The sequence below is a fragment of the Trachemys scripta genome, chromosome 2, assembly GCF_013100865.1.
Source record: "Trachemys scripta elegans isolate TJP31775 chromosome 2, CAS_Tse_1.0, whole genome shotgun sequence".
NCBI lineage: Eukaryota > Metazoa > Chordata > Testudines > Emydidae > Trachemys > Trachemys scripta.
In genome coordinates, this window is record NC_048299.1 from 30,792,622 (window position 1) to 30,864,710 (window position 72,089).

The 72,089-nt window shown below is 42.3% G+C and overlaps 1 long non-coding RNA gene across 2 annotated transcripts; it reads left to right on the plus strand.

Annotated features, from left to right (window-relative positions):
* Window positions 1-6,719: 6,719 nt before the first annotated feature.
* On the plus strand, window positions 6,720-46,457 carry LOC117872094. 2 transcript variants are annotated; one of them, XR_004644405.1, is made up of 4 exons: window positions 6,720-6,803; window positions 12,552-12,686; window positions 35,115-35,194; window positions 46,339-46,457. It is a non-coding gene; the product is annotated as an uncharacterized LOC117872094 (long non-coding RNA). The 2 variants fall into 2 exon arrangements; XR_004644406.1 differs by lacking the exons at window positions 35,115-35,194; window positions 46,339-46,457 and adding an exon at window positions 22,972-25,798.
* Window positions 46,458-72,089: the final 25,632 nt, after the last annotated feature.

Sequence of the window (72,089 nt, forward strand, 5' to 3'; positions counted from 1 at the left end):
AAACAAAACCGTCACTGATAAGTGTGATTTGATGAGTATTCAAGGCAATGTGAGCTGCTGAAGAAGGTATAAGTTATTAGCTGCAAAGATTTAAACATTGCTGGTCACGCAGCACTTTGAAAATGAACTGACTATGTTTGAATGAGCCTCTGAAGTTTTATAACTAAAGATCATTAACATGTTGTACAACTGTGTGATAAAACTTCAAGTTTCCAACACAGCCTACATCAATAGGAATGGATATTATGAGACATCAGAAACAAGAAGACCTCTCACTTACACCTTAGTATCTTCCAAAAGGGGATCTCAAGGCTTTTTGCACACACTAATTAAGTCTCAAAGTTCCTCTGACACACAGGCATTATCCCCATTTTACAGATGGTGAAATGGAAGCACAAAGAGGATAAAGGCCCAGAGCCTCAAAGTTATTTAGGTGCCTAACGTCCATTGAAATCTACTGAAGTCTAAGGCCTGGTCTACACTATGAGTTTAGGTCGAATTTAGCAGCATTAAATCGAATTAAGCCTGGACACGTCCACACGTCGAAGCCCTTTTTTTCGACTTAAAGGGCCCTTTAAACCGGTTTCTTTACTCCACCTCCGACAAGGGGATTAGCGCTAAAATCGGCCTTTGCAGGTTGGATTTGGGATAGCGTGGACGGAATTCAACGTTATTGGCCTCCGGGAGCTATCCCACAGTGCTTCATTGTGACCGCTCTGGACAGCACTCTCAACTCAGATGCACTGACCAGGTAGACAGGAAAAGCCCCGCGAACTTTTGAATTTCATTTCCTATTTGTCCAGCGTGGAGAGCACAAGCGACTACGCAGAGCTCATCAGCACAGGTAACCATGATGGAGTCCCAGAATTGCAAAAGAGCTCCAGCATGGACAGAATGGGAGGTACAGGATCTGCTCGCCATATGGGGAGATGAATCAGTGCTAGCTGAACTCTGTAGCAGTAAACAAAATGGCAAAATATTAGAAAAAGTCTCAGAGGCCATGAAGGACAGAGGCCATAACAGGGACACACAGCAGTGCCGTGTGAAAATTAAGAAGCTAAGGCAAGCCTACCACAAAGCCAGAAAGGCAAACGGAAGGTCTGGGGCAGAGCCGCAAACATGCTGCTTCTACGTGGAGCTGCATGCCATGCTAGGGTGTGCAGCCACCACTACCCCAACCGTGTGCTTTGACTCCATCAATGGAGAATCACGCAACAGGGAAGAGGGTTCGGGGTACGAGGAAGATGATGATGAAGACAATGAAGATAGCTCACAGCAAGGAAGCGGAGAAACTGGATTCCCCAACAGCCAGGATATGTTTATCACCCTGGACCTGGAACCAGTAACCCCCGAACTCACCCAAGGCTGGCTCCCAGACTCTGAGGGCACACAAGGGACCTCTGGTGAGTGTACCTTTGTAAATATTACACATGGTTTAAAAGCAAGTGTGTTTAATGATTTATGATTAATTTGCCCTGGCAATCGCGGCCAGTACAGCTACTGGAAAAGTCTGTTAACATGTATGGGGATGGAGCGGAAATCCTCCAGGGACATCTCCAGAAAGCTCTCCTTCATGTACTCCCAAAGCCTTTGCAAAAGGTTTCTTGGGAGGGCTGCCTTATCCCGTCCGCCATGGTAGGACACTTTACCACGCCAGGCCAGTAGCACGTAGTCTGGAATCATTGCATAACAAAGCATGGCAGCATATGGTCCCGGTGTTTGCTGGCATGCAGACAACATCCATTCCTTATCTCCCTTTGTTATCCTCAGGAGAGTGATATCATTCACGGTCACCTGGTTGAAATGGGGACCTTATTAAGGGGACATTCAGAGGGGCCCATTCCTGCTCGGCTGAACAGAAATGTTCCCCGCTGTTAGCCACGCGGTGCGGGGAGGGGTGAAGTGATCATCCCAGAGAATTGGGTGTGTGTGTGGGGGGGGGCATAATTGGGTTTGTGCTGCATGTTAACCTGGAAACCACAGCCCCTCCTTTTACATTGCAAACCCATTTTAAATGGCCAACCCAACGGGTGCTTGGTATGGGAAATGAGAGCACTACTGTTTGAAACCATTCCCACATGTTAAGAAGGTTAAAAAAGCCAAAAGACTGTGGCTTACCATGGCTGCCTGCAAGCCGAAATCTGTTGCCTGGCACTGCGTGAGTGATCTCTCACACCAAACCAGCAGGCCCTCAATATAAGAGGAAAAATGCAACCTTGTAACAAAAGCACATGTGTTGTGTAATGTGAACAGCAAAATTTAACGTGAAAGAGTGTACCCATTGTTCTCTAAAATGTGTCTTTTTTAACCACCTCTCCCTTCTCCTCCACCAGCTGCAAATGTTTCTCCTTCACAGAGGCTAGTGAAGATTAGAAGGAGAAAATGGCGGACTTGGGATGATACGTTCTCGGAGCTCCAGATGTCCTCCCACGCTGACAGAGTACAGCAGAATGAATGGAGGCAATCAATGTCAGAGCGCAAAAAAAGCACAATATGAACGAGAGGCGAGGTGGTGGGCTGAATCGCAGGCTGAAGAGAGCAAGTGGCGGGCTGAAGAGGATAGGTGGCGTCAGCTTGCTGACAGAAGGCAAGAATCGATGCTCTGGCTGCTGGAGCATCAAACTGATATGCTCCAGCGTATGGTTGAGCTGCAGGAAAGGCAGCAGGAGCAGAGACCACCGCTCCAGCCCCTATGTTACCAACAGTCCTCCTCCCCGAGTTCCATAGCCTCCTTACCCAGATGCCCAAGAACGCGGTGGGGGGGCCTCCGGCCACCCAGTCACTCCACCCCAGATGATTGCCCGAGCATCAGAAGGCTGGCCTTTAATAAGTGTTAAAGTTTTAAACTGCAGTGCGTCCTTTTCCTTCCCTCCTCCCCCATCCCTCCTAGGCTACCTTGGCAGTTATCCCCCCAGTTGTGTGATGAATTAATAAAGAATGCATGAATATGAAGTAACAATGACTTTATTGCCTCTGCAAGCGGTGCTCAAAGGGGGAGGGGAGGGTGGTTAGTTTACAGGGAAGTAGAGTGAACGGGGGGGGGCGGGCGGAGGGTTTATCAAGGAGAAACAAACAGAAGTTTCACACCATAGCCTGGCCAGTCACAAAACTCGTTTTCAAAGCTTCTCTGATGCGCACCACGCCCTGCTGTACGCTTCTAACTGCCCTGGTGTCTGGATGCGCATAATCAGCAGCCAGGCGATTTGCCTCAATCTCCCACCCCACCATAAATGTCTCCCCCTTACTCTCACAGATATTATGGAGCGCACAGCAAGCAGCAATAACAATTGGAATATTGGCTTCGCTGAGGTCTATCTGAGTCAGTAAACTGCACCAGCGCGCTTTTAAACGTCCAAATGCACATTCCACCACCATTCGGCACTTGCTCAGCCTATAGTTGAACAGGTCCTGACTACTGTCCAGGCTGCCTGTGTACAGCTTCATGAGCCATGGCATTAAGGGGTAGGCTGGGTCCCCAAGGATAACAATAGGCATTTCAACATCCCCAATGGTTATTTTCTGGTCTGGGAAGAAAGTCCCTTCCTCCAGCTTTTGAAACAGACCTTAAGACGTGAGCATCATGTACCTTTCCCGGCCATCCCACATTGATGTTAGTGAAACGTCCCTTGTGATTCACCAGGGCTTGCAGCAGCATTGAAAAGTACCCCTTGTGGTTTATGTACTCGGTGGCTTGGTGCTCCAGTGACAAGATAGGGATATGGGTTCCGTCTATCACCCCACCACATTTTGGGAATCGCATTGCAGCAAAGCCATCCACTATGACCTGCACGTTTCCCAGAGTCACTACCCTTGATATCAGCAGGTCTTTGATTGCGTTGGCTACTTGAATCACAGCAGCCCCCACAGTAGATTTGCCCACTCCAAATTGATTCCCGACTGACCGGTAGCTGTCTGGCGTTGCAAGCTTCCACTTCCACAGGGCTATCGCCATTTGCTTCTCAACTGTGAGGGCTGCTCTCATCCTGGTATTCTGGCGCTTCAGGGCAGGGGAAAGCAAGTCACAAAGTTCCATGAGAGTGCCCTTACGCATGTGAAAGTTTTGCAGCCACTGGGAATCATCCCACACCTGCAACACGATGCGGTCCCACCAGTCTGTGCTTGTTTCCTGGGCCCAGAATCGGCATTTCACGCCATGAACCTGCCCCAGTAACACCATGATTTGCACATTGCTGGGGCCTGTACTTTATGAGAAGTTTATGTCCATGTCAATTTCCTCATCACTCTCATCGCCGCGCTGCAATCACCTCCTCGCCTGGTTTTGCTTTGGCATGTTCTGGCTCTGCGTATACTCCAGGACAATGCGCGTGGTGTTCATAGTGCTCATAATTGCCGCGGTGATCTGAGTGGGCTCCATGATCCCAGTGCTATGGCGTCTGGGCTGAAAAAAGGCGCGAAACTATTGCCTGACGGAGGGAGGGAGGAAGGGGTGAGTGACGACATGGCTTACAGGGAATTAAAATCAACAAAGGTGGCTGTGCATTAGGGAGAAACACAAACCACTGTCACACATAATGGCCCCCCAAAGATTGAACTCAAACCCCTGGGTTAAGCAGGCCGTTGATTTCACGGAGGCAGGGGGAAGCAAATGAATAGAGAAAAATCTGGTCCATCTATTTTTTACATCTTAAGCTGGCAGCAGACGGTGCAGCATGACTGATAGCCATCGGCATCTTCTGGGTGCTTGGCAGAAAATGCTGTATTACGACTGCTAGCCATCATCGTCAAGACGGTTCAATAGGAATGCCGGCAGGACTGAGTCTCCAGGAGACAAAATATGTCTGCCCAGGTGCCTCTGATTGAATTCAGTGAGGAATATGATGATGACGGATATCAATCGTAATACACCATCCACTGCCAAAAGGCAAGGTGCTGCTGCTGTGTAGCAATGCAGCTCCACGTCTGCCAGCACCCAGATAGCCGATGACGGCTACCAGTCATACTGCACCATCTACTGCCAAAAGGCAATTAGCTGCTGCTGTGTAGCAATGCAGTACCACGTCTGCCGTCACCCAGATGACATATGGTGATGGTGAGCTGAGCTGAGCGGGCTCCATGCTTGCCGTGGTATGTTGTCTGCACAGGTAACCCAGGTAAAAAGGCGTGAATCGATTGTCTGCCGTTGCTCTGATGGAGGGGGAGGGGCCTGACGACATGTACCCAGAACCCCCCTCGACACTGTTTTTGCATCATCAGGCATTGGGATCTCAATCCAGAATTCCAATGGGCGGCGGAGACTGCGGGAACTGTGGGATAGCTACTGTGGATGCGGTCTGCTGACTTAATGCACTTAGAGCATTTTATGTGGGGACACACACAATCGACTGTATAAAACAGATTTCTGTAAAACCGGCTTCTATAAATTCGACCTAATTTTGTAGTGTAGACATACCCTTAGTGACTTGCCCAAAGTCTGTGGTGGAGCAGGGTAGAATTCCGATCTGACTCCCCAGTCCTACATATTAACCACTCTACCATCTTTCCTCTCTCTCTAGCATTCCTCATCCCCTTTCTCCAAGCGGTTTACTGACAAACGACAGATTTTCTCCTTTTTAATGATCTCAGATTTTAGTAGCTCTGGAGCGCTCAAGGAATGGCTCATATTTTTATAATTGTTTTTACAAGATGCTTAAGCATACTACATAATTTACTTCATAAACATCACAGTATCACAATACGAACTTAATTAAGCTCCAGTGAGAAGTAGCTACATTGTCAAGTAAATGCATTATTAAGAAAATGGCAACCAACTTGGTTCTTGGCTCCTGTACCTTAGAATTAGATTACTATAAATATATATGATCATACACACTGCCAAATACTGTACTTCAATGTTTGTTCATAAAATGTAATTTGAAAGGCATGTAGGATGGTACAGGCTTTTTGTAAAAGGAAGTTATTATCTGTGATAAAAGCAGTTGTTGACATTAGAAATACAGAGCTGAAGATTCAGACGGGAAATTTAATAAAAAGAAAACAAATGTAGAAGGGAAAAGGGAGGTTAACAATATGGCAAAGCAAAGCCAGATGTAGCAGTAAATATCTGCCTAAAGGCAAAACCTGGGCGACTACCTTTCAGAATGGCAATGCAGCTGGTTTGCTTATTACATTGGACATGGAAGATGGTCAGACAAAGGGGGAACATGCATTTCAGCTGAAGAAATGCAAGGTTCATTACGTGTTTCGTTCCGACTGTATCATGTCAACTCAGAAGAGGGAAGGGCCATTCAAAGATGTAGCAGGCACGTTTTTCAGCTTGTGTGGCAGGAATCGTGTAATCCCTCCCCCACAATTTACATGGCTTCCCCTCCTCTCCCTTTTCAAAGGGCCTTTGAACCCAAGGTTTGTAAAGGCAGACTCCTACCACGCAGTAGTTTGTTGAAATGGTTTTAATTATATATTCTCCAATCCAGAATAAAATATACCTCTCCAGCACAAGAACAACATCTAAGTGTATTTTATTTGGCTAAAATAAACACAGTTAGACATAAAATGTTCTAAATAATAACAAAATATATACTAGAAAGATTTCCTTTCCTAGAAGAATTTTTTAATACTGGCAATAATACTGAATGGGCATAGAGAATGAATTACCCTCTCGTTCCTAGAGGGGACCTGCAGCAGCAGAGCAGCCAGCTGGCTGCAATCTGAGCCTTCCCCCAGCAGCAGTATCCGCTGTGCAGTTTGCCCAGCATTGGAGGCATGCAGGGGCCCTGCTTGGGGGGAAGGGGCCGGAGCTGCTGAGAAGCAAGAGGCCCCTGGAGCTGAAGCTGCCTGATGCCCAGGTAAAGCCATTCACTTCCAGACCAGACGAGTGCCCTACCCATTAGGTTATTGGCTGTTCCAGGGTGGTCTCTCTCTCTCTCTCTCTCTCTCTCTGGTTTTGTTGCAAATACTTTTGAAAGGTCTTGTTTTCATTCTGCATTGGAACGAAAACAAATGTCAAACCCTCCAAATTTTTCGCAAAACAGAATTCTTGTTTTCTGGCCAGCCTTAGTTCTAATCGAACACTTTTGGCTTCCTGAGGCATTTATTTTACTATAGGATCTGGATATACTAAAGTTAAGCCTATTAAGGTCGAAAATAATTATGCATAAAAGGAGAAGTCCACAGCGGTACTTAAGACATCCACTTTTTAAGAAGATGGCATGTGAACCCGTAAATTGTGGGAACTGCTGCTCTAGAGCACAGTCTAGAGGGGTTGGCAGCTACCAGAAGTCCTGCTACTAAAATACCTGTGAAAATTACTGCACCACACCCAGGAGGAACAAGCTTTTGCACTGCAGGCACCACAGTGGTTAAGTGGGAAATGCAGAACATGGGCTGAGGTTGAAATGGCAGAGCGCTCATTTTTCCAGTCCAGATTCTGTCAGCAAAATATAACCAAATGCTAGTAGGCCCCGTGCACTGCACTAGGTGACTTAGGCTATGTCTGCACTTCACATTGAAGCACTAGAGCGGCACAGCTGTAGCTGTAGCACTTCAGTGTAGACACGTAGTCCCCAAACTTTTTAAGTTGCACTCCCCCTTACCCCTAATGTAATCTGCCCACCCCACCACACCCCCCGGGAGCTGGGGCCAGGAGCAAGGCCGCAGTCGGGGCCGGGGCCAGGGCCGGAGCTGCAGCTGGGGGTGGGACTGCAGCCAGGGCCAAGGCAGGGCTGGGAGTGGGGAGCTGGGGACCACCGCTGGGGGCTGAGAGCCGAGGCCATGACTGGGGCCATGGCTGAGGGCCAAGGCCAGGGGGCAGGAGCGGAGTCTTGGCTGCGGGCAGGGCTGGAGCGGAGCTGGGGGCAGAGTGGGGCTGGGTGGTGCTACCTCCCTGCCCTCCATGGGGGCTGGCCTGGGTCCCGCCATGCCCCCCTGAACATTCCTCCATGCCCCCCCCCAGGAGGGCATGCCCCAGAGTTTGGGGACCACTGGTGTAAACACTTACTACAGCAACAGTAGGGGTTCTTCCATCACTCTAGTAATTCCACTTCCCTGCAAATGGGTGACTAGGTTGACAGAACCACCCTGGGCTGGGCCTAAGCAGTTAACAAAGAGGAATTAAGGCTTTTGTGGTTTTTTAGCAGCTTTGGCTGTCTAATCAATTCTGACCATAGTTTATTAAACAATCCTCTGTGTGAATAGAGGGGAAATGATCATGTATTAGCGGCTTCTTCACTAAGCAAGTTTACATCTACTGCACAAAGGCCCTGATCCAGAGTTCACAGAATTTCAGTGGGAACCTTCCCTCTGATTCCAGAGGGTTTTGATAAGGCCCTAAATTCACTTCGTATGCTACATTTTTTTTAATACTCTATGGGACAAATTCTGCTTTCAGATGAGATTTCTATGGGAGTTGCGCATATGTATCAGAGGTCAGAATTCGCCTTGCCTCTTTAACTCAGCCTTAAGCTTAGGTGCAATTCTGCTCAACGGCGAGAATATTGTCCCTGCATTATGTTAGTGGCATGCCTGTACCTTTTCAAAGAACTTGTGCCTACATTTTTTTCCATTTGAAAAATCTTAGCTTTGCACTGGTTTTGAGTTGCACCTCTAGGGACAGTCTCTTGCTCTGTGTTTGTACAAATCCTAGCAGAATGGTGAACTTAGTGTGGGCCTCTTGGTGCTGCCATAATACAATATTTAATTATAATAATACTTGCACTGAAAATAGTGCCCCTTTGAGAATTAATGAGTTATGGGTGCTTTCATGAAGACCTTAGCTTTGTCCTTTTTTGTTTTGTTGTTCTCCATAGAATGATCATTCTAACAGAAAATACATTGTTGCTCTTTGTCTGTAGACAGACAAAACAAGGAGAAACATTTTTGTATTTCAAGTCCTGTTGTCAATTACAATAGAGCAGGGGTAGGCAACCTATGGTACGTGTGCCAAAGGCGGCACGCAAGCTGATTTTCAGTGGCACTCACACTGCCCGGGTCCTGGCCGGGGGGCTCTGCATTTTAATTTAATTTGAAATGAAGCTTCTTAAACATTTTAAAAACCTTATTTACTTTACATACAACAATAGTTTAGTTATATATTATAGACTTCTAGAAAGAGACCTTCTAAAAATGTTAAAATGTATTGCTGGCACGCGAAACATTAAATTAGAGTGAATAAATGAAGACTCGGCACACCACTTCTGAAAGGTTGCCGACCCCTGAAATAGAGCATTTCACCAATATCCATGGCTGAGGCCTTGAATACTCTACAAAGTGTTTATTCATATAGCTATACCAGCAAACCCTCCTAACGGAGATGCCGTTTATACCAGCACAAGAGGCTCTTGCTTGTATAGCTTATACCAGTTCTTTCAATAAAATAAGTTATACCAACGAAAGGGCTTTTTTGCAGGTATAACTGCAACTACCATGGGACTTTTGCCACCATAGCTGTCACTTGGGGTGTGTTTTTTCACACTTCTAACTCACATAGCTATGTTGACAAAACTTTTAAGTGTAGACCAGGCCTGACTAGGTCAATGGTGTTATACCACTGAACACTTCTTAGTCCTGACCAGACTCCCATTGAGTGAATAATAAGCTTTACATATTCAAAGTAATTTACTAATTATATAATTACTCCTCTCACCATCTTTCTGAGATAGGTAAGAAAGAAACTGAGTCCAAAAAAATTCCTACTGAAGTCAACTGGAGTCTCCCACTGGGAGTTGCATTGAACCCTAAGTGACTTCCCAGTGCCACAGAAGTTGGTTTTAGAATCCAGGAGTTCATTATTCCCATAACTGAATTCAGACCACACGCACTTAATAAAGTTAGGAACCTATCCTATGCATACCTGAGGCTACAGCGTCACTTACCATCACCCCATCCTTTTTTCCCTATTGCTCTGTGTGCATAGAGCATCAGACAGCATGTACGCAATCAGGAACGGCTTTGGAATCCTTCAGGACAAAAACCATTATATATATTCAGTACAACCTCACACATACCATGGGGGACATTAAAAGATTCAGATAAGTACGATTTCAGATAATCAAGGCAATTTTCAATGAAACTAAAGTTGAGGAACATAACCCTGTTTTGTATAATAGGACGTTTTGAATAATCTAGGTTGTATTGTAGGACTTTTCAGCATTAAAAAACCATCAAGAGGATGTTACCAGCAACAGACAAGTTGATACACAGCACAATCTGGCTTGCATTACTCTCCCCTAACTTTGTGTGTAGTATTGCACAGTTATATCAATACGTAGCAACAACTTGCTGAGCAACACAAGGTTTTATGGACTTTATTGTGGTTCTTGGAGTGTTTTTGTTAGTTAGCTGCCATTGCAGAGTTGGAGAACTTTTCATTCCAGCTTTTAGAGTAAACATTTTGTGCTTTATTTTTTAGTTTTCCAGTGACAAGTGTGTTAAAAGTGCACAGTGCAGGGAGAGGGAAGTGGTATTTGGAATCCAAAGCTTCCATCTGCACTATATTATAACACTTCTTAGGTAAGCCTGCTTTTTTCCAGCAAACTACTTACCATGTTCCTTTAATTATTCGAAAAGCAAGTTAGCTGATGTATGTTTGTCTACCAAAAGCCTGAAGCAGAAACAGCCTCAGCAAAAAGCTAAACTTCAACCTTTAAGAACAAAGATGTATAGAATGAATCCGGACCTTAGATGCAATATTGCCTAGAGGATAGAGCACAGGACTGGGACTTAGGAGACCTAAGTTCTATTTCCAGCTTGACCAATGGCCTGTTGGGTAACCTTGGGCAAGTCACTTCCGTCCCTGTACCTCAGTTTCTCCATCTGCAAAATGGGGATAATGACTTCTTTTGTAAAATTCTTTGAGATCTGCTGATGAAAAGTGCTAGGTATCGTTACTCACAGGTAACCAGTGCATCTCTGAAAGCTATTATGTAGCTTTTTTTAAAAAAAATTGTAAGGCAAAGCTACAATAAAGTATTAACACACTACATCATACATTACTTATTCAGGATCAAGGTAATATTCAAAGAATCTAGCTAAAAATTCTGGCTTGCCAGGTGGGAAGCTCTCTTCTGCCACATACACTAGAAAGGATAACCAAATTTGTAAATACCTATCCTCTTTTTGGTGCTTCTCTTGTGTACATACTTGGTGTGAAAGCTTCTCCATTACAAGAGCAGTCAATAGTTTACTATACTACAACTCCACAGGACAAGGGGTCACTCATTCCAATAATGTGCAATACAGAGTATAGATCAGGGGTCGGCAACCTTTCAGAAGTGGTGTGCCGAGTCTTCATTTATTCACTCTAATATAAGTTTTCATGTGCCAGTAATACATTTTAATGTTTTTAGAAGGTCTCTTTCTATAAGTCTATAATATATAACTAAACTATTGTTGTATGTAAAATAAATAAGGTTTATAAAATTTTAAGAAGCTTCATTTAAAATTTAATTAAAATGCAGAGCCCCCTGGACAGGTGGCCAGGACCCAGGCACTGTGCGTACCACTGAAAATCAGCTAGCGTGCTGCCTTTGGCACACGTGCCATAGGTTGCCTACCCCTGGTCTAGATGCTCACAATAAAAAAGAAATTAATTTGTCATTCTGTTTTAAATGTAGGTCCTTATTATTAATAGGTAACTGAAACATCTTTGAAACCTATCTTATAGCTGTTTTTTTTTTTTTAAATTAACCAAATAAAAAAAAAGCACACAAAAAACCCCATAGAAAGAAATATATCCCTGTCTACATGACAATATCCTGCTTCTGGTCTTTCATCTGTGAGCTGAGTTGAAGCGTACAGTGTTTAGGATAATTTCTCAGAAGATAAGTGTGGAGATTCATATCCAAGTGGCAACGGTAAAACTCACTAGTTGAATAAAATGTAATTTTCATGTATATTTTGAGAGGAACCTATGTGTTAGGCAGCACAGCGAGAAAGTAGGCTACGCTGAACAGAGGCATTGGACCAACTTCAGGAGGGGAAGTCTTGTATAACAATTATGTTAGTTAGTTTAGTATTTATTTGTCAGATAAGGTACTAATAGGAATAGAGGTTGGGGGGAAGAGAGAGAGAATATGAACTAAAAGGGGATATGCAGCATGTTCACTTTTGGTGTTATGCACAAATTCTAAACAAAGAGGATCAGAAAAGGGCAGAAGTGAAATGAAAATGCACGTGGAAGTGGCATTAACTCCAGTGAATAAGCATTCCTAGTGCAGGTATTCCCAGGGAATGGCTGGGAAAGATGGAGTTTACACAGTCTAGCACTAAGCAGTTGCAACAAATGGTTTACATCCTTCTTATACCCAAATTTTGAAGTGTGTTGAGTGTGTGCAAGAAAGGTCAGGTGACTTGCCCAAGGTCACCGCATGAGTTCTAATCTCTCAACAAGATTAGAACCTTCCTAGCTCCCAGTCCTTTCAGCTGGCAGGGATACTGTGCTTCAGAAGCAATAGTCAAAATGTCTGAGCACCCTGAATGATGAGAGAGGCTGGAAAGTAAAGGCCTGAAGAAGTTTGGGGTTCTGTTCCTTATTATAGAGGGTTGAAGAGTCTGCCTTGTCTCTAAATCTTAACGTTTTGTCTGTTTGTTTTGTTTAGAGACTAGATTTATCCACACCAAGCAAAAATCAGAGAGAAAAAGACGTTATATCTATAGAAAGTAATGAGGAGCAGCAGAACGGAGCAACGAGGCCTCCAGAAGACCATAAGCCTCAATGGCTTTGGGGTATTTAGGTGGGCCTTGGCCTTTTCTTTATTATTGTTTGTATGTAGATAGCACAGCGCAATAGCTTTCTAAATTTAATCTGAGGTCCCAGAGTCTTTCTGGATGCTAGAAACGCTCTTGAATTCATGAGGTTTTACCAGACAGACAAAAATTAATTGTTTTACAGTTGTACATTGCAGTGCCAACTGAGATTGGGAATTGTACAGACCTAGTGAGAGAGCGTGCCAGCTCCAACAAGCTTGCAGTCTAAATAGGCAGGACAGACAAAAGTGGGAAGAGAAACAGAAGCACAGAGAGGTGAAGTAACTTGCCTATGGTCACAGCAGGTCAGTGGCAGTGCTGAAGAGAAGTCATGTCTCATGCAGCCGCATCGAGTGCCCTATTCATAAAACTACACTACTTAAAAATGTACACAGTGGAGAGTTGAGGCTATCATAAAAGAGGAGGGTTTCTCAGATAATGGCACTCCACCAGGCTTACAAATATGCCTCCTTTGGCTGTGCAAACTCTCTCTTCTCTCTGGACCTGTCAAACCCAGATCTATGCTCTTCATCACCAGCAGTCTTACATCAGGACCTATTTTTTAACTTGTTGAGCTTCAGCTCAATCAGAATTCTGAGGTTTTCTCTTCGTTCTCAATCCAAAATATATTTAGCAAGGGAAATAAGGAATGGAGAAAAGGTGAAATAGTGACTCAGGTTCTAATCATTCTCCCTTTATCTGCATATGAAGGGGACTTTGGGCACAAGTCTCCTCTCCTGCATAGAAAGTGTGGGACGGGGAAGGTCAGCTGGCACTACAGTAGTGTTCTCATTCTTTCCCTGAAAACCTTGTGCTGCGTTCTCCCTGTGTGGAGTTGCACTGGGGGCCAGTGGAGAACTGGGCTGGGTGCGCACACACACACACACACACACACTCACTCTCTCCTCCCACTGGGCCAGCAGACATTCCCCTGGAAATGTAGGGTTATCCTTTTAAAGGAGAGTCCTGGGAGCAGCCACTGGCTAGAGAAGAACTGACAGAGCAGCTCCATTGCAGCCCATTGGCCAGGAAGTGGGAGAGGGTATGGCTGCTAGCTGGCGAGAGTACACAGGGCTTCTGACAGATGGATCTGGTCTCCTGTGGATCCCTCGGGACCTGTGCATATCCCATGGGATTCATGCACTTTGGGTTGTGGCCTGTTTCACAGGGTGGCAAACACCACCAAGAGAGCCTTGTAGGTGACTGGTTGTGTTTCAGGAGGGTTGAGCAGCTCCTCAGAGATATCTGGAGTCTTCATCATGGTAGTGACAAAGCTCACATTTCAGGGTTGAATTTTTTGGCCCAAAGGAAGTTACCATCCACATCCAAGCCAAACAAACTAGGGAATTTATATCCTGGATACAGCCAGGGACACCAAATAAAGAAAAACAGATTTGTTTTTATTTGTGAAGGAACATGTAAAAAGTTTTGAATTATCCAGCACAAATTGCCTTACCCAATTCCATCAAAGAACTGCCTAGTTTTACTTTGGACTCCAAACACATATTATGAGGTGCTGCTGCTATTTCAGGAAGTGCCATTTCTACTTTGAGCGGAGGTATCAGTCATGTCAACGGTAACAGTGGGAGCAGGATCAAGCCCCCATAGCTTGTGCATTTGGTGTCTGTTTTAGGTAAATCTGCCCCAATCTAAAGTATCCAAGTTGGCTGCTGTAAATATTTACTTATAAAAGAAAATCCTTGTTTGTTTCTGGTGCATTTTCTTAACATTCTGAAGGTACACAAAGCAGGGGAAACAACCTACTAAAACAGCTTAAGTTGTGGAAAATAAACTTCCATTTTGTATACAAGTGTTTACTGTACAAACTTTCAATGACTCAGACGTGAAATATGGTTAAGGTTTATTAGGTTTTGTTTCATTTTTTAACTCTGCTTTAGAGATCATAGGCCACATTTCAGGCTGACTTACATCCTGTCAAAGGGATTCATAGGGTGCACAATAAGATCTTGATCCTGTGAATGCTTAATTCATGCATGAGTGTGCCTGCATTCAATGGGCCTACTTGTGTGTGTTATCATTTTCAGGATCAGACCTTAAGGCACAGCATGGTATTTGGGATAAATCCACAGGTTTATCTGGGATTGGAATTGTCACATGGCTTTGACACAAAATTGTATGATTTAAAGAATCACTGTCCAACTCATGCAGCATTTTTCAATGTACAATAATGTAATTTAAGAAATCCCTAGGAAACTGTCACTCTCCCATCATTTCCTTTCCTGTCATTGCCAATCACCAGTAAACAGAAGCTGTCCCCTTTCTTGTTAGCCTGCTTCTCAAACAACTTTTTTCAATGCTTCTATGATAATGGCTTGTGTTGTCAAGACACTAAATCTTGGCATTAGTGACTGAATCAGGCAGAAGGTGCCTATGTACTTACAGGTAACCTGCAAACTATTTAATAAAAACTTAGCTTCATGCTAGTTTTGCTTCTTTATTTTTATTCATAAAGAGACAAAACATTATAAAGTTTGTTCGTCTCTTGCCTAGAAATATAAGGAATGAATTCTGGCCTTCCTTGCTTTTGCTGGAGCACCTATGAGAAATCGCTGGGAAGTTTAATATGAGCTCTAACTCCTTGAATTGAGCTGTGAGGGTGTTACTCCTTTAACAAAGACTTCTCTTATTCTCAAGCATTGATTGGCCATTGAGATTAAATAGCATGTTATTTAATAACGCCAAAGAGTTTTCAACAGTCTGAAAGAAACACCCCCTTTCCTTCTCAATTGCTCAGCTTTCAGTCTCTAAGGGCTTGTCTACATCTGAAACACTACAGCGGCCCTGCTGAAGCGCTGCAGCTGTGCCACGGTAACATTTCAGTGTAGAGAGTACCTATGCCGGAGGAGGGGTTCTCCCATTTGCATAGGTAATCCACCTCCCTGAGAGACAGTAGATAGTTGGGCAGAAGAATTGTTCCATTAACCTAGCACTGTCTACACTGGGGACTAGGTCGGCTTAACTACATCACACAGGGGTATGTATTTTTCATACCCTTAAGCAGGGTTTAAATTCTCAGAGATTATTTCCCAGAGACCCACACACAAACACCCCATTTGGGGCTCTGATCTTCAGCTGTGGGGCAGGGGGTCTCAGGGCTTTAGCCCTGCAGGGGAGCGGTGCGGGGGCTTGGGGCTTCAGCCCTGTGGCACACGCTGGGACTACCATGGGTTTGAAAATATTTACTAGTGCTCTGCTCCAGTGGGCTCCAGCTGAATTTAAACCCTGCCCATAAGTGATGTAGCTGAGTCAAACTAACTTTCTAGTGTAGGCCAGGCCTTAGGCTATGTCTCAACTGGCCAGCCTATGCCAGTGTAACTATGCTGACATAGTGCCCTTGCTTTGACACTGACAGGAGTTCTTCTGATACTGTAGGAACACCACCTCCTCGAACAATCTTAATTATGCTGACAGAAGCACTCTTTTAATGGCATAGTTGTAACTATACTGGGGGTTTTATCAGTATAGCTATGTCTTTCAGGGGTGTGAAAAGGTCACCCCCAACTGACACAGGTATGCCAGTATAAATTTTAAATATAGATCAAGCCTTAGATTTTGTGGGGTCATTGTTTCACTAGTTCTTCAGTCACCATAGAGACTTCCAACCTAGGCAGGACCTGAATTTCTAATGTAAAAATAAACAAATACCTGTAAAAGAAAACTTAGAAAACAAAAACAAATTAAGAAAGGAAGGAAGAGAAAGGAAAGGGGGGGAAAAAAGAGAGAGAGCACAAGTTCAGTTTTTTTCCCCCCCTTTGCAGGTCACCTTTCAATAAGAAAGCTTGTATTACACACGTAATATGTTGGTGACTTATACTGTTGGGAAAAGAAATACATGAGAACTACAAACCAGTTTCATAGGATATTGGTAAAATGTTGTTTAATGTTTGCCTGTGTAGCAATGGTTCTTGAAAGCAGATGGTATCTGATGATTCACTGTATGAGTGATACGAGGGTCTGTATTTAAAAAATTGCAAATGTACCTATAAACCCTATTTTAATGCACAGAAAAAGGTATTTGTGCCCACAAAATTGGCAATTATGCTCATACTGGTGCACAGCAGTTTCAAGCCAATTTTGCAGCTGCAACTTCGGCATGATCTTGGAAAACATTATTGGATTATTGCATTACTCTTTTCACTATGTTAACACACATATATAGGAAAGAGTAATGCACCTGCTGTGAATGACTCAGCACTAGCATATGTAATAGTCACAATCCAAAAATATGTCCCAGAATAAATTTAAAAGCCATTTTCATAAACGAGAAAACATAAGATCTAATAGGATACTGTACTGTTGCAAACAGGACCTTTATGTCACCACTGTATAGACTCAAAGATTAAAGTCAGAAGGGACAATTAGATCATTTAATCTGACCTCAGGTAGATCACAGGCCATTAAATTTCAGCAAGTTATCCCTGTATTAAGCCCAATATATAATATAAATCAATTTCATACTATATTACTGTATACGTTTATATTATATAACTTCATTTTAAGGGCTAGTGGCCTTTTGTTTTCTTAAACTACACAGAGACATGTATTAGATCCATAGTTTATCATCACATACTTCTAACACCAGAAAAAAACTAACTAATTTGCTGATGCACTAGGTAGTCTGAAAATAACAAATACAGTTTGTTTTGTTTACATAGTAACTTTGTAACCATGGGTGCAGGGGAATTTTCCAGCATATAACAAAGCTAATTTTGCATATAATTTACATTTTGCAATCTGAAAGGAATATTTTAAAGAACCCTGCAAAATCCCAATACTGTACGGTAAGACTTTACAATATTTGGTATTACAACTTGATATTATTTTAAAATCCAGGTAAATATTGAGATGCACTATCTACTACAAATCAAAGTCTGACAAAAGGAAAGTACCAAAAATATTACAAGGGACATATCATCTGGGGACAATTTTCATCTGCCCAAATTAGCCCATGCTCAGTTTGCATGTGTGATGGCTGCCATCTTGGCTGGTACACAGGGGACTGAACTGGGAACCTCCTGATCTAACAGCATAAGCTGCTATAGGCTCTCTAACTAGGGGCTGTAATAACACAGACCCTCTATTGATCAGCATAGAGGAAAACCTCTAACACACTCACCAGTGGGTTACATATCTGTTTGCAATTTGAGGTTTGCACTCACTTGGGCTTGTGTGAGCAACTTGGACATTTGAAAAATCTATCCCATAGATCTAATATGTACATTCTAATCCCACAACAATTCAGAGCATAAAAGATCAAATACATTTAATCAATGCTTTATTTTAATGGAATTCCAGCAGGAAGGAATGTTTTTTCCACAGGAACATGGCATGAAAATAATGTTTCAGGGGAGATGTCATTACCAAGAATATCAAATCTGTTATTTAAGTACATGTCTTTTTCTAACTAATGCTGAAAATCAACATAAAGTGGGATGGGGATCAATGCTGCCATTTTCATACCTGGGTCTGCATTATACACAAATTTTGGATTTGGTGGGGGGGGGGTTGCGTTGTTTTTTTTTTAGTATTTCAGCAACTTTCCAAAAGCAGGTCGATCATCCAAAAATGCAGCTATTCTTTCCACAGTCATGCACGATGAATAGTCTGATGCAATGATTCTTAACTGTGAAACAGGGATCCCACATGAGACTTCAACTTCAAATGGGGTGGCTGTATCTAGTGATCCCCCACAAGATTCAGTCCCGGGTCCAGTACTATTCAATATTTTCTTTAATTATTTGGAAAATGGAGAGGAGAATATACTTTAAAATTGTGCAGATAACACCAAATTGGGAGGGGTTGCAAGTACTTTGGAGCACAGGATTAAAATTCAAAATGACCTTGACAAATTAGAGAATTGGTCTGAAATCAACATTATGAAATTCGATAAAAGATAAGTGCAAAGTACTACACTCAGGAAGGAAAAAAATCAAATATACAACTACAAAGTGGGGAATAACTGGCTATGTGGTAGTGCTGCTGAAAAGGAACTGTGGGGTATAATGGATCACAAATTGAAGATGAGTTAACAATGTGGTCCAGTTGTGAAAAAAGTTAATATAATTGTGGGATGTATTATCAGGAGTGCTGTAAGATGCAGGAGGTAATTGTCTCTTTCTACTCAGCACTGGTGAGGCCTCAGCTGGAATTCTGTGGCCAGTTCTGGGCACCATGTTTTAGAAAAGACGAGTTTAAATTAGAGAGTCCTGAGGAGAGCAACAAAAACGATAAAAGGTTTAGAAAACGTGACCTCTGAGGAAAAGTTTTTTAAAAATTGGCATGTTTAGTCTTGAGAAAAGATTTCGGGGTGTGGGGGGGAGATTCAATAACACTCTTCAAATATGTTAAGGGGTTTTAATAGAGTGGATTGTGATCAATTGTTCCCCATAACAACTGGCGGTAGGAGAGAAGTAATTGGCTTAATCTGCAGCAAGGGAGATTTAGGTTAGATATTAGGGAAAACTTTTAAACTATAAGCAGAGATGATTCATAACTGTTGACAGTGGGGGCACAATTTAAAGGTTCTGGTGGTATGCAATGGGGTTCAGAGCAGGGTATAACAACCGTGCCAGAAATCTTGGGGGGGGGTCACATGACTCCACACGCCCGTCCATGCGTTACCTCAGGGTAGGTAAGCTCTGCAATAGGCTTCCAAGGGAGGTTGTGGAATCCAGTGGTGGTTTTTAAGACGGATTGGACAAATATCTGTCAGGGATGGTCTAGGTCCTGCCACAGCACAGGGGGTTGGACTTGATGACTCTGAAGTCCCTCAAGCCCTATATTTCTATGATTCTTCCAGAGGAGACCTGAAAAAGCCCAAGGAAAAAGGGGGTGGAAGGAATAAGACTTGTTTTCATTGTTACTAGGACTAAACCAGAACCTGGTAGTGTTCACTGATTAGCCCAAACTGAACTGTAAGAATCCAGTCCTATGATGAGTACTGCACAGGCTAATCTCTAGACCAGTGTTTCCCAAACTTGGGACGCTATTTGTGTAGGGAAAGCTCCTGGCGGGCCGGGACGGTTTGTTTACCTGCCCCGTCCGCAGGTTCGGCTGATCGCGGCTCCCAGTGGCCGCAGTTCGCTGCTCCAGGCCAATGGGAGCTGCTGGAAGGGGTGCAGGCTGAGTTTGGGATACACTGCTCTAGACCAATATGGAAGTCAATAGGGCTCTGTGCAGATACTGGGGTCTGCTCCCATGTAGCTCAATGCATCACCAAATCTTAAATATTATATACACAAACTCACCAAGAACACACAATTCCCTATTTGCTGAGCCCCATGTGAAAATGCCTCAGACAAAAAAGAAAAATTAACAGGCTGCATTGTGCATTAGTTTAAAATATACCTCCACCATTTCAAATATAATTTTTCAAGGAAGAGCCTTTGCCTGCTCTCTTCTTCTCACTCCAACCTTGCATCTCATTTTTAAAAACATTCTAAGACTGTCTGTCCTTGGGGCTATGACAAAGTAAGGGATCTCAAAGGCTAACAGACAAAGAAAGATTGAGAGAAGCTAAAAAAAGTCTTTGAGCTGAGTCATGAAAGACTGCGTCAGTTATAAACATGTGTAAACCGGAAGAAAAATGTCATTGATTTATTAATTTAGCTGGATTAAATGGACTCCTGCCTGATGATAATGGTTAATAACTATGGCTAAGATTTTTAAAAGCAACTTGAGATTTGGGTTGCCTCCATTTTTAATTGCCCAGCATGAGACATCTTAGAGAGTCCTACTTTCAGAAAACAGATGCTCCGTCCTTCTGAAAAATCAGATTTCTTTTGGTCTTTCAAGATGCGCACCAAATTCGTGCTACCCAAAATCACTAATCAGCTTTGAAAATCTTGGTTTAGCAGTCTTCTGGGGAATAAAGGATAAAGCAGCAGAAAGAGATCAGATGCACCCTTTGACCATTCACAGTATAGTCCACAAATGAACTTCTATCAGTGTCAGCTGGAGGTAACTGGAGATTTTCACAAAAATGCCTACAGCAAGCATAGTCAGGCTTTTGGCTGACTTTCCACAGAAAGTTCACCTCTTACACAAACATTTTGGACATCTCATTTACAGAAGTACAAATTCCACAAAGAGCAAAGAAATAAATGTTACATCTTAAAGGACCAAGATTAAAAAAACCAGAACTCGTTAGCCAGAGTGATGATTTCTCATCTGCTCACAAGTTGCTAAGAATATTTTAATCAAAAAGAAAAGAACCGTCGCCCTCAGATTGCTGTCTCCTTGATAATCTTAAATGGGAGTTAAAAAGTGCCTCTCAAATGCTCCTATGCTTTCAATCCAAGCAATAGTTTTGGCAGCTGTAAGCCCAGAGTGCGTCCATTTAAGATGATCAGAGGAAACAGGCTGACAGTGAGCTGATTAGAAAGCTCTTAGAGCCCCCTCCGCTGAAGAGGTAAAGGAGTATAACTTGCTTCATGTGCTGTCAGAGTGAGACCCCGGAGCACTGTTAGTTTGACTTGATATCCTTGGTGAGCTCATGTGTATTATATATATATATATATAATTTTAAAAGGCCATTTAAAAAGCACACGGCAGCCAGCCCCTTGCCAGCCTTCCTGTTCCTGTCAGCTTTTGCTTTGAAGGAATGTTTGAAGATAACAAGGGAGGAAATAATGAAACAATATGGCAAAGGCTAGCTGAATTTGAAGGGACAACTGCAAGCTGTTTCCTGGCCTCAGCCTTATCTAAGGACTCCCAGAAAATAACCCTTGCTCAGTGTTCTATAAATAACTCATTGTGATCAGGGTGAAGAATTTAATTTAATTTTCCCAGTCAAGTTCTGGGAAATGGGACAAACTCTCCACGTGGATGAAGGCTAGCTTTATTTCTAGTTGCATGCATGGGATGGTGCAGAGGAGTTCTGTACAGAGTCCTTTGAAATATTTTCACAGAGAGTGAGTTAAGCAGCATTTAAGCACATTTTAAAGTACTGCATATGAAAATACATGTTTGAGGTGGGAAGCGAGCGTTAGAAGGCAAGAGTCCAAAAGCCTGGTAGAGAATTTTGAATCAAATCAAAATTGATACAAATCAACAGGCATTAAAACAAATTCAGCTGCAAAATAAAAATAGAGGGGGAAGTTATCTTGCTGTAGCCTGAGCGGCTCTTACCAGCAGAAAAGCTTTGGGCCCAGGATTTTCTTTCCAAAATGGCAGAAGACAGCTGACCTTAGCTCACAAGGAAAGTGAGAGGACAGAGGGGGAAGGCTCAGATCTGATGAGAAACAAAAAGGTATTTCATAGATTTTAAGTCCAGAAGGCACCATTATGGTCATCTGACTTGACTTCCTGCATAACACAGGCCAAAGATTTCTGCATCAACTTCTGTTTGAGCTAGAGCATCTCTTTTCTGGGCTGCTGCCCAGCTGTCCCTTTACATACAGTAGTTTAGATTCAGACCCTGGAGCTGACAAGAAACTTCATACATCACCATAGTTTGAACAAATATTGCTCTACAGGCTACAACCAAGAGTGACTGTAGAGCTGCTAAGGACATGAGTACAAGTCAGCCACTATAGAGGTTTTCCTTTCATTCATGGGTCTGCTGAATGGCTGATTTCATTATTACAATTCCCCACTATTTTTGTTGGTTCTGTGTTTTTATTAAACTTTTTAACAACTTTCCATAAGTACTACCATAGATCACAGTGAAACTTGAGCAAGAGTCCACACTTATTAGGCATCTGCCTGCCTTAAAAGACCACCCCATGGTATCCTCAAATGTGCTGGGTACAATTCTGTATCCCCTTCATTTAGAAAACCATTCTGTGCAACAGTGGATTTTTGCTGGTCCCTTGAGTGGGGGGGACCACCAGTTCAGAAGCCTTTCACAAGCACAAAAATCCAGTTAGGCACAACCCAGCTCAACCTTACAATGGTATCTAGAAAACCTGCCACCTTAGATAAGATTTTTCTGTAGAGTGAAATAAGCGGAAGGAACACTCATAAAATCTTTGGTTGAGTTTGCTGGGGTCTGAGAGGCATCTGGGAGAATTATGGGTGGAATAGTGTATATGGTAGCCAAGCTAAAAGCAGTCCTAATTTATAGCCCTATTCTTAGCTATTAAACTTAGCCCGAAGCAGATACTGAAACAGAATTACATAAACAAGTAGAGAGCATTCCAATTCCAGTGTAGCCATCTCAGAGCATGTGGCTAGGGCAAATAAATGATTGAACATTAGCTGCTGTTCTTGAGGATTCATGATTTGGATATTGTATTTCTTTTTCTATAGCCTTTTTTATGAGCAAGAATACCACTTACGAAGGTTGCCTTGATGTTCCCAGATCCCTGGGGACATTTCTTCACCTTTTTGAAAGTCATTCTGTCTTCAGTTGCATATACGATTTTAAATAGGATACTGCAGCTGTGCCATGAAGAGACCACATTAGATAAAGCTTAACCATTTATATATCCAGGATAAACAAGCCAAACGGAGAAGAAAGGAAGACCTTGTGGTTGAGCTACTGGGACTTGGGAGATAAGGGTTCAGCTCCTCTACACACTTCCAGTGTGACCGTGCGCAAGTCACGTTTATGAAATGGAGATAATAATCCTTCTGTACCTCACAGCAGTGACTGAAGTTCTCTGATTCTACAGTGAAGTGGGACATTTAATACAAGGAGAGAGAGGGCTGAACAGACCCTTCTCCCCAATTCAAAGCTTCACAACTGTGCCTTATTTCAAAGGCTTACTTTCTTCTAGTTTGGCTGGTTTTACAAATATCACAGCTTTGTGGGTGAACTGTTCTTTACTTGCTTTCTCATATATGTTAAATATTGTGTATCGTGTTGTAAGCCCAGTAGTCAGAGGTGACACCCTGACTGTTTTATTTGCCAGTCTGTCTGAAAATCATGTCCACAGTTATAGTCAATTTCTCCAACATGTGACAAACAATATATTGTCAAGGAACTGTGTAGATTTAGGGTATATCTGCACAGGACAAGCTGTGCATGGGCTAGCCTTTGCGTGACTCCAGCTAGTGCAAGAAACAACAGTAGTAAAGACAATGCAATGTGGGCTTCAGCATGAGTATGTACGCTGTAGAAGTTACTCTGAAGATGTTATTTTCCATTAGTTGCCACATATGATGATATTTAAACAGGGTCTAATGCTACCATAACAGAGTTCTGTTGAAAGATCTTCCAGTTTTTAAACACAGATCCTGGAAGAAGTTAGGAGGAAGGAGAATGCTTCATCAATATAGATGGACTCATTTTTGTGCAGGGACCTGACCAGTTTCTTATAAACCCTCTGGAATTTTCCTAGTATTCCCAATGAATTAATATGCCCTGGATTGACATCACATAAAATGCTGTGAGGTGTCTGATCTTGGGGTACATTTCCTTATAAAAAGAGGATAAAATAACAGAAGTCAAGTGGAATGCTTCAGAATACAACATGTAGCTAGTCAGAGACTGACCAGGCTTTGAGGTTCTGTGCCAGAGATTGTAGACTTGGTTTGATCAGTCATGTGGTTAAAACACAGAGTAGAGCTTCTCCATTTGGGTAGGTCAAATCAGATACGTAACACTGATTGTCTTATGTGACTGGTGAAAAAGTTCTGTAAAAATTACTAAGACAAAAAGGAAGGATGCTGTCTTAAGAGCCATTACATAACTAAAGCACCAGACTCCTTTGTTATATGCAACCAAGGTTCTTAAACCAGAAACCCATTTAATATTGGTTTCTTGAGCCAGTTTAACTAGGAGAGTGTCACAGGATTCCCTACTCACCGCCAGGGCACCTTCTTATGGCTGCATCTGGGGAATAGTTCCACCCAAACTGACACCTCCTCCTGTCTCTTGTTGGTGCTGTGGCCTCTTTCACACTCCAGGAGTTGGTCCTCTGGCAGGTAACTATACTGTCTTCCCCTTCTGGGGTAACAGGGACTCACTGAATCAGCTTTCTGGGTGCCATTCCAGGCAGTCTTCCAACTCAGGACTGTGCCACTTTCCCAATGGCTGGTAAGGGAACCTGGGCCTGCCCACTATTCTGGGCTCCAGCCCAGGGACCCTGCAATCAGCAGCCAATGTCTGCATCGTCTCAACCCTTGCAGCTGCTTCCTTGGGCTTCTTCCTAATCCACCCTCTGCAGGCTTTCTCCACCACCCCTTAGAGTAAACTCTCTCCCTCAGGGTCAGGATCCCAGAGCTCGGGCGCTCCAGAGGTTTCCTCCTTCTCTCCTCACTAAGCGCAGAGATTGACTGCAGACCTCTACACTACAGCACCTTCTGTTCTCAGTTCCTGGCTTTATACAAGCCCCTACCTACTGCCTAGATGGGCTCTATCTTCAATTAGTGCTTGTCAGTCAAGCCTAAATCTTCCCCCATGTGCAGCCTCTCAGGTTAATTAGCCCTTTCTGAGCCACCTTAACCCCTCCAGGGGTGATTTGGGATGAACACCCCATCACAGGCAGCCTTCACAAATTCTGTAAAAGTGGAAAGGAATTTAAATATTTGATACTTCATTGGATCTTACAGAGTCCCAAATTCCCAGTCAGCACACATGTCCAGACTTTCATACTTTAAAATATATTAGTTTAGCTGAAGGTATACCAGAGTTTCTTGTGATGAGGAGGTTGAAGCTAGCCCAAGTGATAACTACATGAGAGAGATGTGAGTGACACTAAAAATAAATAAACGTCCAGGTATTCTTAACTCATGACTATTGCTGTAATTTCTCCAAATGGAGGAATAATGGGCCCAGATATACAAACTCTTACTTATTCAGTCCCATAAACTTAAATGAGAAATAGGCAGCACTTGTGTAAAGGTTTTTCCAGGTGGGGGCCAAAGATATTAAACCTTAAATCAGCCTGAAAATCCATGTAATCAAAGGGCCTGATTCTCCTCTCACTTACAGACTTATGTCAATGGATCTCTTACAGATTCACACCAGTGTATGTGAGAAGCGTTTCAGGCCACAATTGTGTACAGTACATGCTTCACTGAATTATCCCAACTGGCAGAGAAAGAAAACCAATTGTGTATCAGACCTTGCTATTGTCTGAAATTGTGCTGTTTATTCATGAAATGTAAATAAAAACACATAAAAATCTCCTCTGCTGTCTGAATAAATTATTTGAGGCTGGTGTGAAGCAAGACACCGAACATTTTCAATCTACAGCTGAAAAAGGGTTATTTTCCTAAAAAGGCCACAGGCCACCCATCTCTTGGATAATACTGCAAAGTGAAACTTGTACGAAGTAGGTGGAATATTGTATGCTACATTTTACTGGTTTGTGGAAATCAGAAGGCAAAATCTATTCCAGGAAGCACTAAACTGGTGATGAGCAAAGCTCAAAAGGTTCGGTTTGAATACTTTACCCAAAGTTATCTGAACAAGCCTCCCAGGTCCTGAGCCAGCAGTCTCTCAAGGGCAGACACTTACGAGATTTGCAGGACTTCCTGCTTCTGGCTGGATTGGAAATACTGAAAGGGAACTTCTCTCATCATTTTTGGTACATCTATCTAGTAGAAACTAGGAAGCGTAGTGGTCAGCAACAACCCATAGGACCCACACTGTGGAGGAACTACACATAGTGTAATTGTCTGGAAATCCCAATTATTTTTATATTATATTAATAAATTAATAAATAATAATAATAATAATTAATTTGTATGATGGCAGCACCTAAGAATCCTAGTCATGCATCAGGGCCCCACTGTGCTAGGTGCTGTACAAACAGAACAAAAAGACAGTCCCTGCCAAGAAAGCTTACAATTAATATAAAAGATGAGGGAATGGCTACCACCAATCTCTGAAGACTCATCAGGTAGCAGAAGCTGGTAGGTGGCTATTAATGGCCTTCCCTGCAAAGAAGGAAACAATAAGTTGGGTTGGTCCTGGTGCTTAGTGGAAGGGGTGGGTGATGGAGCCCCTGTTCTGCATGACAAGATATGTCTATGGAGGTTTAGATTGGCAGTTTCAAACCTAAGCATGAATCTGAAGGGGCTGGTTTGCAAACCCAACTGTAACAAGTGCCAGTGACAAATGGACATGCAGGATTCACATAGGATTCTAAATACAGAACCAGGTCTCAACATCACTGATAAGAGACTTAGGGTATGTTTACACTTAAAATGCTAGAGTGGCACAGCTGCTACGCCACTGTAGCACTTCAGTATAGACACAACCTACATCAAGGGCAGGGGTTCTCCCATTGGCATAGGTAATCCACTTCCCTGATAGGCGGTAGATAGGTTGATAGAAGAATACTTCCGTCAACCTAACACTGTCTACACTGAGGGTTAGGTTGGTTTAGCTACATCTCTCAGGGATGTATGTTTTTCACACTCCTGAGAGACGTAGCTATACTGATTAAGTTTCTACTGTAGACCAGCCCTTAATTAGAAAAGTAGGAAATGTGTGTTCAATGGCACCCACAACTTTCTTGTTTGCCTGATGCTTCGACACCACCAGACAAAAAGAGGCTTGTGTTTTATGAGCCACTCTCATTTAAAACAGTCAGAAACCTGAGAAACGGCTGCTTCCATGATGGTAAAAAAGGAGAGGTAGAACGGTAGACAGGAGGCTGTCTCGGACATGGAGTCTAAAGATTTTTTTTTTTAAGAGGCATTGAATATACATTTAGTAACAAGCAAAAGAAAATCATTCATTCACCAATTTTTTATGGTGAAAATTACTTCAAGATTTATTCCATGTCAGTGTGCAGAGCGTACTCCTGATATAAACTTTCACAGCAACACACACACCCAGAGGATCGAGAGGACATGCAGCTGGATGCATTCCAACAGTGGCACTAAATAACTTATGAAAATGATTAGCTATGTTTTAGCTGGAACTAAAACTAAATCTGGAGGTGAAAAGACAATCAACAAAGCCACAATGTTGAGACTCCTGAAATAGAAAACATCTGTCTCTAGAGGAAGCATTGGCTGGCCTTATACTTTGAGGTAGTGTGAAGAAGCAAATACTCCAGCTCAAATTCTCAGTAGAAGTTCAGAATTAATGAGCACAGGGAGAGATACTCATCTAAATAGGCAGGTTAGCAGTGGTGCATGCAGGAGGACCTCCCCATATTTTGTTTAAAATAATAATTGCCCCTTCTTTGGTGCTGGTCTTAAGTCCTCGTCAAGTCAATATAGGATGCATTTTGTCCCATATGTCAACAATTATCATGCAAAGCATCATACACTGTGGCACAAATGTATGATTTTTACGTTTTGCAGCACGAGTATAACAATGTGGGGTGCTCTCTTATAAAAGCAAACTTTGGCTTGTATTTTTCATACTGTTGTTCTTTATTTCTGTGTAGCATAGGTAATAACCATAAGTGCAGGAGAGCGGGAGAGAGGAATGACCCAAGATGTGAGAAGAATCATGCTTGCACTGTTGAAATGATGTAAACAAAGTCCTAGTATGCAGCATGGGAAAGTGTTTTTGGTATTTGGTTGCGGTGACTCTTAAGGGCTTGGGAGGAATCAATATGGTTCCAGCTAGACTGGCAAAGAAATCTGGTCAGCAATGAATGACTCTTTAGTACTGTATATTGTGACCAGCTGGAGAAACTGTTCAGCTGAAATTCACAAGGTTTGGATGGCTCTCAGTTAAGATTTAAACATTTCCAAGTCTAGTAAAGTTCAAAAAATATAAAATACAGAAAAATCATAAAACATAGACAAAGCAATCAGGAGACTCTGCTATAGAACACACAAACAAAAAGCCTGATCAGAAGGAAGGAAGAAATGTGTGTGTCTTACTTTTGACTGTATATTTTACTGTAGAGACAGAATACCACACAGGCACACTACAAAAATCAAAGCCGAATGATACTACTAGCAAAGTCCTCTAAATTTTAAGAGAGTTTTGCAAGAATTACAAGCCTTGTACACACTGCAATCCTGGCCTAAGTTAAGACTAAAGAGATAATTACCATATAAAGATACAAGTCACAAAAGAACTTCAAGATAACAAAGTGAAGTAGAGTATATAGGATCCCATGACTTCATTACAGTGAAGCAAATGCATTTCTGAATTCAATAACCAAATTCTGTCCATATAGTCACACAACTCAATGGGAGCTGTACATAATTATCTTTGGGCAGAAATTGTCCCATAATGCACAAGAAAATTGTGCTTTTTAAAGCCAGTAATTGTTTCCTATGGTTTCATAGAGCTGTGCCGATTAAGAAGAGCTTCTTATGTTATAACAGAGGGTCACGGAAACCATAGTAAAAGAGAAAAATGCAGGAAGATTATATGTTGTAAGAAGACTCAGAGGCAGTAAAGATGAACATTAAAAGAAAAACTGAATACAAATCTAGAATTTCTAAATTACCGTTGGCCCAAATGTCTGGCTTACCACTGAAATAGTGTAATTATAAAGCTGGCATAAAACAGGCCATGGATCTAGTTACTAATTTCTTACTAGCAATAGCAGCAAAACAGTTTCTGCCAGTAGCGGGTCTCTTGACAAAAACCTTGTGTCTTACACATGATGTGACCTATAGGGAAAACTGTTTTTAATCAGGCAAATCTATAAATGGTATGCAGTTGTGGTTTCTCGTCTCAGATGTCAAAAGGAACTGAGAAGAAAGTGGGGGATGAAATCTTCAGTGTAATTTTTGTTTTTAAAACTTAACTTTGTCTTTAAAAAACCCTTGTATTTCGAATGCAATTTTTGAGTTACCTTTGTTAACTAGTTCAATTACAACCGTAGTATCTCAGAAATATGCATGGAAAGCTTCCCAGTAGGCTTATGTTAGCCCCAATTATGTTTTGAGTCCAAATGAAGGTTTTTTTTCATGGTGGTAAGCCAGTCACTAAGGACTTCATACTCCAAAATACTTAACACTCCAATTCACACCAGCAAAGTACGTAAACACACACTTAACTTTAAGCACATGAATATGATCCCACTGAAGTCACAGGACTATTCTCCAAGTTAAGCATGTGCTTAAGTGCTTTGCTGGATCTGCCCACAGTGCTCAGAACCATGGAGCATCAAGCCCTAAATAATCCTAAACTGAAGGTGTTTGTCATTTTTATTCATGACTACTGCAGTGAATGCACTAGCATCACTGAATTTTCATGTCGGAATCTGGTAATATGTGCCTATTGAGTAGAGCTGGTCAAAAAGTTTCGGTGCAAACTGTTTTGAGATGTCAATTTGGATTTTTGACAAAACTAACTTTTTTGCCGGATGTTCTGGCTTTCAACAGGGAAATTTGCATTTTTGATGAAAAACTGAAAATCCCAAAATTGAAAATTTTTGGCTAAAACCCAAACATTTATTTTTTGGCCAAAAATGTTCAATTTTTTAATGAAAAGTTGACATTTTCCACAGAATAAAACCCCATTCTCCAAGCAGCCCTGCTACTAAACAATGTTCATAACCTAAGGCAGCACGTGATATTCAGATTTTAATTACCAAAACATATTCCTGCTGATATAAAACAACTAGCCTTAACTTTATAGCATTTTCAAATCTTCAATCTCCACTTAAAATTTTAAATGCAGAAAACATGTGCTTTGTTTCTTCATAAATATTCTGTCTATCCTGGGTATATCTAAAGCACATATCACAGTGATATCTAAGGGCTGCTACAGTATTTAAATGTATGTAACATGTGGTTCATAGCCTATCTGAAAGTCATAAAAGGTTGGGTGCAGAAGCAGCTCCCAGGATAGCCAGTTTAGAGCCTTCAGGATGACTGTTGCAATATAAAAATATTATGAAATCTCACTATTAAGTTCTTTTCAATATACAGCGACTATGTATAGTAATGAAGTCCATTGTAAATAGGCATTTTAAAGCACACACCTCGCAGTACTGAGAGTATTTATGGGCTCCCAGATTTCCTGCTAATGGTTTCCTGAGTAAAATCGCTACTTGTCATTGCAAGGGGGAAAAATGGTTGAGAGGGGACACACAAAGCTGGTAGCTAATTATTTTAAAAAACAAACAGAAACCTCCGAATTGAAGGAATACGTGTGTCTGTAAAAAAATTTATTAGCCACAAAGAGGTCAGAGTGACTTGTGCTTATAAAAACAGTTAAAAATACCGTTCTGCTAGTCAGTGGAAAACGATGACCATTCCCTCCACTCAAGAGTGATCAAAGTGGAGAACGTTCTCTCCATAAATGTAGGTGTAACAGTTGTGCAGATTATCTTGCAATGTGGTGTGATTTTCACGAGCAAGTGAAGCATGAAAACATAACTAGGTTGGGACCAAGTATGGTGCGTATGGAACCCCACAATAACCCTTGAACTAGACATAAAAAGGATATACCTAATAGTTAGTTAATTGCTGGGTTGTTATTTTGATTCTCTTTTATATCATTGATCTCTTCTGAATGGCTATAATCCCTTAGGGCAGGGGTTCTTAAACTGGGGGTCAGGATCCCTCAGGGAGTCGCGAGGTTATTACATGGGGGGTTGCGAGCTGTCAGCCTCCACCCTAAACCCCACTTTGCCTCCAGCATTTATAATGGTGTTAAATGTATAAAAAAGTGTTTTTAATTTATAAGGGGGGATCACACTCAGAGGCTTGTTATGTGAAAGGGGTCACCAGTACAAAAATTCGAGGACCACTGCCTTAGAGACACTTTCTGTCATATTTGTTTGTGTTGAGTGGTAATTTACCTTTCAACTAGTCCCACTGGGTAAATTACTACTCAGCATGAGTTTGGGTGCCAATGGACTCAATAGGACTACTTTGCAGAGTAAGGCATAATCTGGCACTGATTGGGTTTCTCCTGCATTGCAATTTCCTCCCTTTTCTCCTTATGAGCTATTTTCTCAAAACTGCAGTTTGTAGAGGGGAGATATGTTTTCACCTCAATTCCCTTCCTATTTTCTAGCCCATGTGTTTAATTCATGTGGTCAGAAAGACTAGAGCTGGTCAAAATATTTCAAGTTAACAACTTTTTCAACAAAAAATTACCTTTTTTCTAAAAAAAAAAAAAATCATGCAAAACTGTTGAATTTTTTTTTCTGTTAAAAATTGTGTACCTTTTTAAACAATATTTTATCAAAATTATTAAAAACATTTTCAATAAAAATGTCCCAAAATGGATCCACTGTAGAAACTTCAATTTTCTTTTTTAAACTTAAACAGATTTTCTAACGAGTGGCACATTAGTGCTTATCGATTTATTTGCTGTTATCTTTGAAATACACCAGTAAAAATAATCAGGCTATAGAAACATTCTCTGTCAAGGCTGGAGAGAGGAGGGAGTTAAGTCCACCAAAAATAATGTTTGTTTCCACAGGCCTCAGCCTTTATAACTTACACTCAATCTTCCTACTCCAATTATTATGTACATAAATTATAAGGTGAGCTAAAATATTTAGCTTTTTTTTTAAGAGCAAGATGCTGGAGTTAGTTCTCTTAGCTTACACTGAAGAATGAATTGTATCAATTATAGCTTTCTACTGGGTCTTGTTATTTTGACTTTTTTGACTCACTTTGCACTCAGATATATAAATTAGCAGCAGTCTATACAATGTACAACTGTATTTGTTCACAAGGAATGCCCTGGTTCTTTTGACTTTTTCCTTTCCACTTCCTAATGGTTTACAAGTAGAAGTATAACTTTTGAAAAATTACCTAACATATACTGTGTTTAATGAGTACATTAAACATACTTTAGCTACAAATCTTATCAGTTGATTACTTAACCTTTGAGGATAGGTTAAATATTTTCTACGGTGCTCAAATAAATATGATATTTGGTTTCAGGAGAAAAAATAATGAAAAGGAAGTTGTTTAAAAACTGAAATCACTGCTTTTCTTTTCACTTATTTTATCTGCATTTTTTTAAAAATGATCAAAGAAAAAATTCGCATAGCACATCTAAAATGTTAAAAGACAAATTGAGAACTAAAATATTCATTCTGCTATATTTTTTCCTGGGGTAAAGGTTGCATACCTTCTGAAATCGAATTTGAGAATTTACCATCTGATGCAACCACAGAAAGTAACCTACAGTAGGAGATGATGAAGGCAAAGTTCCATCCTCCCTTATAACAAATTTAAAAAATGGAAAACAAGATTCATTATTTATCTAGATTTAAATAATAAGACACTTATACAAACACTCTAGTCACCCGGACAAATAACATTGCAACATAATATACCCAGCAGCAGGGAGGGTCTTTCTAGGCAGTCCCCACTGTAGAAAAGAGGCAGGGCCTGGATTAAATGTAGTTGTGAATGAATTATGGATGAGGTGACCATGTCCAGCCCCACCCTCCAATCTGGTTTGCACAAATGCTGCCCTCTGCAGTGGTTGCTTGCTGGCAGAGTGGACCCACACATTCTTGTTCAGGGAATGATGCGGCAAAGCATGCCTCACAGTGCATGATCTCCAGTCTGCCTGGTGGAATCCTGTCCTGGCCAGCAGGATCTCTGTGGCACCTGGCACACAGAGATGTATCCCTGAACCCCATCACCCCAATGGCCAGGGCAGATTTGGCCTTTTACTGTGTACTTCTTTTTTCCCTCTAATAAAGTGTTTCTTATTTGACAGAAGGGCTCCTTCCCCTTTTTTTATTGAGACTACTGATGTTTTGGGTGGTTTTTGACTAGGGTTGCCAACTTTCTACTCGCATAAAACTGAACACCCTTGCCCTACCCCCTGCCCTACCTCTTCTCTGAGGCCCCACCCCACGCTCACTCCATCCCCCCTCCCTCTGTCACTCACTCCCCCACCCTCACTCACTCGCTCATTTTCACCAGGCTGGCCCAGAAGGTTGAGGTGTGGGAGGGGATCAGCGCTCCAGCTGGGGGGTGCAGGCTCTGGGGTGGGGCCAGAAATGAGGAGTTCAGAGTGTGGGAGGGAGCTCCAGGCTGAGGCAGGAGGTTGAGGTGCACAGGATGGGGGCGGTATGGGTCCAGCTGGGGGTGCGGGCTCTGGTGTGGGGCCAGGGATGAGGGATTTGGGGTGCAGAAGGGAGCTCTGTGCTGGGGGGGGTTCAGAGGATGGGAGGGGGATCAGGGCTGGGGCAGGGGGTTGGGGCACAGGAGGGGGTCAGGGGTGCAGGCTCTGGGCAGCGCTTATCTCAAGTGGCCCCCAGAAGTAGCAGCATGTCCCCCCCTCTGGCTCCTATGCAGAGGGATGGCCAGGCAGCTCTGCGCACTGCCCCGTCCACAGGCGCCACCTCTGCAGCTCCCATTAGCCATGATTCCTGGCCAATGGGACCTGCAGAGCCGGTGCTCGGGATGGGGTCAGTGCACGGAGCCCCCTGGCTGCCCCTAAGCCTCAGAGCTGGAGGGGGGACATGCCGCTGCTTCCGGGAGCCACACAGAGCCATGGCAGGCTGGGAGCCTGCCTTAGCCCCGCTGCCCTGCCAACCAGACTTTTAACAGCCTGGTCAGCAGTGCTGACCAAAGCCGGCAGGGTCCCTTTTTGACCAGGCATTCTGGTCGCAAACCAGATGCCTGGCAACCCTATTTTTGACCCTTCTCATAGGAACATGATCAGGGCTGTCCCTACCAATTATGGTGCCCTACGCAGCCCAAGCACCTGCTCCCTCCCCGCCACATGGAGGGTCCAGGCTGCGCTCAAGGCCTCCAGGGCCTTGGAGGCAGGACCTGTGGGGGCCACTTTGGGGGCTCCACAGGCCCAGAGTGGCCCGGGGAATTAGCGGGGGGCCGGGAGCAGGAAGCGGAATGACCCAGTCCCAGCCCGTTCCACTCCCCCTGCTCCAGGCGTGTCGCTCGGGGAAGGGGGCTTGGGAGAAGGGGCAGCGTGGAGGTGGGAAGAGGCAGGGCAAGGGCAGAGGGAGTTGTCCTGGGCCCCATGCCCCCCTAGGAACACACAGGGGGGGCCAGCTGGGGGATGGGGCTGGCTGCTGACGCCGGCGCTGCAGTTTACGAAGCATGCAGCTGCATAGGGCACCTTGAAATTTGGGGCAATTTGGTGCACATTTCCCTTATTCGAAAAGGTCAACATCTCCCATTACTGTCAATGGGCTGCCATTCCCCTACAGTCTATCTGCATGTGGAAGTGAGGATGCCCTTAATAAAGTTGGCTGCCACTCCCCTCTGTTTTCAATTTGATTGAAGCCAGTCTATAGGCAAAATGGCTGCCACTGTATGGTTCATGGGGCTGGACAGGAGATAGGGAGTGTGAGTATGAGGGAGTGTGAGGGGGTAGGGTGAGGTAGGGCGAGGTTCAGGGAAATGTTGCATCTTGCCAAAGGTTAAACCAATTCCATATTGTGTTTGCTATGACACTGCTGCTTCTATGGATGATTGCTATCTGTTTAAAAGTTCTTTAGTATGTATAGTCATAACTCATCACCATAAAAAGGAATATAAATTCTATGTACGAGTGTGAAGCATGATGCATTAATTAGGTCAGTGGTTCTCAAACTATTTACCATCCAGCCCTTCTTTTATCAAAGGAAATAAACTAGGAGGGGAGAGAGTCAAGCCAGTAACAGGAAATGGATGGCAGTTATCTTCTCCTCACTCCTATGATAAGGTAAGTGAAGTCTCCATCTGGGCAGCCAGGCAATGGGGCACATTTTTGTCTGCATCGAAGGCTGACTTTTCAACCTACAATTATCTCACACAAACTTGCAGAGGAGTATAAGGGAGTTAAACAGTCAAAAGACTAAAAGCCACATGATCTTATGGTTTTAAGATCTCATTATTTTGGGGCTTAGTCTCATGATTTTAGGGGAGTGGAGGAAGGGACTGACTTACAATTTTTGGTTGATATCCTGAGTTTGACAATACTGAACTCCCTTCGACCACAGACAAAGGGTGAGTCTCCTCCCTGTTCTGAGGGCCAGCGTAGAGTCTTCAGTGAGCTTTGAGTGGTGACTAGGCCCTAAGCATGGGGGATGGGGGACTATTTCACCCAGAAATAAGAGAAGTGTGCTACTCACTTCATTTTGGCATGCTGTACCTGTTCATTTTGGTATGAGATTATTCCTGGGAATACTTAAAGGGTCAGATCTTTACCCCTGCCCCACCCACTCCTTTATGCCAGGTAAAAGGGCTGGAATGGTGCAAAGGGACTAAAAACCCCAATTTCAGCTGGGGAGGATTGTCCTAGTGCAAACATCGCAGAAGACAGCCAGAAGCCCCCACCGCAAGCCCAAATGTAAGGTGCATACAGAGGCAGGGCTGGAGGGGCATGTCAAGGACAGGGCCACAAAAGGCCACGCTACAAAGAACTTGGGCAACGCTGGACCCAAAGGGCAGCCCAGGGAGGCTGCTGTAACTGAGACTACATCTACATTATAAGTGCTATAGTGGCGTAGCTGCAGCCAAACTGCTGTAGCGTTCTATTGTAGGCACTTCTGACATCAGCAGAAAGGGGTTTTCTGTCACTATAGTTAATCCAGCTCTCCAAGAGGTGGTAGCTAGGTTGACAGAAGAATTCTTCCATTGGCCTACCTGCATCCGCACTGGGTGTTAATTCAACCTAACCATAGCACTCAGGGCTTGAAATTCTTTACAGGCTTGAACACCATAGCTAGGTCTATCTAATTTTTGAGTGTAGACCAGGCCTCAGACTAGACCAGAGGACTATTATATAAAGAGCTCTCCAGTCCTTAGCTCTCTCTGGGCTGTGAATTCTGTACCATGTCTCAGAGGCATCACACAGAATCTTGCCCAAAGGGTCCAAGACATTCAGGGATAAATTTTAATCTCAGCTCCCATTTAGGCACCAAAATAAGTGATCGGGTTTTCAAAAGAGCCAGGTGCATGTTGGGTACCAGATCCATTTGAAAAGCTGTGATAAAAAGGTCACAACAGTAGCTGCTGTGTGGCTGGCCACTTCTGAAATCCAGCTCTTATTTAGGTCTTTAAATGGGAGCTGACCTCCCAAACAACAGAGTAAAAGAGGCAGTTAGAGATAAAGACTTTTAAAAATTGGAAATCAAATCCTACTGAGGAAATGAGAAAGACACAAACTCCAGCAAGTCAAACGTAAAAGTATAATTAGGCAGGCCAAAGAAAGAATTTAAAGAGCAACTAGCAAAAGACACAAAAATTAAACAGCAAAAAATTGTAAGTACATCAGAAGCAGGGAAAACCAGCCAAACAATCAGGGAAGCCATTGGGGTGCTAAGGGAGCATTCAAGGAATACAAGGCTAAATGAATTCTTTGCATCGGTCCTCACTGCAGAGGAAGTGAGGGAGATTCCCACAACTGAGCCATTCTTTTTAGGTAACAAATCCAAGGAACTGTCCCAGACTGATGTGTCAATAGAGGAGGTTTTTGAACAAATTGATAAATTAAACAGTAATATGTCACAGTTAGTATTTACCCATGTGTTCTGAAGGAACTCAAATATGAAATTGCAGAATTACTATGTACTATGAGAAGTAACCTATCTCTTAAAGCAGCCTCTATCTAGATGACTGACAGATAGTAATGCCGATTTTTAAAAAAAGGCTCCAGAGGCAATCCTGACAATTACAGGCTGGTAAGCCTGACTTTGATACCAGGCAAATTGCTTTAAACTATAACAAAGAAGAGAATTATCAGACACATAGATGAACACAATATGTTGGGGAGGAGTCAAGATGGCTTCTGTGAAAGGGAAATCATGCCTCACTAATATATTAAAATTCCATGAGGGGGTCAACAAACATGTGGACAAAGGTGATCCAGTGGTGATATCCAGTGATATAGTGTACCTGGACTTTCAGAAAACCTTTGAGTCTTAAGCAAAGTAAGCAGTCATGGGATAAGGAAGGCCCTCTCATGGATCAGTAACTGGATAAAAGATAGGGGAAAAAAGGGTAGGAATAAATGGTCAGTGTTCAGAAAGCAGAGAGGTAAATAGTGGGGCCCTCCAAGGATATGTACTGGGACCTGTGCTGTTCAAAATATTCATAAATGATCCCAAAAAAGGATAACAATGAGGACAACGTTTGCAGATGATACAATATTACTCAAGATAGTTATGTCTAAAGCTGACTTCAAGAGTTACAAAGGGCTCTCTCAAAACTGGGTGACCGGGTAAGAAAATAGCAGATGAAATTCAATATTGATAAATGCAAAGTAATGCACACTGGAAAACAGAATCCCAGCTATACATATAAAATGATGGGATCTAAACTAGCTGTTACTACTCAAGAAAGATCATGGAGTCATTGTGAATAGTTTTCTGAAAACATCTGCTCAATGTGCAGCGGCAATCAAAAAAACTAACGATGTTAGGAACCATTAGAAAAGGGATAGATAATAAGGCAGAAAATATCATAATGCCACTCTATAAATCCATGGTATGCCCACACCTTGAATATTTTGTTCAATTCTGGTCATTCCATCTCAAAAAAGATATATTAGACTAGGACAAAATACAGAAAAAGGCAACAAATATGGTTAGAGGTATAGGACAGCTTCCATATAAGAAGAGATTAAAAAGACTAGGATTGTTCAAACTTAGAAAAGAGGTGACTAAGGGGGAGATATGTAGAAATCTATAAAAGTCATGAATGGAGAAAGTGAATAAGGAAGTGAAATGTTCTTTACCCCTTTACATAACAGAAAAACCAGGGGTCACCCAATGAAATTAACAGGCAGCAGATTTAAAACAAACAAAAGGAAGTACTTCCTCATAACGCACCATTAACCTGTGGAATTTGTTGACAGGAGAAGTTGTGAAGGCTAAAAGTATAACTGGGTTCAAAAAAGAATTAGATAAGTTCATGGAGGGTAGGTCCATCAATGTCTATTAGCCAAGATGGTCAGGGATGCAACTCCATGCTCTGGATGTCCCTAAACCTCTGACTGTCAGAAGCTGGGACTGGATGACAGGGGATTGATCATTCAATAAATTGCCCTGTTCTGTTCATTCCCTTTGAAGCATGTGGCTCTGGCCACTGTTGGAAGACAGGATACTAGGCTAGATGGACAATTAGTCTGAGTAGTATGGCCATTCTTATGAGATATTTTGAAAATCTGGCCTTTATTTGAAATATTTAAGAGTATTTGACACATGCCAGCACAGCATAGAGGATTCTTAAAGTATTTCCAGAGGTCTGTAAATACAATTGTATGGAAGCTATTCCATATATTATCTCATAACATAACAACTGCAAACAACTACTAAAGTACTTTTCTTTCAGAATTAAATTTAAATGAATGTTTAAGTATTAATAATCTCGATTCAATTCTAAAATGTCACATGGGCAGAAACAGAGCTCTTTTCTGCAAGACAAAATAGGCACAGCACATGAATGATCAATGAGCAGGGGCTAGTAGATACAACTGTTTGGAAAGCAGCATTGGCATTCTGTGGGAAATTCCAACTTTTTGATACATGTTCTTGTTCTGAACTGGAACAAAAAGTTGAAATGTCAAAATTTCTCAGAATAGAAATTTTGAAAAAAAATTATTTGGAACCATTAAAATGTTGTAATAATGTAAAATCCTTTCATTGTGATTATATAGAAACAATATTATATATCATCATAATATTAAGATTATTATAACATACAAGTCAAAGTGAAATAAAATGATAAAGTTGAAACAAAACATTTTTACGCTATCAAAATGAAATATATTTATATCAAAAAGACAAGAAAGCTGAAATGACTCATTTTGACACTTTTGTTTTGAAAATTTCTACAAAACCTTGCAAAACATTTAAATTTTGACAAAACTGCAGTTTCCAACAGAAAACTGTTCTGTGAAAAATGTTTTGAACAGCCCTACTGGCAGGTTTTCCCTCCACCAGAGAGGTGGGGCCTCTTCACACCAACCAACTCCAAGAGAGGTTCATGGAGCACTGCCTTCCCCAGGACAGTGGATGTGTCAGTCCAGCATGCTCTCAATTGGAATCCGGAAAGAACTGTATCAGAGTCTGATTCACAGAGGTGCTAAGCACTTGCAGCTCTCCTTGACTCCAATGTTCTGGGTGCTGAGCACTTTTTGAAAATTAGTGCCTATGTGGATTCATGCATTTTTGCAAATGACCAAGTGTGAAAAGATTCCATTTACATGGAGCAACCATATGGACCGTGGCGGCTTCATCCGGAAACTATTCTTAGATCTATATTGCAAGTAGAAGTTGTTCTTGGGATAATTATTACTTTCTTGCCTGCTCTGTACTTGCGTGTGACTGGGTGATGCCAGAAGATGGAAATGAAAAAATCTCCTCTCTTCCCCCAGCATTTTTTTTTTCATATTTATTTTTACTTAGCACTCATAGCTCTCACTCCTGGAATCAGCAGCCACATATATCAATGTCACGTTCTGGGTTGCAATCCAGACAAGTGAGGAGTTATGTCACCACCCATCCCTCAACCTTGGGTACTTCAGAATGCTTTGCTGTTGTAGCTCCCAAACAGGGGCTGCACATAGCCTACCAGCATGCAGGTCAGACCCTGAATGTCCGTGTATAGCTGCAGCCCTGGTCCAGCAGCTCTCACCCCAGCAGCCTGCAATAACACACCAGTCAAACACTGGCTTCCACCAGCCTTGGTTACTACTTGCAGAGTGACCCCAACATAATCTCAGTCCTGAATTTTCCCCCAAAATGTGTGTTCTGCATTGTCCAGCCCTCTCCTGGACAGTTCAAATATTCAAGGTTCATCGCCCCTGTAAAGGGTCAATATTCAACAGTTTGCTGCTTTAACTGGAGTTACCAAACTCTTCACTTTAAACACAGCACTGGGTTGGTTTCAATTAAAAAATATAACAAAATAAAAGAAGATAGGACTTTTCATGAACTCAAGTATACGAAATAAAGTTAGAAATGGTTATAAGCAAATAAAAGTGAAAACACACATCTAGAAGTTTAAAACTTTATCTACCAAGTTTTGGTTCAAGGCTTTTTTTAAGATGGCCTTTCTCATCCACAGTCTCCCAGCAAGATGGTGATTGACACTTTCCTTGGTCAGGATCTCTTCCAGAAGCCCAAAGGCACTGGTGCCTTTGTCTTCTTAGGTGAAAGTGAAATCTTGGGGTTCTTTGCCCCTTTCTATTATAGTCCAGTGAACCTTTGAAGTGGATTCTTCTGAGGGTTACCTTTCAAAGTAAAGTTTATTCAAGCAGCAAAGAAAGCAATATGGAATCTGGTGATGAAAGAGGCTTCATGCTCTTTCTTCCCTCACTTGTGTTTTCTGAAATGTAAATTTGCTTTGTCTCCTGCCATTTCCTCCTCCTATTGTTGATGACTTTTTTTGCTATTTATATGTAAATTCAGGTAAACACATATTCCTTTGTTTAGGATAGACCTGTTTAATAAATTTGCCTAAGCAGGGCTGTGTAGTTTTGAACATATGCTAATAACATCATACATGAGGATTTCATAACTTTACACATAATACTGCTTCATATATTTCACCATGATATTACTGACCAGAGAGTTATGGGTTTTCAAATGATACCTCACAAAGCATATTTTGTACAAAGATTATTACAATACAGCATCAGGTGTGAATACAGGAGTGCTTTCGGTCACAATCAGACCTGCATTTATGTTCCTTTAGTTATAGAACAACATTAATCCCTTCAGCCACGCAGCAGATATCCATCATTCCAAAATCTGTCTCCAGCAAGATTTCTCCTGACTCCACCTACAACACTAACTTTAATTTGTCTCAATTATTCATTTGGCATGAAAATCAGACATGGATGAAATGACAAAACCAGAGAGACACAGAGCCCCATGAATGAGAGCATGTGATAGGCTGGGCCTTTTTCTGAGAGTCACATTGGGGCAGCTTCAGAGTCTATTCGCCTTCCGGAGTCCTTTCCCCACTTGGGAACCTTATTCCATCCTCTCCGGTTCTCAGGTGTGTGGTGGGGAGTGGGGCGGTCTTCTGCTTAAGGAAACATTCACTCTCTGAGTCTCTTATAAAAGTGTAGTTTGTTTATGGAGAGTCCAGCACAGGTGGAACCTGGGTCAAGGTTTATCTTCTTTAACCCCTGTCCCACAGTGATCATTTTGTCCCAGGTCTATTAAGTCCTTGTGGGTGGTGGAGGCTCTTCAACTCAGCTGTTTCTCTCTCAGCAACTCTGTAGCAAGTCAGCTACTTCGGAGGCACAGCAGCCTTCCTCCTGGTTGCGACAAACTCTCCTTTTTGAGCTTGGCCCTCCCGCTGGTTATTTAGTACTGGTTTAACCCAGAGGAGCTCATTAGTCTTCTCCTGATTGTGATGGGGGCATGCCCCGTCCCAGGGTGTAATCACAACACGGTTTGTCACATGCCACAGTAGGGCAACAATCATCTAATGTTTTATGCCCAGATAAATGGCACTGACAATTAAATAAAATACTTAACCATAAAATGTAGGGAAGGTTGAGGACATTTTCACGCAATGACATGATGTTAATGCCTAATCTCGTGTTTGTGAGTCAATGCTCTCAGTCAGGTCCCAGGGACCAGCTCAAAAAACATCATGTAACTGACATCCTGGCCCTTTCATCAGAAAGCTCACAAACTATATGAACATGGACAATGAACAGCCATCTCACTGAAACAGGTCAGAATGGAGGCACCTGAATGAACATTTGATGCTACCACTGCCCATGCTATTGTATCTATTCTGTAGATATGCAGACAGCATCATTTTCTAGTCATGTCCTAGCATGAGACCACAAACTCACAGACAACATTAAACAAGTCGTGTGACATTCCAAAACAAAAAACATGTAAGGTGGGTGCTGAGCATCAGGCAGTATAGGGACATGAATGACACTGGGGAAATTTCACACAGTTCGGCATCAATAACAGTCTGAACATGGAGGGCATCTGGTGCAGTCACAAATATGTGCAAGAATTCAGGAGTAAAGGAAAACAAATTCATACAAATTGGGTAGTTGGACCATGTTAAATTCCATCATCACCAGACCACATTACTGCAAGAGACTGTAAATTATGAGTAATTCCAGTGAAATCAGTGGAATTAATCTGGAATTATATCAACACAACTAAAAGGAGACTATGACCTGTATCTTATAAAGGTGAAGATACTGATCAATAACCAAAGTAATTGTGACCAAAAGTGAAAATCAAGCTATGAAGAAACAAGATCCAAAAATCAAAAGCAGTGTATAATCAACCATATATAAGCATAACGAGGAAGAGATAGTCAGAAAGGAATTTTTCCTCATATTCTCAAATAGACTGAAACCATACGCAATTGCAGAAACTCTTTTTTTTTCTTTAAATTGATCCAAAGCACAAGAAAGTAGCATGGCAATACACAAACAGAGAAAGTGAATGGAAGAATCTTGGATTTTACACTGGGAAGGAAGTGATGGGAAAACGAAAAAGACATTGACATCCCGAAAGAAAAAGAAGGATGACGAGGTCAAGGAGTCTCTTAAACAGAAACATGAGCAGAAGAAAATGAAGAGATGCACAAGAATAGATTAAGGGAAATTGTATAAATAAATAGCTGAATGGCAAAAACAAAAGGAATTGACAGCAATGTGAGCAAAGCCTTACTCTAGAGAGAGTTCTTTCATAATTAAAGATAAGAATAGGAAGCAAAACAACATGACAGAAGAGATTAAAAATCAGCAAGTTGGGATGAATACACACCACTGTTTCAGACAGCACTCCCATGCCTCACATACACCAGTTCATTTATAAGATAGACAGCAATGAGGTGACTTAAAAAGTAGCTAAGATATCTATTAATAGTGGACGTAGCTATTAGCAGTGGATGTCATCTCAGGTCAGATGCTGAAAACAAGAGACTACAGTCTAGTGACATGGTCTTATTAATTTTGCTTAACTCATGCACGTTAACTTCATCTACACAGATGGACTTATGTTCTTCCACTACTCTGGGCAGACATGTAGAATCATCAAGTAACAGGTTTATATCCTTTTTAAGCAAGGTATCTTTTATTTTAGGTTATATTAATATAATGATGTCCATTTAGAACAACAATATTTTTTTAAAACCTGCACACCAAGAGCAGAAAGAGGCTGCTGTTCTAACAGTGCATCTCAGAGACAGCATGTTACACCAGTGGTCGGTAGTTTGCACTCACTCATTGGGTGCAGGGCAAGATATTAGCCTAAAACCTGGGCTCCTGGCTACCTTAGAGACTATCTCCTCGTGGGATTTTTCACCTCACTGTAGACAAGTCGAAGGGGACATCCCATACTTGGTTGCGACAGATGTTATGGCTCGCATGCAAGCTGATGTAGCTATCTGTCTGAATTTGGAGATAATACATGCTGTCTGGTGATATATTTTACTATTGCTCTGCTCTTTGGTCAGAGCTCTCTAGCTGACCTCTACTCATTAACTTACACACACACACACACACTGGTCACATTATGGGGGTTCTAGTGACTCCCCTAGTCTGCATTTCTGTATCCAGAGTGATCAAAACAAAAATTTACTCATGAATTGTTAAAAAGCCACTTCTGTATCTAGTATGACTAAAATGGGCATATTCAAAAGAAAATATACAATTTTCATTTTTCTTTACAAAGGAGATTCATAAAGGGAATTTCTCCAATAAACCCTGGCAATTAATTTGAAATGGGGCCTAGGACAGATAAACTTCAGAAGGCATATCTCACATTTTCCATAATCTCTCACTGATAATTGTAAAAACAGACCAAGATAAATTGGGCAGGCACCTAATAATTCCCATAGTACTTCTGAGCGTGTCATAGTTATTCTTCTATAGAGATATAGCTGCATATCCTCCTAATCAGCTTGAGCTTTGCTTGTTCTTACATTTACCCAGGTCAGAGCTATTAGTTCTTCTCATATCATTATTTGAAGTAGCTGCAATTCTTTTTTAGACTAAGATATGTACAGATCATCCTCTGCTCTCCTGTCAAATTTCCCCAGCGCTTCCAAAGAACTACACATACAATTAAGAACTCCAGATTTCTGACATGCAAAGGATCCCTCCCCATTCCAGGGAGGAAAGGTCACATTTTTTTCTGTTGTGTAACCAAAAGTTATAGATCTGTTCATTCCTGAGGAACTGACATACAAATAGATTAAGCTGCCAGAACTAACTTCCCCCTAATTATTCTATTGCCATATCTCACTGGTCCTGGCCCTCAGAGGTTACTTTATTATTTGTTTCTACTAGCATTCTGTGACAGGGCCTGTCTCTGTGGTACTCCTTGTGGTGCAGTGTGGCACTGCTTATCTTGTCTCAGGGCCTCCAGTGGCCAATCCCCACCTCTGTCCAGTGCGCTAGTGCTTCAGCTCTCCAGCTAAGACATGTATCGATCCCACCCTTTCCAAGATATTCAAGTCCAAAAGTAAAAGAAAGCTAAGAACTCAAAACAGAGTCCTCCAATATGTCTTCAGTGAGACCCCGCCCTTCTGCTAAGGGCCTGTCCTCAAATAGCCGTTTCTTTGGTTGGTCTCCCTGCACCCGAGCATCCTATGCACCAGGAGATTAGTCCAGCCAGCAAGCTGTCTTCGAGTTTTGGCTATAACCAGGTATCTCTCACAGAGAGAAGCAGAGCTCTCCTCTCCTTCCCAGTCAGTCCTGAACTGTGCTAGGCCTTCTCCTTTTAACTCCCCTCTCCACACTTGACATCTGCTACAGCTGTAGCAGGGTGGGGCTAATTGGGGTCAAAGGCCCTCATTAACCTTCTCCTTGCCAGTGTAGGGCCTATCTGCCCAATCACACACCCACAATACACAGCACTGTACAGATGCCCCCAACAAAATAGGCACGGACCCTGCCCCAAAACTTACAGTCATGGGGTAATCTATCCAGCCAAATCACACACAATGAATAATTGCCTAGTTGTTCAAAGATAAGGACACCCAGGTCCTTGGCAATAATGCTGAGTCACCTGATGCTTCACCTTCTAAGCCTGGAGTGCACAAGAGGGAAAGAAAGTTGCATCTAATTTTCTTCAGGACAACATTTTGATTAGAAGAATTTCCTGGGTGAGAGAAGCCATTTTATCATACATTCAGCAAGAATCATTTGTATTTAAAATCAAAGGTCCTGGTTCTCCTTTCAGTTAGAACAAATTTACAATAGTGAGACAGGGGAATCACACCCCAAATTTAAAATTAAAAGGAGCATTCTTATCAGCTTCCTACACTGCAGTCACCAGAGCATAAAAATGTGATATTTAGGCCACCGCCTTTATTGTGAGTACATTTCAGAAGCTGCCGGCCTTTTTCCATCCTCCTATAAAATCTATCAGGAAAAAGTGCTATTTGACACTCATGGAAGAAATTTTCCCCGGTGATCCAGTGTTGGGCAGCGACAGGGGTGTAGTCAGATATTTCCTATGTATGCTTCAGTTACAATTTTTAATTTCCTAGAGGCAATGTACACGTTTCCCTCATGCCCAAGTTGCCTGCATGGCCGTGTGATGGGCTGCTGCCATGCCACCAACCAGCCACTGATCTTTTTTGAAACCAAATATGTACTTTTAATGAATATTAAACTAGCGATGCCGTTTATCCACATGCCAGACATGGATCATACAGCTTATCCATGCTCCCTTTTGTTGACATTAGCCTGACTTGGGTTGACCATATTCTCAAGAACTGCTCAGATTCATCTTAACCAAGACTGGCATGCAAGCAAATCACACTTTATTCACTATAACGCCTTGGGATCTCAGCTCTCTGAAATAGTAACTTTTTAATGTTTTCCCTAGGTTTCCTATAAGTTTTCCTATTCTAACATTACAGAAACAACTGTATGAAAGCAGGCAAGTTCCGGAATCTTCCACAACCACTGGAACCTTCAGCAACCACAGTAACTATCTATCTAGGTGATTATATGACCTCATCAACACAGCATGTGCCTGACCAAGAGCCTCAAGATTGTAGAGTCTTTCCACTGACTTCACTAGGCTTTGGATCTGAGTAGTGTACAATATTAGTGATTGTATCCTCAATACTCCAGAGAAGTAAAAAGCATTATTAAGTTTACACAATAAGCACCTTTATACCAGTATATTGCATCCACACTAGGGACTTGTACTACTTTAATTATATCTGGTTCTAAACTATATAGGTATAGTGGTACAAAAATTGTTTGTAGACAAGCTCTTAAGCTGTAATGTTTTTGAGGCAGAGACTGTGTCTTCCTATACCTCTGAACAGTGCCTGTGTCTGTGGGTGCTACCATAATACAGACAAGTAAAAATGGTAATAGTCAGTGGTCCCTTCCATTCTCTCACCCTTTTGGGAGGCTGGGAAGCTCTTTGATTCTTGGGTGGGAGGTGAATAAAGAAAGTAGAATTGGCACTAGGACCTCTCTTCCTCTGTCTCCCTTCCTTCACCCTCCACTAGCCTCTCACAAAAGACTCTGCTGACACCTCTTTCTGCCCTGGCTCCCAGAATGGCTCTCTTCCACTGTAGCCAATAAAATGACTTTTGGCTCCAAAGACATGGTGGGTGAGGTAATAGCTTTGATTGGACCAACTGCTGTTGGTAAGAGAGACAATCTTTTGAGCTACATAGAGCTCTTCTTCAGGTCTGGGAAACTTACTCAGTGTGTCACAGCTAAATACAAGTTTAACTACTTATGCTAAACAAACAATATGCTCCACCTTGTGACACTAGCTGTGACACTTTGAGTTGGTCCAATCATAGATATTACCTCACCCACCTTGTCTCTCTAATATCCTGGGACTGATACAGCTACAACAGACTGGCCTCCAGACAATGGGTGGCACATAATGGAAGCTAGGGGAGGCTAAGCCTCCCCAAACCTCCACTAATGCTCCCTGCCACAGCACCAGGGCTGGACAACGGTGGGGTTCAGAGCTCCTCTGGCTGACTGGGTCTCGGGGCTCCTTTTAGGCTGCTCTGGGAGCCAGTGAGCCAGCCCAGGGTTTGGGGCCGCTCCGGCGGGCCAGCCAGCGAGAGCAGTGGAGGGGAGGAGGGGAGAGTGGGGGCGGGGCCTCAGGCGAAAGAGGTAGGGCATGAGGTCTAGTCTCCCTGAACTGGGGGTGCATGCGCCACCCATGCTCCAGCCCCAGCGTCTTTGTCATTTTTTGTCAGAGTGGCTCTCCGTTTCCATTCAGGTGGATCTCTTCTCCAGCTCCTGCAGCTCTTTTTTGGGTGGGGAGAAAGGAGGCTAGGGGCCAAATTTGAAAATGCACAGATGCAACTTCACAGCCAAGAAATACAAGATTCTCTCACCCTATGGATAACAACATAGTTAGCAATGCAATCCATTCATTGTCATAGAAGTGTGGGACGATGCTGTCTCGGGTTTCCCTTGGGGTGCCACCTGGAACTGGGGTACCACTGAGCCCCTGACCCACCAGCCTGGGCTCCCTCTCAAACTGTACTGCTGTGACAAGCTGCACAGCCTTCCAGCAGGCATTTTCACCAGCATACATTCAGATAGGGATATACCCAGCTACAGTTACACGCAGGCTCTCTGACCAGCCCCTGCATAGGAAGGCTACAGCTAAGGCAACTCCCAGCTCCCCAGACACGCACCTCCCTCTGGAGAATAAACCCCAAATTATACCATCTTGCGCTGCACAGGGAACTGTACAGTGTAAGCCAGCGTTTCTCAAATTGTGGGTCGGGACCTCAATATGGGCCGCAACCCCATTTTAATGGGGTCACCAGGGCTGGCTTAGACTTGCTGGGGCCCGGGGCCAAAGCCAAAGCCCAAGGGCTTTAGCCCTGGGTGGCAAGGCTCAGGTTACAGGGCCCCTACCTGGGGCTGAAGCCCTGGCTTGGGGAGGTGGGGTTTTGGCTTTGCCCTCCCCCAGGGTTGCGGGGCTTGGGTGGGCTCAGGCTTCAGTACCCCCTCTTGGGGTCCTGTAGTAATTTTTGTTGTCAGAAGGGGGGTCGTGGTGCAATGAAGTTTGAGAACCCCTGGCATAAGCTCATAAAGTTCAATGTGGAGAGGAACATGCAATAGCCTTTGCCCCTTGAGCCAAGATTCCCACACACTTCACTCCAACTCACTGGTTTAGATAAAGCAAAAGCAAGTTTATTAACTATAAAAGATATATTTTAAGTGATTATAAGTGATAGCAAACAGACCAAAGCAGATTACCTAGCAAATAAACAAGAAACACAAACTAAGCTTAATATACTAAATAGATTGGATATGAATGAGCAGATTCTCACTTAAGAGATGATACAAGCAGGCTGCAGATTCTTAAGAGGCAAGCTGCACTTGCTTTACAGCATTTCATGGAATCCCCAGGTGGTTCGTTCACATGCTAGCAATCCCTTTAGCCTGGGTCCAGCAATTCCCCAGTTCAGTCTTTGTTCCTCAGGTGTTTCCAGAGTCTCCTTGGGTGTGGAGTGAAGAACACCAGATGATGTCACTCCCTGCCTTATATAGCTTTTGCATATGGCAGGAACCCTTTGTTCCACGCTTGGTTCCCAGATCAGTCTGTGGAAAAATACTGACATCCCAAGATGGAGTCTAGAGACAGGTGGTATCATCACATATCCTTGTAGAGTCATAGCAGCCATTACTTGGAGGCTGCCTATAGCATTCACAGGAAGGATCCCCAGGTGGGAGATAAACTTCTGCTAAATCCTATTGTTTTTTCCTAATGGCCCTTTGTCCTGAATAGGCCCTTCCCCACCCACTATCTAGACTGAAAGCATCTTATCTAGTGAGCATTACTACATATGAAATACAGATACATAGTTAATATTTATAACTTCAGATGCAAAAACGATACATGCATACAAATAGGTTAATCATATTCAGCAAATCATCACTTTTCCAATGACACCTTACATGACTTATCTTGCATAAAATACATTATAATTATGTCATAATCATAGAATCATAGAATATTAGGGTTGGAAGAGACCTCAGAAGGTCATCTAGCCTAATCCCCTGCTCAAAACAGGACCAACACCAACTAAATCATCCCAGCCAGGGCTTTGTCAAGCCGGGCCTTAAAAACCTCTAAGGATGGAGATTCCACTACCTCCCTAGGTAACCCATTCCAGTGCTTCACCACCTAGTGAAATATCATATCATAATAATAATCAAATCATAATGTGAAAAAAATCACATCATAATAATATCACTGTGAAGAATATGGGGTGCAGTTTCACAGATGCACTTCTTTGATCTAGTCTTTCCTCAGTAGCCCCACCAAAACCACACTTAAAATATAAACTGCATGCTGAGCAGAGCGAGGAGGAGAGATATACAGGCATCATCTTGTGTAAGGTGTCCCAATAACACAGTGATGGATATGGGATAAGAACCAAGATAGATTAGATTGGGTAAAACAGATGGACCCTGTGACATTGCACTCCATATGATTTTATGAAAATATGCTAATGAGTTTGACTATAATATAACTGGAATATGCTTCATGCAAAACGTCTCTTGTAAGGTATCATTACAAATCTTATAATCTACTGAGAGTGGTCATCCTATTTGTATAAATGTATCACTCTTGTATCTGAAACTAGAAATATGAAATATAACTCTGAGGTCCTATTGTAATTATGCAAAGTGTGGGCTATTAATGGTGGTTTCAAATCTTGATGGCTTTCATCAACTAGGACAATTGGTTGTAAATGGCTCTGTTTACTTGCAAGCCTTCCTGTGAGTCAGGCCAGGAAGAATGAAGGCTTGGAGGTCTCACAGGACATGTGACCATGTCACCTGGTACTGGAATCCATCTTAAACCTGGTGCTTTTCCATTTAGAAGGAGGGGTGGGAACCCAGAGAGACAAAAGAGTCCCACCTTGTGCCAAAGCTATATAAGGGGGTGGAACAGAACAAAGGAGGTTCCAGTCATGAGAAATTCCCTAGTTACCACCTTAGCTGGAGCTAATAAGAACTGTACTGGGGAAAGGATTGGGCCCAGAGTAGGAAGGCGTCCAGTCTGTGAAAGAAGCTTATTGGAACATCTCTGAGGGTGAGATTTTATTTGTAATCAGTTTCTTAATGTATTAGGCTTAAACATGTGTGTTTTGTTTTGTTTTTCTTGGTAACTTACTTTGTTCAGTCTGTTATTACTTGGAACCACTTAAATCCTACTTTTTATACTTAATAAAATCACTTTTTGCTTATTAATTAACCCAGAGTAAGTAATTAATACCTGGGGGAGCAAACAGCTGTGCATATCTCTCTTGTGACTGTTATAGAGGGTGGACAATTTATGAGTTTACCCTGTATAAGCTTTATACAGAGTAAAACCGATTTATTTGGGGTTTGGATCCCATTGGGGGCTGGGTGTCTGGGTGCTAAAGACACAAACACTTGCTAAGCCGTTTTCAGTTAAATCTGCAGCTTTGGGGACATGGGTCAGACCATGGGTCTGTGTTACACTAATCTGCTGCATCTGGCTCAACAAAGCAGGGTTCTGAAGTCCCAAGCTGGCAGGGAAAATGGGCTCAGAGGTAGTCTCAGCACATCAGGTGACAGTCCCAAGAGGGGTCTCTGTGACCGACCCATCACAGACCCTTTCTGTGTACTGCTGTAATAGAAGGCCCAAGCATTCTCTCCCACACTGAAACACAGTTGAAGCAGCATTAGTTTCCACTAAGATTTCTGATCAGGAATCTGCAGGGTCAAACGATGCAGTGAAGGATGGCTAGTCCCCAATCCCAGCCTTTTATGCCTGCACCAAAACCTGCAGACCTGTTCCTCAGGAAACCGCAGGACAGAAAGGCTTCCACAAGATTCTCATGAAGGGGAACAATACTGCAGATCTGCAGCTCCCCATCTTCCATGCCTTACAAGAAGAAGGCACAGGATTTCTGTCCCCTCCATTCACAGGAGTTGAGGAGACAATCCATCCCCTAAATGCTAGAATTACAGGCAGCAGCAATCCAATCCAAGAAGTTATTTATAACTCAAACAAAATGACAAGGGGCATACATTGAAATGAAAGGAAGATTCAGAGCAGATGTCCAAAAGCGCTTTTCATGCAGAGCAACATAAATGTGCAGAACAGCCTACAAGGCAGGACTGTGTTGTGTCAAACCATTGGGATCACGTAATGACCAGTGTGACAGCATCATGCAGGCAATGGCGTAAGGAACAAAAGAGAGGAATGAATCTTGCTTGCTAGATTAGAAAGGAGGCTATTTTGGATTGGACCCAAGTCTTATTTCTACGAGCTGTACAGCACTCAGCACATTTTCAACAAAACTACAACAGTAACAATCACAAGCACTATCAGTCCTGCATTGTAAATTTCTCTGTGAAGAGGCTTCCACTTCTGCCAGTTACACTGGTGAATCCACTACATTCAGTCGCTCCATCTGCTACATGTGCTAGATCCACTGGCTCTAACATGTGCTCACATCACCCTTTGTTCTGCACCCCTTTGCGCCATCGGCTGGAAATGCCACCTCTACCAATTACACCAAACATTAGTTTAGTTACAAAATGACACTATTGCACATACTTGCTATATGAGGTGGAGCAGTTCTCCTAGTTCAATACCCACTCCTTGTGCTTCCAGTGTCTACAAGGACTCCAAAACTCTCCTTACTGTTGCTGTTATTGTGAGACTAGTTCCACAATAAATGCATGTTTCCAGTGCTGGAAGAGATGCACTTTGCCAGCAAGAGTTTTTAAACACTGCATGTATATAATTGTATTTAATGGAATTAAAGAGGCAGATCCTCGGCTGTTGTAAATTGGAGTAGCTCCACTGACGTCAACGGAGTGCACGCCGATTTGCACCAACTGAGGCTCTGGCCCAGAGGGTTTAATCAATGGGCATCTGAACAACATCCCATAAACCCAATATAAAACATGAAAACCAAGAGACCAGTTCCTACTAATACAAAGAATAAGGAAGGAAAGCAGGTGGCAAACAGTAAAACAAGAAAGTGAGGAGGTAGCCAAAACAGGGTCGAGGATAAGTCTGCTGAAATAAATGGGACTTGCAGCACCTTCTATAGACAGCCAACAAGAGACAGTAATGAAACATATCTGAGACCAAGGTCCATACCAAAGATACTTGTCCAATAAAATCCTGTTCTCAGCCTACCCCCACCGATGCCAGTCAGTGAGAACAGGCCTGCCCTGACTGACCAGAATTGTCTCAGGCAGGATAAAGGGTGAGAGGTGATTGCTCAAGAACACTAAGCCCAGACAGACTTTATGTACAACTCAGGTATCCAGCACCAGGATCACTGAATCTTTTGCAAGGTGTAAACATTTGATCATGTTGATTGTATGGTTTTAGGGCCTATTCCAAAGCTCAGCATAGTCAACGGAGGTCTTTCCAATAAAATTAGACATAATTTACAAATGTCCATACAATAGAATTGGAATCTTTTCCAGGAGATTTGGGGAAGTTCCATTAATTTTGTGTTTCTTTAATTTGCATGCCATTCTGCTCTTCCCCTGTTATTCAGCTAGATACAGAAATAGCAAAATCTTTCTAAAAAGCTGTTTGTAATTTAGACAAGGGATTACTGAGAATCTCACAAGGAAACCTGATCTTTCCCAACCAATTTCCAGATCAAAGAGGCTCAGGTACTTTTATTCAAATTTGTTGGAAGGTTCATCTAGTTTTGCAAATGTTCCCTTCCTCCTTCTAGTTGTGGGTTCTGTTCAAAACTAGGTAAACATGGCCGTTTCAGCTGAATTTGGCAGTTATTTTAAAGCCAAAGTGAAACTCACCAGTGAGCAAACCCAAACAGAAATAAATAAAGGACTCACCCTCCTGGCAAACCAGAACTATAGAGCTGCATACAAACCCTTTGAGGTTCACCCATCACAAGTGATAATGCAACCCAGTTTGAAGAAACATTCACAGGTTTGGGGGAAAAGGATTTTTAAAAATATTTTACAATAAAGCAACTCTCCTCCATATACAGCTATGAATTTTTCAGATTCAGATTGAATATTCATTACCCATAGGTAATGGTGTTTCCTGACTGGATAAAACCAGTGGTAAGTACCAGATGTCTCAGAGAGGCCACAAGAAATCCCATTAAGGATAATTATGGGGCAAGCTATCTGTAGAGAAAGTTTCTTCCAAACCCCAGGCAGTTAATGTTTCACTATTCCTCTAAGGCATGCAGGTTTATATCCCTTGTACATTTGTATTCTGTCTAATGTAACTGGACAGGGTCATTAGTCATAGAAAACTCTAAACCTGTTTTGAATCCTGCTAATTCTTGGCCTCAATAATATCTTATGACAGTGAGTTCCATGGATTAAATATGAATTTTGTAACAAAGTATTTCCTTTTTATCAGTTCTAAGTTTGTTGCCTTTCAAGTTAATTGAGTATCCCTTGCTCAAGAACTAAAAGAAAGGGTGAATAGGTGCTCCCGAATGGCATTCTCTACACCATTCATTATTTTACATTCCTCTCCTGTCCTCTCTTTCTTTTCACGTGTAAATAGCAAGACGAACAATGGGTGGCCTCGCAATTCTTCCTTGATCCCACACTCATATTTAGAATCATCCACTACATTAATCATAATTCTTAGAATTACCAGTTACTATTCCCAATTACTATTTCATAATGAATATTTTACCTAAGGCAATTGTATACATATGAAAAATGAAACCGTTCTTTAGCTGACTGAATGTTACAGTGGTTGTAAACATCAATTACAAACATTTAATTGAAAGCCTCCTAGCCAACATGCTTTTGCTCACATGAAGAAGTCCCAATCCTCCAAAAAGACCCACTTAGGCAGACACTTGACTTACATGGAGCCATCCTAAAGCCAATTGGACTCCATGTGGGTGAATGGGTCTGCCCACATGGGTCTCTTTGCAGGATCAGGGACAAGGTCCAAGTAAACATCTTGCTTTTCATGGCAGGGGATGGTTGGGTGGGGAAATGTGGCCAAAATTGGCAACATCAGACCATTATCAAGCATGAGAAGGCTGGAAAGGAAACATCTGTCTCAAGGCTTCTGCTTACTTTTAAAGTAGAGGGTTTCCTTTGATCTCCCGCTGGTGTTGTCCATAGTTCCTAGTAATTAATTAATAGATCTTTCCTACTTATATCCCCATTAGCGGATTATCCCACGATGCAGCTAAGGTATGTTTATCAAACTCTCCTGACATACCTACTCTGTGCAGATCCTTCCTTTCTGGAATAACAATTATTAAACTACTTCAGTGCCTTTTGTGGTTAATGATTGCCCTTCTTTACCCTGATCCACCTTCTTGCTGAAGTCTGAACCTTAAACAGGGAGTTCAGCATCTACACTTTCGTTCTCTAGTACAAACAGGGCTCTGAACGCCTTTGTTACTGAATTACTGAAAACAGCAATTTAAGTTGCTTTCACGTTTGTTGAATATTTATCAAGGCTTTTTTTTTGTTTTGTTTTTGTTTTTTAAATCTGATAGAAAGTTATCATTTTGACCTGGACTTCATATAATTGATTTGGGCATCTTTCCTTCTTTTTATTTATTTATTTATTTGTTTTTACCAGTTAGCAGTTTGCAGGGTGGAGGATTCCCATGGAAATTTTATATCAGCACTGACATCTATCTTATTATTGCTGAAGCAAGGGGAATGATACTCATATTGCTATAAATTGTGCAATATTTTGAATAAGTTATTCAGCTACTATTTATTGCATTATTTTCAAAGCTTAAGGTGTTTCACAGGTAGCTTATGAATATTGTTCCCAAATTCTTTCATGATTTTTTCTAATAAAATATTTCATTTTTTTTCACTACAGCTCCAAGTCACATAGAAAGAGCCTGAGCCTGCCATAAGTGTAACCTGTATATCATTACTGACTCCACTGGGACTGCACATATGTAACAGAGGGCACCGTATTACCCAATATATCACAATAATATTGTTAAGTATTAAGGAAAAATAGCTATTTTTCAAAACTATGCCTGAAGCCTTGTCCACCCACACAGCTATTTTATTTATACTGGTATAGTTAAAGTGGTATGACCCCGCACTCCCGCAGGTGATGAGGACTAAGCTAAACCAGTATAAGCCACCTTTATACCAATATAGCTATGTCTACCCTAGGGGTTGTGTGTTATTTCATTAAAATGAAAAAAAAGTAGTTATATTGTTGGAAATTTACAGTTCAAAGTACAGTTAATAATTTGAACAGAACAGAAGATGGTACATTTGCTATTCTTCAACCTTTGAAGAAAATCCAATGTAATCAGATATTTTAAAAGCTGCTAATGGGGAAGATATACTTGGATAAATTTTTGAGGCTCTGGAGATGACTGGGAGTCTTGCTGTCAGTGGTATTTAAGGACAACGTGAATATGCTTTTCTCTTAGTTTCTTCCTTTTGTTAATTGCATCCTTGTCGAGTGCTAACATGGGGCTTCACTCTGTAGAAATTTTATGGCAAGAGAAAGAGATGCTCATGCATACCATACCCTCTTTAGCAGAATTTCAGCCAGGTGGCTGCATGTTGTTATTATTACTAAAGAAGGGCACAACTCCAGTAACCTTTTCTAGAACATAACCCTCCCCTCCCACTAGCTATTGAGAACTTGTAGCACTGACTTCCCTGGGACTCTAGGTGGGCAAAAGGGTCTGGCCACATGGATCATAGAAATGTAGGACTGGAAGGGACTTCAATAGCACCACGGCAGGACTAAGCATTACATAGACCATCCTGGCAGGTGTTTGTCTAAACTCCTCTTAAAAACCTCCAATGATTGAGATTCCACAACCCCTTAAATAATTTGTTCCATATCTTAACTACCTTTACATTTAGTAAGTTTTTCCTAATATCTTACCTAAATCTCCCTTGCTGCCATTTAAACCCATTACTTCTTGTTTAAACTCCTCTTTATAACAAGCTTGTACATACTTGAAGACTGTTATTAGGTTCCCCTTCAGTATTCTCTTCTCCAGACTAAACAAACCCATTTTTTTCAATCTTCCCTCATAGGTCATGTTTTTTAGACCTTTAATCATTTTTGTTGCTCACCTCTAGACTTTCTCCAGCTTATCCACATCTTTCCTGAAGTGTGGTGCCCAGAACTGGACATAGTATTCCTGTTGAAGCCTTATCAGTGCTGAATAGAATGGAAGAATTACTTCTGGTATTTTGCTTACAACACTCCTGCTAATACGTCCCAGAATTATGTTTGCTTTTTCTGCAACAATATTACACTGATGACTCATATTTAGTTTGTGATATATTATAACCCCCCAGATCCTTTTCTGCAATACTCCTTCCTAGGTCATTTCCCATTTTGTCTTTGTACAATTGATTTTTCCTTCCTAAGTGTAATACTTCGCATTTGTCCTTAGTGAATTTCATCCTATTTACATTTTCTCCAGTTTATCAAGATCATTTTAAATTCTAATCCTATCATCCAAAGTTCTTGCAACTTCTCCAAGCTTGGTATGGTCCACAAATTTTATGGTGTACTCTCTATGTCAGGGGTTCTCAAATTGGGGGTCAGGACCCCTCAGGGGGTCGCAAAGTTATTACATGGGGGTCACGAGCTGTCAGCCTCCACCCTAAACCCGCTTTGCCTCAAGCATTTATAATGGTGTTAAATATTTTAAAAAGTGTTTTTAATTTATAAGGGGAGGGAGGTCGCACACAGAGGCTTGCTATGTGAAAGAGGTCACCAGTATAAAAGTTTGAGAACCACTGCTCTATGTTATTATCCAAATAATAATAATAGAACTGGACCCAGGACAGATCCCTACAGGACCCCTTTGATATGCCCTTCCAACTTGACTGTTAACCACTGATAACTACTCTTTGAGTATGGTTTTCCAACCACTTGTGCACCCACATTATACAGTAGAACCTCAGAGTTATGGACACCAGAGTTACAAACTGACAAGTCAACTACACACCTCATTTGGAACCGGAAGTACCCAATCAAGCAGCAGCAGAGACCAAAAAAAAAAATAGCAAATACAGTGTAATACTGTGTTAAATGTAAACTACTAAAAAAATAAAAGGAAAGCAGAATTTTTCTTCTTCACAGTAAAGTTTCAAAGCTGTATTAAGTCAATGTTCAGTTGTAAACTTTTAAGAGAACAACCATAACATTTTGTTTAGAATTACGAACATTTCAGAGTTATGAACAACCTCCATTCCCAAGGTGTTCATAACTCTGAGGTTCTACTGTAGTAGGTTTATCTAGGCTATATTCCCCTAGTTTGCTTTTGAGACGGTCATGTGAGATGGTATCAAAAGCCTTATTGAAGTCAAGATATATCACATCTACTGCTATCCCCTATCCACAAGGCCTTTGTTACCTGTCACATAAGGCTATTAGGTTGGTTTGACATGATTTGTTCCTGACAAATCAATGTTAACTGTTACTTGTCACCTTATTATCTTCTAGGTCCTTAAAATTGATTATTTGATTATTTACTCCATTATCTCTCTGAGTACGAAAGTTAAGATGACTGGTTTATAATTCCCTGGGTGGTCTTTATTCCCCTTTTTATGAATAGGTACTATATTTGCCCTTTTCCAGTCGTCTGGGATCTCTCCCATCCTCCACATACATCCATACTTTCTCCATACATCTACAGATGTACCAGCGATCTCTGGAAATACTGGGCTAAATTCTAGTGTCCTTCCCCAAAGTAAATTGAGCAAACGATATCTGGTATAGTAATTAAGCTGAGAAGACATTTAATGACACTGTGATGTGGCTAAATTGATGATATGCTGCATACAGAGCAAACATGAGACACTACAAGCAAACCTTCATGTAGGACAATCATGAAACTGAACATAATCCACTAATGTTTTCTATACCAAAGTAAAAATATGGAGACAACTCATAATGTTTAGATTCTGATCCCCACCCCCCAGGGCATCTGTGTATATTGTATTATTAATTTATTAATGTGAACGCTAATGGTTAAATTCTGCACTGTTGCTCAGACCAGCAGAGGAGCCAAGTTAAGGCAACTTGCATCTCTTTGATTGCAGGGCCATGGCTACACTTAGCACAGCCGATGGCAGCCCGCCATCATGGGCGGTGGGTATGATAGGCTGGGGGAGGCTGTGTCTCCCCAAACAGCCAGGCATGACCCCCCACTCCACCCCTAGCCCCCCCCCCCATCCTGCTTCCCACTTGGGACCACTCCAGCCCCCTGTGCGGTGGCCCCAGCTGAGGCTGGAGCCGCACTGCCCGCCCTCCCAGTGCTCCAGGGCTGGGGAGCCTGCAGCCGCGCTACCCACCCTCTCAGCTCTCCGGGGCTGGAAGCACTAGTGTGGGGCAGGGGCAGCGGCCGCAGTGGGGGGGCTCTTGACTCTGGCGGGGGAGCCGAAGGGGCAGGGCCTTGGGCAGAAGAGGCAGGGCTGGGCCTAGCCTCCCCCAGCTGGCAGTTCACGCACCGCCCCTGTGCACCATGCAGACCAAAATTGTACCTGGAAGCCCATGACCCCATGGACCTTTCACACTCAGGGAATAGCTGGGACACAGGATGCCCTGGCCATGTCTCCCTCACCTGACACAGCCAATGGGAATCCTGCAGGGGGGCACCTGTCAGGTATGCCTGCTGCACCCCAGGTATTCCCCAGAGAGCTTTTCTGAGCCTTAACCAGCACAAAGTGACCTCAGCCCAGAGGTGAATTCCTGCCCCCATTCTGTAGCCAGTGGTTGTTTTGTTGTTATTAAATATGTGATCTGGAGAGGGGATTAGTGAGGGAAGGCTAGGTCCAAGGTTCATTCTGAAGGCACAGACTCCTGACCATGACTCACTGGTATAATTTTAACATTGCGCTAGCAGAGAGATCCACTGAAATCACGTAGTGGGTGTTTGAAGCTCAGTGGGACAGTATAGGCCGCAGCATCCTTTCACATGCAAAACTTGCCCTTCTCTTCAGAAAACAGTCAGCTCAAGGAATAGAAACACAAAGCAAAGCTAACCAAAGCTGGCAACCACTCTCCGAACGCAAAGGGGTGGCAGCACAGAGGGAGGAATTAGCCCTTTGAGGAAAGCGTCTATCAACAAAACAAAAATCCTTCTGTTGCTTGTAAGGCACTCCTGCTATCAGTACAAATATCACCTACTGTAAGTGAGAAATGCAAACAGGTATTTCTCCTACTAGGCTGAATGCCATCAGTTCATTCATTTTCCTAGTGGTTTAAGATTACATCGTTTGAGAACTTTGACACTATGTTATTACAAAGAAATGGAAGTTTGAAATAGGAATCCAGTTTGTGAGAGGGGGTGTTTATGTATTAAGGGGCTAGTTATGCCTATCTTCTGAGAAGCTTGCACTTAGGAAAACTGTATTCTGTTGTACAATAAGTTAATGTACCACTGGACCAAACCCTAAATTCCTTATTCAGTTTCCTCTTGGTCCTCCTCTGACAAAACTCTTGTTATCTTCAGTGAGAGTTTGTATGAGTAACTACTGGGTAAAAACTGACTAAAGATTTCAGGGTTTGGCTCAATAATAATAATTTGTACCATTAACCTTTCACCTCTAGAGACTTGGCTTCTAATATAAAAGTCACAATGAATCGGATACCAACTGGATTCCTAAAATAACAGTACTGTCATCTGTCCACAGGGCTCTGGGCTATTCTGAGGCAGGGCTCTCTCAATCTCTCCTGTTGAAGCTGTTCCACTTTGTATAACTAATTAAATATTGATTGGAACAGGAATTTGGGTTTCCCACATCCCAGGTGAGCATCTTAAACAGTAGGCCATATAGTCACTCTCACTCTTTCATTGGCCCAATAAATACTTTCTGATTAGTGCACCCTCTTGGGAGGTGGGAGACATGGGTTCAAATCCCTGCTCCCAATCAGCTAGTGGGGAGATTTGAACCTGGGGCTCCCACATCCCTGGGTGAGTGTTCCAACCATGAGGCCAAAAACATTAAAAGTGGGGTACTACCATCACCACACTTTTTTGCAAACACCAGGAGCGGGTTTTCAGCTGTGAATTCGAAGTAAAGCTAGGCCTCCCCCGATCCACACTTAGATGCCTGAAACCCTGTCCTCAGCATTTCCTGTTGGCTAACTTAGGCAGCTCCCTCTTCAGATTGCTGGCTTCTGTGGATTACATTTTTAGGCACCTAATTCGCCCCATGCATTGTATAGGGAGCCTGGGTGCCTAACTTGAGGCTGTGGATTCCATTGGGTGGTAGGATGCCTAAAGTTAGGCACTGGAAAAATGATCCCTTATCCCCTCTGTCGACCTAGCCTTTAGTACTATTTGGGCAGTAAATAAATAAGTAATAAAAATACAGTATAAAACATCAGCTTCTGGAGCATCAAGAATGACAAAAGTATGCTTACGTAATTTAAGATCCAGTTTTTAAGACTTACTAAACACCAAAATCCTCTGCAAAAAATAGTTTTATGTAGCTGCTCTTTGAAACTTTTGGAAACGCTTTACTAGGGAGAGCAATTACAAACTGAAGGCCACATCACAAAATCCTGGCCCTTTAACTAAACTAATTGACTTAGTGTTTTGACAACACATTTACTTTTCCTCCCTCTTTTTATTACATTTTCTATTTTAGTCCTGTAACATTGACCTAACTTCTAAAAAAACCAAATTCCCTTTTTTTCCCCCTCACCCAATATTTGTTAGTCTTTCCCCACCAGGTTAATTACTGGCTGGAACAGCAGCATGGCCAAGAATGCTTACTGCTTTGGGCAGCTACTAATTGGGTTGTTATTAGAGAGAGAAATGGAGAAAATTATTGCTATTATAAGCCAAAGAGTGTAAAAGAAAAGAATATAAACATAGAACAGTTATGCTAGGGAAATTATGGATCTTAAAGTTCTATTTTTCTAAAAGATCCCTTGGGACTTCTTGCATGTACTGAAAATAAAATAGACCAGAAATGTAACAGATTTTATTTTATTTTTTATACCATTTGGAAAAAGAAAATTTCCTAAGCCAAAAACCAGAAAGATTTATGATTTCTGCCCCAATCTTGCAACTGCCCCCACATGGCCAAACCCCATGCCCAGCCATTTGCAGGAACACGGTCTAAGTTTGTGTTGAAAATGAAACTTTATGAACAGACACACATACACTTTACAGATGGTGTTTCAAATTTATTATTTCTATACACAGGCTCCTGTGGATGTTTTGATTTAGTTAAGGAACAGCTGTGGGAAAGCCTTCATGCAGTTTACATTAATATTGCTATACCAACATGATGCTATAGTCTTAGGCCCCAGATCCAATCTTGAAACTTCTTGTATGTAGGCAGGCTGCCGTATCTGCATGCAGGGGCAGCAAGTTGTATGGGCCCGTGGTGCCTGTTCTCCACCAATATGAGAGCATGGGGGCCCACATGCCTCCCCCAGAGCATCCTCCTGAGGCCATGCCTGCTGTCCCCAGGTGATTTAAAATGGCCCGGGGCCCCCACCGCCACCATGGGCAGTGCAGCCGGGCTAAGGCATCTTCCTGCCCACCCGCTCCATTTCCAGAAGCAGCCAGCAAGTCCCTGCGGCCCATGGGGGAGGGGTGTCTCCGCGCGCTGCCCCCGCCCCCAACGCCGACTCTGCAAACTGTGTCCAATGGGAGCTGCAGTGGCAGTGCCTGCGGGCAGCGGCACGTGGAGACCCCTCCAGCCCCCTGACATAGGAGCTGCTGCAAGAGGGGGGTCTGGGTCACTTTTGGGAGCCGCCCAAGGTAAGCATTGCACCCCAATCCCCTGCCCCAGCCCAGAGCACACATCACACACCCAAACTCCCTCCCAGAGCCCACCCCCGCACCCTCTCCCACACCCAACTCCTTGCCCCAGCCCAGAGCCCATACCTAAACTCCCTCCTGCAGCCTGCCCCCCGCACCCCCCTCCTGCACCCCAACCACCTGCCCCATTCCAGAGCCCACACCCCGCACCCAAACTCCCTCCCAGAGCCTGCCCCCCGTACCTCCCCACACCCCAACCCCCTGCCCCAGGCGAGAGCCCACACCCCGCACCCAAACTCCCTCCCAGAGCCTGTCCCCACACCCCTTCCTACACCCCAACCCCAGAGCCCACACCACAGCTTTTACTGTGACGATGGTGAGATAGAAATTGGTGCATTGTGTAAAACTGCCATAAAATTGTGGATAGGTCAACTGGTTCATATAATGAGAACCAAACTGAAACTTTATCCAGCAGTGGAAAGGCCCTGAACTCTCAAGGTTCAGAAGAGTTCAGTTAGCTGCATCCATACCACTTTGCACACTGATTCCCAGCCACTCCCAAAAGCTAAGTAGAGTTGACTCAGGTGGTGTCTGGAGGGAGGACATAGGTGTTGCAGAAAGTGGTGCTGGCAATTCAATAGATGGCATTTTTCCCTTTGAGTCAGTGTTGCAATGTAGTGCTTGAAGCACTGTGTTCCTGGAGACACTGTCCTGTGACTGAGGCACAGAGTTGGGACTAAGAAGATCTGGGTTCAGTACCTTGGGCAAGCCACTTACTGACCCATTTTCAGAAGTGGCCACTGCCTTTGGGTGCCTTGAGTTTTGTGCGTCCAGCCTTGCTGAGTAGCTCCCATAGTAATAGCGTAAGGTGCATGGAATCTGTGAGAGCTATGGTGCTCAGCACCTCTGAAACGCAGGCCCAAGGCAGCCCAGAAATGACTTTCCTATTTTTGATTATGTCGGCTTTCATCTCTCTGGGACTCATTTTCCCCTCCTGCAAAGTGGGGCCGGTATTATCCTCACAACACTCCAGGGGTGGAGGTTACATTAATTAATGCACACAAGGTGCTGAGCTCCTATGTCAATGGGTAGCATAGAACATGGAGAAATAATAAAAATAAATAAGTGATCAAAGCAGCTGTCTTCAGACAGCTCAGGCTGGATGCTCTTGTGGAGTACTGTATTCACCAGAGATGAAATTCACATATATGAACACACTATACACCCCATACACAGGAGTTGGTGGCCACTGGATCTGTGTAATCGTAGGCACACTGGCAATGCCACTGGCCCTCCCCAAGCTTCCCAAACCCTCTCCTCCTCCCCCGGATGACCTATCCGGGAGCCCAACATGACTGTCTGCAGGGGGTGCCTGCCCATCCATCTGCCCCCACCTGTGTGCAGCAGAACTGAGCAGTGCACAGGAACCCCTGGAGTCTTTCAAATAAAGCATTGCACTAAAGTGCTTTTTGCTGAATCTCTCTCCCAGCTCTCCCATTCACCACTCTGGAAAAAGAAAATGCAGGACGGCTTTCCACAGGTTTACACAAGGAAGATTCTACTCTAATTAACAGTAATCTTGTACAGATTCCATTCGCCTTCAAGATTCAAAGGCTAGCAGGAGGCTGGGACTGGGCAGAAAAGGAGATTATTAAAACTTTAATTACTTGAGTCTTTGACCCTTCCTAAATTCTTTACAATTTTCTCACATCTCTAGCCCAACTGTCTGTATTTTAAAACCATGCCAGGAACATGAACTTTTTGTTTACACTTTTATATCTTTCAGAGAACAGCCTCTTCAAAAAATGATCGGAAACACCAAGAGGTAAAATGAAAAATTCTTCCCAGGTAATTTTTCTTCCTTACACAAGTTAAACTTTTCCCAAAGGCACAGACAATACTAGAGACGTCATCTTACAGTATAGCAGAGTAGTGGCCAGAATCTCCTCCCACTCACATTATCACAGAGCTGGGAAAAAGAAAAGGCATCAAAATCGCTGTTAAGTTTGGAAAAAAACCTTTGGCCTATTGTGAAAGGTAAACAAGAATGGCAGCTACCCCAGCCCAATAATAATGCTCCTGTTTTGCAGAACATGAGAAGGAAAACTCTTTCTTTGCCATAGGAAAAATTAACATTGGGGTCCTGTGCTATCCTGGCTGGCAGTCAAGCTCAAGTAGTCCTAATGTATCTACATTTTAAAACCAGGGGTTGTTCAAGCGTATAACTTACCATATATTTTCAATGCCCAAAGAAAGATTCCAGGGTCCAGATCCACAGCTGCTGTAAATCAAAGTAGCTCTGTTCACTCCAGTTTACCCTCGCTGAGGATCTAGTTGCCAGTGTTTACAGGGACAATGCAGTTCAAGCAGATTGTAGGTAAGAATGTAGCAGACAATAGAACTCAAACATGGGAAAACACCTGTTTGATCTACTGACGGAAAGCGTAACTGGGGAGCCTGAAATCCCCCAGGTTGCTATATGAAGTAAAGCTTTATTTTCTTCTGTTCCTTTTTCCTTCCGCCCGCCCCAATTTCATTTGTCACTGAGAACATGCACTATGTTCCAGCATTGCTCAGCTGGCACTCCCTACCTCTTCCAATTGGCTCTTTTTCCCCTTCTTTCTTTTTTGTTTGTTTGTTTGCTTGTTTCAAATTCAAACATACCTGCTTTCATGCACCAGCAGCTGCTTGCACTCTGGTGAAAGAAACCAACATGGAAGACAGTTTGTTTGTAGAATAAGCCCCTCCCACAATATGTGACATGAGGCTGGAGGAGCAGAGATGAACATTCTATTTTCATAGATACAGCCATCAGCTAAATGGCAAATAGTTTGGGCTAGGGTTTGAAGAAGAGAATAGCTGGGCTCCAGGGCTGCTCACAGCCATTTTCTTCTTGCCTATCCTTCGCATTAAACTACAAAAGTGTAGATGTAATCTTGATGTTTCCTGTTTCCACGTCTCATAACATGGCACGGTGTGACGGATAGGCCTTGTCTACACACAGAAATTGTACTGGTTTAATTTAAATTGGTAAATTTACAGGCGCAAGCTAAGCCAACACTAGCCAAGTTTAGATCAACTTAAGAGTGTCCACATAAAAAGTTGTACTAGTTAAACTGAATCATTTTGGAATTACACCATTAGCTAAAATGATGCAGGTTTTGTGTAGACCAGCCCTTACAGAGTGCAATATTTCTTATATGTTTGAACATTTATTCTTTAAATTCTCCTCTAACAGTGTGGGGCCGATGCGTGCATTCAGTCACACTCTCCCACTCAGCTACTGTACCTCTTAGCTCACATTCTTGTTCACCAGTTTGAAATTTTCTCTTACAGCAGAAATTTGTCAGAGGCTAAACCCAGAATATAAGACATCGTCCCCTCTCACATTCAGGTAGTGTCCTAGATTAGTAGAGATAGAGATACAGATTTCTCTCTGATTGCCATGGCACCTCCATCAAGCATACCTGTTACTACCCCCTTTACTTTTTCTTGTTTTTGTTTGTTGTTTTAGATCATAAGGGCTGTAAACAACCCTAGCCTCATATTCAGGGCTGGCTCCAGGGTTTTGGCTGCCCCAAGCAGCCAAACAACAACAACAACAACAACAAAAAAGCCGCGATCGCGATCTGCGGCGGCAATTCAGCGGGAGGTCCTTCGCTCCCAGCAGCAGTGAGGGACCGTCCACCAAATTGCCGCCAAACAGCTGGACTTGCCACCCCTCTCCAAAGTGGCCGCCCCAAGCACCTGCTTGGTAAGCTGGTGCCTGGAGCCAGCCCTGCTCATATTCATGGTAAGAGAAGATTCCTTTGCAGAACATGTACCCTGCAATGATACTATAACACTATCCTGAGAAGCTGATATACATGTAAACACTAACAGAGCTGGATTTGTTAAGACTAATCAATAAACAGGATCCCAAGAAGTGGAGATGAACACAACTGGGTTTGCCATAGAACTATGTTAGGATCCTGTTTAAATGCTTTTAATGCCTCCAGATTAATTAGTGGTAATTTAATCTGATCCTCACCTCCTTAGTGATCAAGCTTCAGTTAATTATCTCTCTGCAATTCAAAAAAATAAAGAAATAAAATGGAATCCTTTCACGTTGTTTTCCAGACATTGGCGGGTAAGATCTAAGTCTCAATTATCATGCGAAAAAAACACTTCTGCCGTATGCAGCTCCAGATCAATCTAGCACACTCGGGCTAATAAATGCATTTGGTTAAGGACACTGTGGGGAAAAAGGCCACTTGTGTAAATTTACTATGTCATTCCTGGTATAGCTAGGCTTTTATTAATGGGGTCTATTCCTGGTATAGCTAGGCTTTTATTAATGGGGTCTATGTGTACCAGCAAATGATAATTGCAGTAGATTGCGACAGGGTATTTCAAAAAAGTCAGAATTCTACATCAAGGTAATAATGGCATGGCTAGTAGAGCTCACAGTTCTTTTACGTTTTTAAGTTTTAGATCAATGGCAGTGAAACCTTTAAAGCTCAAATCCCTAAAGACCAGCGAGATCACTAGGGTGCTAGCTTTAATGGGAACGCTATTACTGATTTTCTCTTAACTTTTTCAACTCCACTTCTAGTTCTGCCCACTCTCCCTCCTCCACCGCTCTCCTACCAGCACTGCTTTTCATTGGCCTCAATGCCCAACCAACAGAGCCTTGTTTTGTAAATTTAAAGGTAATTCTAAGATGAAACATCAGATATCTCTCTCAGACCCTGCCCATGCTGCAGGTGGAACTATGCTAGTTGCATACATATTTAAATTCCAGCTAACAACCAAAGCAACACCTGATAACGAAGAGTTTGAGAGGAAGCCTGGCCTTGTATTTAGGGCACTAGCCTAGGATTTAGAAGAGCTGGGTTCAATTCCAGCCTCTAACACAGGCTTCTGGTATGATCAAGTCATTTACTGCTTCTGATCTTCAGGTGTCTAGTGCTAACTCACATGAGTGTTAGAGGATAAATACATTAAAGACTGTAAGGTGCTCTGGTGACTTGGGCCGTGTGAGTACTGAAGACAGATAGTTCCCCTATCTGGTGTGCAGGAGGACTTTTTTTAACAGCCATACTGTAGACTACAAGAACTCCCCTGCCCAGGAGGAGGTAACTTGTGTGAGTATGTGTATGTGTGATGTGGCCTTAGCTATCCAGCTTTTTATATCATTGCCCATGACTGTAGTATTGAAGCAACTAGAGTGATTGGTGCACAGAGAGTACAAGAGCTACAATACTACAACCACTTGAGCAAGATCTCTTTAAGCTCAAGTGGTAGAGGCCAAGGGAACAACCATGATTCCAGTCCTGGCTCCTTAAGAGTGCATATGTGTGACTGTCAGCAGCACATGGATGTGTTACAGTAACATGGTTATACAGCACAGTTATATGACATAGTTTGTAGCCATGTTAGGTGTGAATCCCCAGTGGCCAGTGATGGGATATTAGATGGGGAGGGCTCTGAGTTATTACAGAGAATTCTTTCCCAGGTATTTGCGTGGTGAGTTCTGTTGAAATGCTCAGGGTCTAACTGAGTGCCATATTTGAGGTCAGAAAGGAATTTTCCCCCAGCTCAGATTGGCTGAGACCCTGGGCTGCAGGGGAATTGGAGGGCGGGGGTTTGTGTTCCTCTGCAGCGTGGGGCATGGGTCACTTGCATGTTTAAATTAATGTAAATGGTGGATTCTCTGTAACTTGAAGTCTTTAAATCAGTAACTCAGCCAGAGGTAATGGGTCTATTAGAGGAGTGGGTGAGTGAGGTTCTGGGGCCTACAATGTGCAGAAGGTCAGACTAGATGACTGTGATGGTCCCTTCTGGCCTTAAAGTCTATGAGTTTATGAATACAATCTCTGTTCAGATGTTTGAAATACAGTTACAATTAGATCCTGAGAGATGCAGCAGAGAATAGGGCCAATCAGAGAGGGCGGGACAGCAGAGCCATTTGGCCTGGGCCTCAAGCTCAAAGGGGGCCTCAAATTTAGACCCTTGTTAATTTTTTGGCATTTGATAAGTTTTGCAACTTGTTTTTATGCACATCCCTATTAGACCAAAATGTGACACACTCTTTCAGCTTAGAGCTGCAAATTTAAGCAAATAAGAGATGTGATGTGGTAAAAGACATAATTTTTTGTTAACTGATATAGATTTTGTCATATTAAAGAGTTAAAAATGTTCAAAATATTAATAAAAATGTATCAGTTCTGATGGCACAAGATTAGACCGTGATGAACATGTCCTCTCAGATCAGCTGATTATATAAACAAACCACTACTAGTGGCTGGTGCTGGATCAAGTCCATGTTGAAAGGTAGAGAATTGTTACATTTTAGTGTCTTTATAGTTTTACATCTAGTTGACTAAGGAATTATTTATGTGTGAGAATTTCTCATTATTATCTTCATATGGTAGCTAAAAGAGGTGACTGGTTGGTTGGTTGAGCCCTAGCTTGGTAGCTTGGCCATCATCATAGGCTTTCATGGTCTATAGGCCCAGATTCAAGGTGAAAATTTGTGAGGACAATCTTGTACAGTGAGTTTCGTGAGGACACACATTTGAAATTTTTGGACATCATCCCTCTGTCTGTATCTGTGTCTGTGTTTATTATATATATGTCATCCCTTTGTCTTCAGCTCAGCCTGTTATATTATATCTTGCGTGCTTGAGTTTTGATTCAGCGATAAGGATACTAACCTGTCTGACTGTTTCATTTTGTGTTCTTAATTAGTATTCCTTTGTTTTAAGTCTTTTCAGGATTTGTGTATCATTTAGCATTTGTGTACATGTTACAGTAGAAGATTTCAAGTGTAGATAAGCTACTTATTTACAGCAGAATATTTCAAGTGTGGATAGGCTACAGATTGACCAGATAGATCACTATGAAGAGGAGATTTGAAAGTGGTGCAAGCAAGAGACGGCGAAAACAACTGAGTGAAGCAGCAACTAGGAGCTCAAAGTCAATAACTTCATTTCTCAAACCACAGGAAAACACACCTTACCCAACAAATAATGCTACAGATAATGAAAACTCCACAACTTCAACAGCTGATATTTCAATGCCAATACCTGAACATGAGGACAGTAGTCAAGAAGGAGATGTTCCAGCAGTAACAGATGCAGCAGAAGATCCTGTGTATGATCAAGAAACTCAACAGCAACAGGAAGACGTCGATCTTACGCAACAAGAGCAATTCATGAGTACTACAGGTTTGACTGTGACTGACATTGGAATTATTGACAAGAGCAATGCTGCCCAAATTAAATCTTTTCTTCAAATTAGTTGTTTTGAAATTCCAAGTAACATTCCATGAGATGCTGATAATCATGCTTTCCCTACTCATCTGCTGACAAAAACTCTTCCAAATGGTGAGACCTGCACAAGAGACTGGTTATGCTGGAGTTTGGGAAAACAATCTCTGTACTGTGCACCCTGCCTCATTTTGAACAAAAGTGCTACAAATGGATCATTTCTCTCTGATCAATCAGGATGGCGCAACAACAGAGGTTGGAGGAAGTTGAAAGACCAAATACCATCACATGAGAGTTCATCGTCACACAAAGAAAACAATGTTGCATGGAAATGCAAGGGCAGCATCCGCTGAAAGTTCAGTTGAGAATTTACTCCTGTCTAAACTCTCTACAGAAACTGGAAAAAACTTCTTGAATGCATCCTGAATGTCATCCTTTTTCTTTCTGAGCGGGGATTTGTTTTCTTTGGTTCCAGTCAACATAGTGGTGATCATGTAAATGGAAACTTTCTAGGCATAGTTGAGCTCCTCAGCAAATATGACCCACTTTTATCAGAGCATGTTAAACATATTCGAGAATCACAAGAGAGTCAAAAGTGCATGCAAGTCCATTATCTCTCCATATGCATACAAAACGAGTTTATTGAGCTATGTGGGTCATTTGTACAAACAACAATTCTTGATGAGATTCAAAATGCAAAGGATTTTTCAATCATTGTTGATGCCACTCCAGATTGTTCTCACAAGGAACAGACTACTATGGTTATTTGATATGTTAAGATAGTAGACAGCTCAAAAATTTTCAATTGAAGAAAGGGTTATTTTGTTTGATAATTTCACAAGAAAAAACGGAAAAGAAATTTCTGCTCGAGTACTAGCAATTCTAGAAGGTTTTAAGTTAGATTTTCAAGTCAGCATTGGTCAAGCCTATAACAATGGATCTAATATGGCTGTGAAGTACAAAGGTATATAAGCAGTTCTGCTGGAGCATAATTCAAACTGTATTTTCGCCTGCTATGGAAACCACACACTAAACCTTGTAGGTGTTCACTGTGCTGAATCATGTAAGGAGGCAATTACTTACTTTGGAACTGTTCAGCAAATGTACAATCTCTTCAGTAGCAATCCACAAAAGTGGGAAATTCTGAAGCAATATCTTCCTGTTTTCACTGCATGGGATGTCCAAAACTAGACAGTCTGCATGGATTGATGGTGTTCAACCAGTTGTGCAGCATTTGAATTCAGTGAGAAAGGCTTTAAATGAGCTTGAATCTCTCAATCTCACTGCACAGGCTCAAACTGAACTTCAGTCTATTCAGAAGCACATGTCCAAATTTGAATGCATTCTGATGTCATCTTTGTGGATGAAGCTACTTACAATGAGCCACCAAACTAATCTGGTAATTGAAGCACGCAATGCTACACTTGACGTTGAGAGGGATAACATTGAAAGTTTTATCAATGACATTCAACACATTCGTGAACAATGGGATGCAATCCTGACTGAGTCCAATTTAGTAGCATAGAATATTGGCATTCCATCTGAGTTTTCCACCAATCACAACTTACCTACTGAACCCGATGCCGAGCAGCATTATAGGGTTAATGTCTTCCTTGTCATCATTGACTCTATTCAATCAGGTCCTACACGTCGATTTGAGTCACTGCGACTAATTTATACCCTTTGGGGGTTTCTTGGGCAGTTCAACACACTGAGTAATGAAGATCTACTTTCTGCAGCTGAACAATTTCAGCAACTGTACAACAAAGAAATCTCAAAAGATCTCAGTGACAAGGTCATCTTCCTCAAATGAATATATTCCACAAACTTTAAATTGGATTGTAAGCCAAAGGAATTGCTTCAAGAAATACTCAAAATTGGACACTCTGGGGTGTTTCCTAATATCACAATTGCATTGCATATTTTTGTCAGTTTGCCTGCATCAGTGGCTTCAAGTGAACGCACCTTCAACGTGTTGAAGCAGGTAAAGAACTATCACCATTCAACTACGGGACAAGAGTATTTGAATGGGCTCATCATGCTTAATATCAACTGTGACATTGCACAAAAGCTAGATTTTTCCTCAATAATTAGTGCATTTTTACAGAAAAAGGCTAGAAAAGCATTTGTTAAATAAAAAAAATATTCAAATTATGTCTCTCTCTTTTTTTGGTGCCTTATTTTGTTTTCACATGTCATCATTTTTTATTTTTATTATGGCTAGGGGCCTCAAAAGCTGGAAGTGGGCCAGGCCCCTCTGGACCTCTGAGAGGGCCTGGCAGAGAATGTAAACCATATCTTGTAAATCAGTGAGGCAAGTACAGCCCAAGCACCAAATCGAGTCAGATGGGTCTTAAAACATGTCCCATGCCCACTCTAGCCTTGTACCTGGAGGGTAAGAAGAAAGCTAATCAACACCAGATTTTTATTGCTGATTATCTGAAGTTAAAATACATTCCTACTCATCTATCCAGACAGATATAATCCCTGACAAATATTATGGTTGTGTGTGAATTTATTTGTAATTTTAAATTTGTTGAATGTATATAGAAATTATACTAGGCATGACCATCAGTTCCTGGCAAGCAGCCACTGTGGCTCTCAGGATATTAAAGTGAAGGTAGCCCTGTTTAAACAGAGTCCCTGTTGCTGGGGTATCTT